The 72,089-nt window shown below is 36.7% G+C and overlaps 1 protein-coding gene across 1 annotated transcript; it reads right to left on the minus strand.

Annotated features, from left to right (window-relative positions):
• Window positions 1-1,124: 1,124 nt before the first annotated feature.
• Window positions 1,125-33,929, minus strand: LOC114351830 (uncharacterized). The gene is made up of 4 exons (XM_028303167.1): window positions 33,916-33,929; window positions 31,637-31,859; window positions 10,903-11,038; window positions 1,125-1,250 (listed from the first exon to the last, which is right to left on the minus strand). The coding sequence occupies exons 1-3, from the start codon at window positions 33,927-33,929 to the stop codon at window positions 10,940-10,942; spliced, it is 336 nt and encodes a 111-aa protein (XP_028158968.1). The 3' UTR covers window positions 1,125-1,250; window positions 10,903-10,939.
• Between the last annotated feature and the right edge of the window lie 38,160 nt (window positions 33,930-72,089).

Here is a 72,089-nt window from a genome sequence, read left to right on the forward strand (position 1 = left end):
AATTTTTAAACAGATTCAGTCAGGCACGTGTGTTTTCAATTATCTTTTTACTTCCCATTAAATTTTCATGCTTTGTTTTCCTTATTTAAAAAACAAATGGCAAAGTGATCAAAATGTAAAGTGCAAATTGTACTGAAAAGTTGAAAAGCGAACTTTCTCAAGGCGTCGATAAACGCCTAACAAGTGATTGACAGCAACAAAACTTAAGGAAGATTCATTGCCTTAAGTTTAACAAAACGTGAATATACGTACTTAGAGTAATCATTCTTAGTACTTATTTAGCTACATCCCAACTAATATTATAAATGCGAAAGTAACTCTGTCTGTCTGTCTGTCTGTTACGCTTTCCCGCTTAAACCTCGCAACCGATTTTGATGAAATTTGGCATAGAGATAATTTGAGTCCAGGGAAAGAACATAGGATAGTTTTTATCCCGGTTTTTGAAACAGGGACGCGCGCGATAAAGTTTTTCTGTGACAGACAAAATTCCACGCGGGCGAAGCCGCGGGCGGAAAGCTAATTATTAGATAAATACTAGGCCTAGCTGATTCAGAAGTATTTACACCCATAACAAATGTAAAATAGAAAAAGTTCAAAGTCCTGTATGTTGTAAAAAAAACAATTAAGTTTGAACTTGCTTGTCATGTCCTTTGTTAAGTATCGAAAGGAAGGTGTATCGAGTGGCCGCCACTGGTGGCATGTCGCGTGAACACCACACTCTATTTGTGTTGAAAAACATGTTACTAAAGCTTGTCGCCAACCACCGGCGACCGGCGCCGAGCACATAGAATTTCGTCCAATGACATCCAAACTTTTGAAGAAATTCTATCTGCTCAGCGACCGGACTTTAGTTGTGGTCGGTAGAACGTTGCGTAGAAACGTGGGAAGTGTAAGCCAAATCCTCATTGCCTTTAGTAAATTAAGTCGTGCTGCAGTGGAGACCAAATAACCTGGCTCTCCAGACATGTTGCAAATTGTGACAGTTGTAATTTCGAAAGTACTTCACTCCGGCGTTTTTTTGTATGGAGTTATTAGTTGTATGGATTTTCGGAGCATTAAAAAGTGCCTCTTGTCTTGGGCAGGGGCCCAAGGGCCATCATTAGGGGATGATGACTTACCCAAACGCATAAACGTCGGTGGCTTTAGAGAAAGGCAGGTGGAGCGACGCGTGGGGGCGAAGCGCCCGCACCAGCTCCGGCGCTAAGTAGCACAGCCAGCCCGCCGGGATGCCCAGACTATCGCCACGCGCGCTGCAAAAGAAACAAGGATTTGTAAAATAGAAATTGAAAAGAGGCTAACAAACGTGACTGAGTTTCTTCCATCACTTCTTTTTAGCACCAGCCCGTATGTTCTCCCGAAGTGGTGGTAAGGCAAGCTATATTTGGGACCTGTATAATCTCCCTGGAAAGGGCCTATGTACTGAAGAAACTATTTGATTTGTAAAATAGATATAGAGAAATAGCCATGTGGTTCCAATAGAGTAGAATAGAATAAGCCTTTTTGGTTATCAAAAGAGGCGAATAAGGGAGAAATATGCGAACATCAGGCCTCCCTAACACGTCTGATCAGCGTGGGAAGTGTATACCAAATTATTCATTTACCTCTTGTAAATTAGAGTATCGTCCTTTTGAAGTGGAAACCTAATAACTCTGAACTATAATGATGTTAGTTCGTTTCAGCCGAATGACGTCCACTGCTGGACAAAGGCCTCCTCCAAGAATTTCCACAAAGATCGGTCCTGCGCCGCCAGCATCCAGGCACCTCCCGCAATCTTCACCAGATCGTCGGTACACCTAGTAATATAAATATTTGAATTACATGGGTACATTAAAGCGATGAATTCATTTCAAAGTAGATTCGCTTTAGGATTTCATTCCCTGTTTCACTGTCAATTTTTTTTTAAACATAAAATCGACTCTACCTAACTACTTATCACATTAAAAACTTACCTACCACTACCTAAAAATAAAGTTCCTTTAATAGTGTATCTCATTTAATGCAGTCTACATATGCAGTCGACATGCCAAGTCAAACTGCCGGGGCTGTCAGCAGACTTGGTGTGTAGAGTCCTTAAGTACTCGTACCTATTATTCCTTCCGTCAAATTGACACGTAAGAGGCTGGACTGTCCTTTATTTATTTATTTCTCGCCAAGTAAAACGCAAAGTATGAACAGAGGATCGTTTTTGCGCAAAGTGAAAAGTGTTGTCACGAGCCAACAGTTGCGGTGTTTGTCGTGTACACAGGGCGGAAGCGGCGCGTTCGTTTGTATGCCACATACTTGAGGATGCATTGCTAACGTGCTTAATTTTTACTTTACATTTTCAGCGCTTTAGTGGCTAAATATCAAAAATCGATGCTTAACATTGCAAATTGTGTATTTATAGATAAGTAACGACATTTAAAAGTTTATATCTATGAAACACATTTTGCTAATTTAAATTCGAGGCATAGCTCGAAACTATACTAAGATTTGCTCAATTTGTGATAAACAGTTACAATAAAGTAGCATACCACATGTTGAGTTCAAGTAGGTACCACACAAGGAAAAATGTTTGCCCTAATTTATTTAAGTCAGTCGCCATAGCCAAAGGCTCTGCCTATTCATTTCAAAACCAGGTGTGACTATTCAATTAATTTCAGTGAATAACAATTACATTTGCATATTTTAATTAAAGCCCATAAACGTGCCATAATACTTACATTATTTATTCTCGTTCTACAAAAAAACTTCACTAGTAAACTACTAAATCATTCCCAAGTAGGTATCAGGACAAGTTTCACAAGTCTCGTTTGATTTATTCGTTCGATACCTCCACGACACTTATTCGTATGAAACGGGCGCCATTCAAGGAATTTGTAATAAATAAGCACCAATTTGCTAATGGACCCATCTTGTCACGCGGAATCTGGAGCGCGCTACATAAATATTTTCCGCCATACTTATTAACTACCATGAAGTAATAAGTTTTCGAAGATGACAGGTAGAATAAAAAGACGCTTGGGCTGAATACATATTTTTAACGCATTGACACCACGCAAATGTAGTTTGTCTAAAAAAAGCTACATTAATGATGAAATTATCCTGTACGATCATTTTCATCCCTGATGATAGGACATTTTCTTTTGAATCATGTCATTATAGGTCTCAGCGCGACATTCAGGTAATATGTTGGAGTACTCGTATAGGCTTTATTGCTACAACCATGGTCACAAGCTGACTGACTACTTATTTTAATTGTAAAAATGGAACTCGAAAGCTTAATATCTTACAAAATCATGTGAGTACCAAAACTTACTGTCCGTACTTACCAATAGACACCAATTCCCGCATGAATATTATATCCACGTAGCCATTAACAACGTAAGAGTTAAATATTAATATCTATGAGGAAACATCATCGCCAGTGTGCGCGCGTAACTGGGCGTCTTTCCAGGAGCACATTTGAATATTATAATCACCACTCTACAGGTGCTTGGTGCTGATTAATGTTTGAACTCATACATCCTAGTTAGTTCATATCAAAGTTAAAAGTAAGTATAAGAATTTCGACAGTTTTAGCAAGCAAGTTTGTAAAAAGTTTAGGAGTTGTGTCGTATAGACCTTAAACTTAAAATTCTAATACCCCAGCGTATATTTTTCAACAGGAGTCCTAAAATTCAAGAGTGTCATAAAATGTCCCACGATGTTAATAAACCTTTTAATTAAACTGTCATAACAGCTATAATGCTCGGTGTTTCTTTACGAGATCGAATTAGAAATTAGGAGATTCGCAAACGAACTAGAGTCGCTGACATAGCCCGACGGATTAGCAAGCTGAAGTGGCAATGGGAAGGGCACATAGTACGGAAAACTGACGGCCGATGGGGCAGCAAAGTTCTGGAGTGGAGACCGCGTACCGGAAAACGCAGCGTGGGACGACCACCTACAAGTAGGACCGACGACATCATAAAGGTAGCAGGAAGGCGCTGGACACAGGCCGCTACCAACAGGGCAACGTGGAAAGCATTGGGGGAGGCCTATGTTCAGCATTGGACGTCCTATGGCTGAGATGATGATGATGATGATGAACAGCTATAATTACGTCTGCTTATGAACTTAGAAAATCTTACTTTTCAATCAGAAAACATTGTTCCCGCAGCAATTTCTTGCAAATAGGAGCACGTAACTACTAACTAGGCGGGTTCTCGGAGCCCATTTCAATATTTTAATCGGCACTCCACAGGTGCCGGCTTTGAATCGCAAATCGCGACCGCTGGCTAATATTAAAGTTGGTGCTCCAGTTCATGGGGAAACTCTTATTACTTGGCCACGGTGGGCTAAGTTAGTAATCGTATTTCATGCTTTTCATTTCGTCTGTAAAAGGCAGAGACAATAAATAATCGGCCTGTCTAGAGGTGAGACCTAAGTCTAAGTCTTTGAGGATTTAATTCGTTACGTCCCCATTTTATCAATAAATCAGTGGATGATTGTAGCTTTATCAAATCAAAAACGTTAATAAAGATTACGTAGGAAAGGCTTTGAGATTCATAAAGGTTATAATTATGTACAATTTCAAAATTCTGTAATTTTAGTTTAGATGCAGCTTTAAATTGGCGCATCCAAATATTTTAATGAATAAATCTGCTATATTCAACGTCATTTTGTATTATTTACTATCATGAAGATAGGCAAGTACGTACTTACACAATACATCCGTCCTCTAACATTAATCCAGTCATACCATCCATAATCTTGAGAACCTTATTTTGAAAAATGAATGTATTTTTACACGATAGTCTTGCATTAACCAGCCAAGAAAAGGGCTCTGAAGAAGACCAGGTACATTTATTAAACCCTTTAATTTCCATACAAATGTCTTCATTTACCAATATTAGCATTTTAATGGGGTTTTTCACTTGTCTGTTGCTTCCATGTTGCCAAAACATTATGGCTGGATTGCCTTATTTTAACCGTAACAGTAACAATAACCAGCGCTTTTTAGATGAAGTTTGACAGATTTTTGACGTTTGTCAAAGTTAAAATAAGATTGTGCAACTCATCATCATCATTTTAGCCATAAGACGTCCACTGCTGATCCTCCCCCAATGCTTTCCATGTTGATCGATTGGTAGCGGTCTGCGTCCAGCGCTGATAGGTTCACTGGAATAATTAAAGTGGTTCTTTGATTATACATCCCAACTATATAATATTATAAATGCGAAAGTAACTCTGTCTGTCTGTCTGTCTGTTACGCTTTCCCGCTTAAACCTCGCAACCGATTTTGATGAAATTTGGCATAGAGATAGTTTGAGTCCCGGGAAAGAACATAGGATAGTTTTTATCCCGGTTTTTGAAACAGGGACGCGCGCGATAAAGTTTTTCTGTGACAGACAAAATTCCGCGGGCGAAGCCGCGGGCGGAAAGCTAGTAATACATAAAATATTATTACTTGCTAAACAAAAAACATACTTTTTTAAATACAAAAAATACAAAATATTTTATTCATACAAACAAGTCACATAACAAAGTTTTGGAGCTAATCCTTTTAAGTTTTGCCATCTTGTGTTAGGATCAGACCGTTCTGTCTAAATACAATAATGAAAACAGACTAAATAAGATAGCCTGTCTGTTTGTGCCTGTTTGTCTGTCTATCGAGTTATTTCTCTATTTTAAACACCAAGGCGTCCACACAATATGGCTGAAGCATCGTAGAACGAATAGATTTCCATGAAAAAGGACCATGAAGAAATAATATCTTCAACAGCTAATAGATTTATTAGCTGTTGAAGATATTATCCAAAATACAATGTATTATTATCACATACCTACTATTTTCCGTAATGATCATAAAACATATTTTAAGTTAAGTGAATAAGTGATGAATTCGACCAAATCGACATCAATTATTCAGAACGATCCCGGCAAATCCCGGGACTGTCCGATTTTAAGGGTATGATTCCATTGTGTCGAAGCTGGGTGAAGCGCAGTGGTGTTTTCATAAGTTTCACATGCCACTCGAAGGTAAACCCATTCTTAGCACAAGCATAGTAAATATTTATAACAAGCTTATATTTAATTGGTTCAAAGGATTAACTGGAATTACATACTAGAAATCTTTTTAAAAAGAAGAGACCTGATCGTTATTTAAATTTCTTAGCGAATAGAGTCGCTTCTCAAACAAAATTTTAAAGAAACAACTTAAAAAAATCGAACTGCCTAAGGCGGAACTAGAACCCACGACCTTCCGCTTGCTTACTGGAAGAGCAGTCGCCCGGCAAACGGAAGGTCGTGGGTTCGAGTCCCGCCTTATTAGGCGGTTCGATTTTTGCAAGTTGTTTGTTTAAAAAAAAGAAACCTGATGTTTCAGATGTTTCAAAATACATGTTTGTTGCTTGTGTGCCTTATTAGATTGGTGATCGACGGGGATTACCATTTCTATGTAGTCCATTATCGAAACTTGCGTTATCCTGACCTGAGTTCTCCTCCTCTCCTGTAATCAAAAAGCCCGCTCCGCTGCGCTCATTTCGCGTCAATGTAAACGCACCCTAACGAGAAAGTGGGCGTCCAAAACATTTAATGGGCAAAAGTTTATGTCGTCGCAAGTCGACAAAATTGGTCGGTGTCAATCCGCGACTTGGCTTATCCATTAACTCCCGTTTTAGGGAAGTTCTGGGAAATAAGTCGCTAATGGACTGTGAAGCTGTTTATTTTTTGACGATTATGTTCAGAGACTATTTGGCTCTGCCAGTTTTTAAAATTTAAATTTATGAAAAGCTTTTATTCTTGCTCTAAAAACTGTAAAGGATTAAAGTAGGTACACATCAATACAAATTAAGAGAGCCCAAACTCGGTGGGGCTCTATTGTTTTATCGCGGTGTTCCTATGGCCGTCTTCCAGCTCCATCAACAGATCAGTCCCATCATAATATTGCATTGTTACAAAATTTCAGCTCAATAGAAAACTGGGAAGTGGGTGAAATATGTATCAAAGAAAGTACCTTAGAAAAATAAAAAGAAATGTAGTTTTATTGACACTTAAAAGTAAAAAATATTTCAAAATGCATTAGGCAAGGTAAAACTAACGAATCAAATGAAGAGCGAGAACGGACGTAGCCTTATCTACTTACTTAGGCTACCTACTACCTCTACAGTACAGACTTCAAATATAATAGAGAAACACGGGTCTCGCTTGACATTTTATATGAGTTACATTAGTACTCACAGTTTGACGTTTCGGCTGTGTTGAGGCCTGTGTTTCTTTATTTTAACAGATATGGAAAGCTTTAATGTTATCTATATAAATAAAAATGAATTGATGTTCGTTAGTCTGATTAAAACTCGAGAACGGCTGGGCCGATTGAGCTGATTTTGGTTTTAAAATGTTTGTCGTAGTCCAGGGTAGGTCTAAACGGTGAGAAAATACGCGCGCGATATTGTTTTTCTGTGACAGACAAAATTCCACGCGGGCGAAGCCGCGGGCGGAAAGCTAGTATATAATAAACGTCAAATAGATCAGCGTAATCATAATGATTCAAATCTATCTATTATATCATATCTGTAATACCAATTTTTCTTTCACATCATCAATAATGAAAAATTGAACAAGTCATGAACTTTCCACTTCTTCCAACTTTCTAAATATTGGTGTAGGTGCGTACAGTTAATAAAGTATGTGACATTTCAACTTCCACAGTCGCAATATTGGTGTAGGTAGGTACAGTTAATAAAGTGTGACATTTTAACTTCCACCCTCGCTCTACAGAACTGCAAGCGTTCAAGACTCGAGCGAGAGCAAACCAAATTAGAGCCAAGAGCTGGACTCCATTAATCATATTACAACTCATATGCCCCGCAAACATAAGTTCGGGGAGATATTGAGTTACTGTTCGCAGAATTTGTGTGCATGAAGTTTGTCTTATTTTAACTGGAAAAATATGTTTGTCTTTGTTACAAAACTATTTGTCTCTTTTTTTTATTACTCGACACACTCGTTTCAAAGAGTGTTATTAATATTCTAATATTATGTATATTAATAACGTCTTATGCCTTAATTATATTAATTTTAATTAAGTAAATTGACGGCTAGTAAGAAATTATGTCTTGTGTAATTGTAATAATTAATTGTACATTAATATAATTCATAGTGTTTACAATTAACTTACAATGAACATGCAATGAACATAAAAATTAAAATTAGTAACTTAATAATTAATTAGTTCCTAACGTCAATATCTGAATGAAGGTAGAGTACTAAATAGCACAATGAACTCTCGGGTTGATTGAGCGAACAATTTTGACAATATTGCCAACAATAGAGTTTCTTTCAAAATATACTTCGGTGAATATTCATAAACTTGGCAAGAATAAATAAAGTTTAGGTAAAAGTTAAACAGTGTTGAATCGAAAAACAGTTGCATAAAATCAGAGGTGGAATCGTGTAAAGCAATCGTTATCATTTGACAGTTCATAACGTACGATTATTCTGTCAAACGCTTTGTTTAACTGACTTTATCGTACGTTATGAACTGTCAAATGATTACGATTGTTTTACACAATTCCACCTCTGTATGTTAATAGAAACGCATTTACCACTTTCATCTCGTTTAAATCTTGCTGTTAACATGAGGATTAGCCACGTTACAAATTAGGTTAATCACAGAATGACGTTTGCAATACAATAAACCTAGGCACAGACCACCGACTTTTAGTTGGCCAATAGTTAGGCCCGATTTTAATTTGTATGAAGAATCGACCGATAGCAAATCGGTGTAATGTGCGCACTTTCATACACCTCCATACTGATTAACACAGCCCGATCCAACTATCGGCCAACTAAAAATCGATGGTCTGTGCCTATGCTAATAGACAAGAAATAATAAAATAGAAAAATAAATATAATCGTAAAATGTACCTAAACAAAATAACAATAGACCTAATAAAAATCCTTACTCTATCATCATCTGTATTACTAGTAGATATCGCTTTCTCACAATCGGTTAGCTATTCAATGTATTACCAAGTCTTATCATCATAGTAATACTAGCGGCCGCCCGCGACTTCGTACGCGTGGATCCCGTTTTACCCCCTTCATCTATCTTACGCGCGGTTTAGATTTTTTCATACAAATATTTTTTCCCGCTAACTCCCGTTCCCGTGGGAATTTTGCAATATTCTGTTGTAATTAAGCTTTAAGTTTACTAAGGTACAAATTTCAAGCGTCTAACTTAAGCGGTTTAGATTTATCATACAAAAGGATTTTCCCGCTAATTCCCGTTCCCGTGGGAATTTCGGGAATTCCTTTATTAGTGCACCTCTAAGGTACCTAAGCTACGTCCCTTTCAAATTTCAAGTGCCTTCGTTTAGCCGTTTAGGCTGTGCGTTGATATGTCAGTCAGTCAGTTTCTCCTTTTGTATATTTAGATTAAAAATGTCGTATAAAAATGATAAATTTCAAAGCATTTGATAAAAACCGTGCTTATTATCCTATAGCATTAAATACTGCTTGTTGCTTGCAAGTCGCAAGTCCAAGCCTGAGGCGTATACTCTAGTCCTAGTTTGCTTGATTTGAGCTTACCTGAAATCAAATCAATCTAGCCGACTTCCTAATTGTGCAACTAAGCATTTATTGCAATCGCTTTCAATTGATATACACACAGTCAGCAGCACATCATCAGGAGGTGGAATTGTGTAAAGCAATCGTTATCATTTGACAGTTCATAACGTACGATTATTCTGTCAAACGCTTTGTTTAACGGATTTTATCGTACGTTATATTTTATTACTGTCAAAGGATTACGATTGCTTTACAAAATTCCACCTCAGACTATACATTTCTATTGCAAAATAGGTACTATTACAACTAACATAATATCATGACATTGTGACGTACTATCGGAAACACTTCCAGCTACCCGTTTCCGTTTTTCTCTCGCTCTCATCAAATGGTGATCCTGGCCGATAGTACTATCGTATACAGATGGTCAAACAATTATATTTTTAAGCGTCAATCAAACGATCTTCTGCGATTCTTCTATGTTCTTCTGCTCTTTAGTTCTCGTTGAGTTATCAGCATCGGTCGTCGTAGATGGCACTTAACTCCGGTAACCTAGCTTTATGATGTCTACAATACTCATACAGCTAGATAACCAAAGATAATTAACCAATCTACCGCTATTCTTCAGTTCTTGAATAATCTTCTTCTCTTCTGTTTTTGATTTTCTTAATTTGATGTACGTTCTCTCAAGCTAAGATTTCATTTTTTCTGTTATTCTTGGACAAATGTATTACATTATTGTAGTTAGTATCGAAATACATATTATTTACAACATAACATAATTAACTAGCATGGCACGGATATAAATAGTTTAAAGCAAATATTATACACAACGTCAATGAATTATGAATGTCTGACGTGGGTTAAGAATATAAATGCATTTTATATTAGCTAGGTAAATGCATGCGTGAATCATCATTGCATTAACGTTAACCACAGAATAAATAATGTAACAAAACTTGGGAAACTGCCAATAGCACATTGCTAATATTGACTGCACATAAAATACCTTTGTAAATGCAATCTAAAAGAGTTTAATAACGTAAACAGTTACAAACATAAAACTAACGCATTCACATTTTAAACATAAATTCTTGCTAAGTCTATAAAATGTAAAGTTTTTTGCACCAAATTACTTTAACAAACGTCCAGATTCTGTTAAATTCTATAAAAACACCGGTTATTGTTATAGTTACGGTTAAAGTAAGTTGGTGAAACTCAGCCTTCAATACAACATTTACTAGAGATTTTTATAAACCGCATAAAATAACTTCCATAAGCTCAACACACTCAGCCTTAGTTAATTGCAACATTTACAAGAAGTTTCTATAAACCTTAGACAATATCTTCCATAAGCTCAACACTTACAATTGAATTATCTTTCGCCATGTTGATGGACGTCACTTCAGCCGCCAGTGAAGTTTGACTTGTCCTCCTCCCTGTTGACAGGTCCCATGGGAAGAAGTGTCACTCCTCCATCCCCGTCGAGCGAAGGCTGGCGTCCCTGAAAAGTGACGGTAAGTCCATATTAATTTATGCTCTGTATTTTTTTTTCAGTTTATTGTTCTATCTTTTGAACCTGATATGATTTGACTTAAACTGCGTTTATCATAAAAACAACTGGCCTCTGTAACTTCTTTTAGGTTAGAAACTATTTACATAAACAGAAAAATTGGCCATTTAAGAAAAAATAACACAAAAAAAGACAAAACGTCATGTTTTACCGCGAAAAGAGTTTCTACACTGACACCGGCCACAGTCGGTGTGGTCACTCGACTGCGAATGAGTTGTGTAAAGATATTCGTCAGTTCGCGGAACTGTTTGGTTAGGTTAATACACTGTTGGGTAAACAATGACCAGCCCGCCAGACCTGCCGCGCCCCCCGCTCTGCTAAGAAACTCCGCGAAACTCAAGCAAGACACCTTGGCTTGAGGTGTCTATATTAAATAGCCGAGGTAAACGCATGACCATGACAAAAAGACGTTCATAGAGGAAATAGCGCCCTACAAAGTGGAGGTTGTCTGTTAATTTTCCTAGTGATTTCAATCTTTCGTGGGTACACACTTTGATCTACGCTTGTTATTATGCAGACAATTGAATGGTTATACAATTAGTTTGATTACTTACTTCGTTAGGCTCACTTAGAATTCAAGTCTTATTCATTTTCTCAAACCTTGCTTTACATTTCAATTTTAAACGAATACCCAATATTTATTTTCCTCAATAAACAAGGTCGACGGTGAACGGCCATCTACAAAATCCATAAATGACACAATGACGCAAAACCAAATCGATTCGGAAATCATTGGGCTATTAGGCGTATTAGGCCACAAAAAGCGAGTTGTCACCTCAAATACAAAGCCTTGACTCGCCACAAACTCTTTCCACTGAGGCTGGGTTGCACCATCTAACTTTAACTTTGACGAACGTCAAAAATCTGTCAAACTCCATACAAAAAGCACCAGTTATCGTTATAGTTACGGTCAAAGTTAAGCGGTGCAACTCAGCCAAATAGTAAAATTAGTTAGTGACACCGGCATGTCGTGACGCGACCGAAATAGTAAAAGCCTACGATTGGTAAGGCCGGTTTACACGAGACGAGGCGTTAAACTACAATGACCTTGGGTGTCTCAGGAGAATATTCAAGATGGTTAAACGTGTGCTTGTTGTTTCCCCATTTTGACCATGACTGAGCTGTTTTTTATGTCGAAATTACTTAGGTTTGTGTACCTACTTACACATGTATTTTGTTTTCTTTACAATTTTTTTTTTAGTTAAGTCATGAATCTTAATCTTTCAGTCAAGTCATGAATATTAGTTTTTACGGCACTTCAGCGATATTATCGAGCACACCTATACCTGTGCTGTAAAAAGAAACATTTTCTATCCAAGCTATGATGATATTACGCCGTAAGGTTTGGTAGAGCCTAATCGTTAGAATCCGCTAACTAAATGATAACTGATATTTTGAGGTTTTGTTGTCATATGTATTTACTTGCAACGAAGAGGATGCAAGAGATATTTGTACTTATGTTGTAACGGATAGAATTAGATTACAATACAATTTAGCCTTTAAGTGCCACACAGTTTGTGAAATCTCAATTGTAATCTGTTTTGCGTCTTAAATAAATAAATTACTTATGATTATTTCACTGCCTTTAAATAAACGTAGCCAAAACGTGACATTGTAAACAGTTTCCGTATCTCGGCAGGTGTAAACCCCCCATGTAGTAGAAGCCAACGACCAAGCGCGGCCTTGCCAACACTCCTGCTTAGACACTCTATGTTATATTTGCTCAGTTCGTTAAGACCCGGCTAGTTTAAACACAATTCGTAACGTCTATTTCTGCCTCAAGTGAACCGTCATTGTAATGCTAGATATTTGTTTTGCATTTGTTTTTCTTTGTCACCAAAATGTAGGTATATTTTGTTTGTCACTTAACATCAGGTGTGATTGCGGTCAAAAACCTGTCTTGTTTTGTAATTAGAAAAAAATCAGCACTATACATAGATATTTACAATCAATTAGGTACTACAGAATTGCTTTTTAATTTATCAGTTCACCAATCGTTATCAATATCGTTAATCACGCGCTAGACTAAACTAGCAGGAATAGAGTAACTATTGTTCTCATATCAACCGCCATGTTTACAAAGCGTCGCCTTGTAATTGCGAATAAATCAGATATCTCAAATAATTAACTAATGAAAGAATGACAGAGTCAAATAGGTATTAGTGTTTCGTACTAATAATAGGTACTTGGTGAAGTTACTTTACCTACCACTTGAAGTTATGTATTTTAAAATCTAATCAATTAGAACACACATTTTGCGGTCAACTTTACCATACAATGGCCACATAAGTAGTCAAGTTCGAGCTCAACGACATGGTCATGTCACTTCGAATTCCTGCTGCCTTATGACGTCACTATACATACACACTGCCCAAGTGCCCATACAAACCTAATAGGCTATTCCCAGTATTGGGTAGGAATTTCCACGGCGCCAGCGAACGTTGCCTGTTCGCAGCGAACATACAAATGGCGCGCGCGCATGACTGGAATCCTAGCCCTTAGCACAGAATAAGTAATAGTACAGGTACAGAAGGATTACTCCGCAAGACGATTTAAATAAATGCGAGTCTTGCTACGACGCGATACAGTGGAATTCAGCTCGCACAGCACTACGTACCTACAATTTTATTCACCTACGAGTTTTGTCTCTTTCTATCGCGTGCCTCTGAACTCTTCTTACGTTGTTAGGGTTGCTGTCTAGTGAAAAATTTATTAATCTACTTATATGTAATGAGGTACGTATGTAGGTAAGTACGCATTCATTATGGAAAACCTTGGGAGAGGCCTTTGTCCAGCAGTGGACGTCGTTTGGCTGAAACGAACGAACGCATTCTGAGCAGTAGTCATGGTAGGTTAGGTTCCTATACTATCCTAGGAATTATTGATTACCTACATGACCAACATACCTTTCAGCATCTTTGGGAAGCGAAAAAAATAGCAATTTCTTTTCAAATTTAAACACCCGAACCCCGCACAATATTTATTTCTCTTTATGTCCATTTTTAAATAATACTTCGATCATAGAATTAGGTACATACTACAACGCACGCCAGCGTCCTGACGGGCCCGCGCGTGACACTCGACTGATATAATACCCGCCGGCGGGGCGCTTCGCTGTAGGTAATTATCGGATGTACCGCGCGGAGTGAGCCAGGCCTGCCCTTAGGGCAAGAACTTGAACTTAGAAGTTCTTCTTGTTGTCAAGCAAAAACATTTCTACTATCTTCCCCAATAAAAGGCATTTTAACTGAAGTACTTGTGAATACAATCGTAACGAGACTTTTTTTCTAATTTTGTGTTTTTTATTACAAACTTTTAATGACCAACTGTTCGAAACAAGTATCCAATCACGATTCAGTAACTTTTCAGCTCCACCACTTCAAAGCTCTGCAACTTTAAATTGAACGTTGAACGGAAAATACAATATTGAAGCCACTTTATTACTTATTTTATTAATATCAGAAAGTTCGGAATCGAATCGAAGCTTTTTACAGAAATGAAAGGGATAACGTTGAAAGGACATTGTACATAAAAAGATAGGAAACCAATCAGTTGATAGAGCTTAAAAAGCTATCAAAGCACTTTGACAAAAGCAACAATGATTCTATCTGAGTTTGCCGATTTGTTTAACAAGTCTTTTATTTGTTATATTCTAAAAATAAAACACAAGATCAAAATTGAATTGGATTATAAAGAATCAAATGCACATCATTAAGTATGCGCGTCACTCGTGCCGTTCCCAAAAACTTGAATTTAGTTTAGTTCGCCATTGCGGAGCTATGATTCAGTTAGCGTAGGGCTGATCCGATCGAAATATCGATTGTGTTTCATATTTCAGACCATAAGACTTTGAATACAACCTTAATTTAACCAATAGGTAGGTACCTACAGTAACTTTATTTTTAAAGAAAATTCTTCCTATAAATAAGTCAAACCCAATCGATCAACATGGAAATTATTAAGATGGGAGACCTATGTTCAGCAGTGGACGTCCTATGGCTGAAATGATGTTGATGATGATGATAATGAATAAGTCAATTCTAAAGTCGAATTCTTCATCTATGATAATATACGAGTAGTAGTCAGGATTATAAACTCAAAGAACTGAACTGCCTTGATTCTTGGCACTGGTCATCCCTACCGAACTTAGCGTCCGTTCACATCACGTCCACACAAGGCGATTCCGACTAGGTACAACACTTTATTCAAACGTTTACATATGAATACTAATACGGAATCCAATTGAAGCGCGCTTGTGTAGTTCGTTCACGCGTGCCGAAGGACGAAACGTCGCCCGATAGCGTGCGTGACGTCCTGCTAACGAACTTTCTGACCCTATGATAGACTTGAAAAGGAATTTTTGATGGCCAATCACTAAAGCTTTACTGGAAAATCAGCTTTATAAGCTATTGAAATTAGAGTTCTTATGATTTTAACATTGTGTATTTTACGAGTATGTAGAGTTCAAATCACATTAACTTTTTGTACGAAACTTTAGAGCGTAGCTAAGAAATGGCTATATTTAATCGACTTCGACTCTTTTTATCAAGCTTGCTATCAAAAGTCAAAACATAAAACCTTGTCGATTTTGTTCTAGCTTCTTGTTATAAAAAGTTGTTTCCCATGAATATTCGACATTGTCGGCGACAATGAATTGTATCGAAACGTCTAAGAGCAACAACTGGGCAAGAGACGACACAATCGATTTCAACTCATCGTATTAACACAGCATTATTAACATGTTAGCATAGTAAATATACTAGAAACCGGTTGATTCTAAAATGTGTTCTTTGTCAACATGGAATGCATAATCGACTATCGCTAATAATATCGGCAATTACACTCCATTCTCTGTCTCGAACAATGCGTCCAAATAAAACGAGACATCGGACACTGCGCAAGCTCCTGCGGTCGCACCTTATACGGGCATAGTAATTGCTGCAGAAAATCCTGTAATAGCTTATTCAATCGAACAAGCCCGCCGCGTGTTGCCTTTCTGGGCTGCCTGTTCTAGAACTAAAAGCACTTAAAATTACCACCGCTTTATATGTTGCCGCAAGAAATAATTTGACGCGTTTCGCAACGGAATGAAGTCATGCGCATTCGTCGAAGCCTTTTGAATTACGAAGATGGGAGACGAAGTTTGCAACTTTTAATTTGTAATTTATGTGCATAAATACATGCTTTACAGACATTGATGAAATCAAATGTAAATATAAGCTGGAGCAAGAAAACCAGATTGTAAGCAAACTAAACCCCGAATCCGGACAATGAAATAAAGGACACATTTTGTGAAGCTGAAGTATCTTTAATTTAAACAATAAGTTAAGCACTCGACAAACAAAAATGCTTGTGGTTTCGTGGAATCCCCAACAAAACAACAAAGAAGTTATGAACGAAAATAATACGATGTTGAAAAGGAACTATCTTCCTCTGTTATATGATTGGACGGGCACGAAAGCGTGACGGCAGACAAAAAGCTAGTATCACTCTATTTGGCGCCACTACAAACGCACAATTCATTTCTGATCGCATTGTCTGGGAAACAATGCCGGGCGGTTGAGTAAGCTCTTTGTGATATCCGCGTCCTCCAAGGATGAAGGTAGAGCCACCTTCGAAACTAACTTACCCTCAGTTTTTGTAACAAGTGGGACATAGGATACGATACTTCATAAGTATTGTGACCATATTATTTATTGAAAATTTTTATGTACCTATGCCAAAGATTCTATATTGTCTTCTTTGTTGCAAAAAGAATGCTCCATGTCGTTATACTTTATAATATGTACCTACTAAAATATTGAAGATGCCTTTTAAAAGACAAGCTTTTGTTGGCTTCATCCAATGAGTGATATTTTTTCTTTATAAGACAAAATCGCATGAACAAACTTTTGTTAATATTCTAAACACGATTCAAACACCTGGCCAGTTCCATATTATTATTCTTAATTTTCAAATATTATGTACCTGACCAGTCTTTTATAACGAATACTTTGTGGTCATGATAGCTACCCATGACACCATATTACTCCTTCGTCCCTAACCTAAGATCAAAGCGTCCCTTCGACACTCGATTTCGGTTAAAACGCGTTAAAGGAAGGCATTGTGAAGCCCTGTATGGAGCAAAAACGATTGATGGCCTATTTGATCGGTGAGGATGAAAAGATTAGATTATTAAGACTAAAAAGGGGAATATAAAGCAATTAAGGTCACTGGTAGTAGACAGAAGTTTAAGTGCGGAAATATCAAAGCAACTTTTGTACGAGACCCCTCTTCGGGGAATCCATTTGGCATTAACGATATAAAAAGTAAATTACATCTGAATACACTAAGGTATTCTCTCGTTAACATGTTTAGTCTAATCGACATAAAACACAAGTTTTATTTCCAAAACTTGAACTCCCAAAACACTGAACTTAATACATTAACCCCGCACGTGTTATTTGTTAAAATCGCCAGCAGACTAAACAGAGAAATTGTAGCAAATCTCTTGCAAACAATGCACCTGCAAACTTGAAATTCGAATCCACGGTTTTGTTATATTTTAAATTCCGTAAAGTGCAACAAATTTTGTATTCTCGATCGAGCCGTTCCCGGTAGAGCACGTGATTGCGTTCTGAATCGAATGTCTCTATAATGCAGTAGTCGGGTAATTTCATCGATTGCGCACATTAGCACCGATCGGCTCATTCATCCTCACATTATAATCGATTCATTCATTACGCGGCACTATTGCAACGTTGTTATTACTAGCGGCCATTACGTTTCCCGCGTGCGCTCTTTGAACAACATAATTACCGTGGTAATTAGAATTTCTGAATTATGATAATGCTGCTTTTTGTTCCCCGTCTCCGGAGATGGATCGTCGTGGTTGTAAATTGGTAGTTTTATTTTAGAGGTTTTGAAAGCGTGGATGCTTTTCTCGGAGTGGCACAAAGAGGGTTTTGACAAAGACATAATGGCCACAGGTGCTCAGCGGAGGGAGCGACAGGTGAATGAAATCACACGTGCAAAAACGGACGAATAATGAATCCATAATGCTTCTTAATGTATATCTAAGCATTTATACGAGATGGCATTGTCATTATGGATCCATGGCCTGAAACCTTAATGATCTTATGCTACAAGATGATGAATATTACGTTAAAGAATAAATACCGTTTTCATCGCTATACGAGCGTCTTTTTGAATTCGAAAAGACAAAGGAAAACCTTATTTGGTCCTAAAAACCATACTACAGACAGACACTGGCTGGCACTTTAAAAACAGAAAAAAAGAAAGACATACCTGAGATCGTCTCGACACAATAACGCACTTTATCAATACACTACGAGTCGTGTTTCCCTCACAGGTGGCTGCACAAGACTGGCCGGTTTGGTTGCGCCTGCCCTGCCCCCCGCGGGTCCCTGAATGCAGGGCCCCCGAGGGGTGCGGGTCCGGGCCAGGTCAGCTCGTGCGACAGGTGGCGCGTACGCACGGCTTACCTGCCGACGTACCTGCGATCCGGTCGGTCTCCAGATTAATTGCTCGAAACGGACAGAAGGGTCCCGAACACCCGAATTGTGGTTACTTTGCATAGAATTATTAATGAAGACATAAAGAGGTCGGTGGTATGTAGAGANGAGATTGCGATCGAAATACAATCTTAACCAAATCAGGAATCAAAATGGAATGATACGGAATTGGTATCAAAACTAACGTAACCGAAAAAAAACAAAAATATCACACGCGTAATAGACTCATTTCCACGAAGTAGAGATTACTCTGAATTCTCAAATTCAGATTAAAACCTCAAACGTGGTAACGGATTGAATTTTGATTAGTAGTTAGTATTACCATATTTAACAAAATACCACACAACCTTGTCGAATTGCCAATAAACAAATTTAAGATACATATAAAAAATACCCTTATGTCCAAAGGGTACTACAAGGTTCGAGACTATATTGATGACAAGGATGCGTGGTCAGTTCAGTCTGCACATATTTGATGTACTTAAATTTNTGTAGAGATTGGGATCGGAATACAATCTTAACCAAATCAGGAATCAAAATGGAATGATACGGAAAAGTTGGTATCAAAATCAACGTGACCGAAAAAACAACAATATCACACACGTTATAGACTTATTTCCACAAAGTAGAGTTTTAATTTAGAATTCAGATTAAAACCTCAAACGTGTAACGGATTGAATTTTGATTTTGAAAATAACAGTTTTGATACATTGAAACTACAAACGTATTCACATCCCAACATATTCGTATTCCATCATGTATTCTTGGCCTTACAAGTCTACACAGCTGAGCACTAAGCTTAAGAAAATTGTTATTTCGTCCAAATGAGTGAATATAATCAAATAATTCTCATTTTCACAGCCAAGTTCATATTTAATTATTAAAGACATTAGCGCGAAAGTAATATTGAATCTACGAGGCTTCGATTCCTTAATTAAATCTGCCAGCAATTTTAAGGTGGAATTGAATTTATCTTCGATAAAATTAATTACTTGAGTATCGAGTGTAACTTTAACGGTGTGCAAAAGCTCATATCACTCCAGGGTTCATTGGATTGGAATTGATACTAAATCATTAGTGCCTATAGTTTTATTGAAGTGTTAATGGAATTTGTTAAGTGTAAAAATATTTATAGCAAAATAGGTTTTGTGAATTGCTCGTTAACAAGAAAAAAGTTAATTACTTTTTACACATGAAAATCATCTTTATGCCTGTGTGAATTTATGGGATATTCACTTCAGTAAAAACAATTAGTTTTTTTTTCAGTTTTAACATGGCATTTACATAAAAAACAAATCGAAGTGGTCAGTTGGCCACTTCAATTAATTAATTTTCTACATGAATATATCCAGAATTAAATTCACAATCAACCTTAATTATAATATTTTTTGTTCTGGGAAAGAATACAATTAGCAAGCGATCCAGGAGTTAGATTTTAGTCGTATGTAGAGTCATGGCTCGTGACTTTAGACTTGTAAAACTATTAAGGCTTGGTCTAAGTAAAAACGAGCTATAAAGCAGTATATCAAACACGCCAGTGATTCATCCAACATTTCGGTTGAGCTCATAGAAAATGGCGGTTCCCATATCCGAGAAATCATTCTGCCTACACCGCCGTCTTTAAGTTGTAAACCCATACTTGGGCTTTACGAACCATTAGGCTCGTTAAACAGAGAAATTGACCGAATCAAGGTAAACTCATTTGCATACACGATTGCCATTGGTTAGAAACACCCGAATTGTAGACGCCAGCACATCAAGCTTGACACTGTGGGGTTTTATGTAGTTGAAATAGGTTAGTTAGCTTAGTTAGGTAGTAGGAATAGGTTGTGTTTGCAACATAAATTTACAGTCAGATGTGCTGTCGGCTATACCTACTCGTAGGTATATAGGGGAGAGTTCGGTATATTGTACNTCGATTCATCATTGCAAACACAGACACAAAAACTTGTCGACACGAAATGTGTTAACCCGTGAGACTAATGCTTTTTTAGAAAATAATTTTGAATAAACAATCAAGAACGCCAGTACCCACCACCTAATACTTCTTACGGTTTTGTGACGATAAAGAAATTTTTCTTATATCCTAAAAACAACGAATCGAACGTCTTTATATAATATATTAAGTATATTAAGTGTTTATTCATATCATGCAAATCAAATCTCAAGGTCTTTACATCGTCTCATATCAACTGAAGCATAAAATACTATTAAATGTATAATTTTTCTACTATATCACATAAACGAAATTGAAACACCTTTTCCTACCCAATATAGGTACTGTATTTTACAAAATTTAATAATTTACCTTTCTTGGCAGTTCAAATACAACACGAGAGCGGTCAGTACTCTATAATAATATGCGTGAGTATAATAGAGTTGAGGAAAAACCCACACCCGTAAAATTTGCTTCGAACAAAGTATGTAGATGCCAGATAGTCACGGCGCGCGAGTCTTACGAAACTAGCGTTTAGTTAAGAAGGAAAATATTCACTTTGACGAGTTAGAAACCTCTTATGTAAGTCAAATACCGCAAGGAATATAATTTCCAAGGAATAAAGGCGTTAAGTAAATCCCAATATTTCGATCGATAAAAAGTCCTCTGGGAAAAGGATTATCGTGTCTCAAAAATAGTTTTTCAATAAATTGACTCATGTTTCTTTGCAAGAGCCTTAGTGCATGAATCAAAATGTTAGTCACACGATCGCCTACAGATATTGGGAAGACTTGCGTCTTAATAATATGAGTAAGAATGATTAAATCATCAATTATTTTTTCATTATAAGATTATTATCTTCGTTCGTTTCAGCCAAATGACGTCCACTGCTGGACAAAGGCCTCCTCCAAGGTTTTCCACAATGCACAGCCCTGCGCTGCCCACATCCAGGCTCTTCCCGCGACCTTTACCAGATCGTCGGTCCACCTAGTAGGAGGTCTGTCCACGCTACGTCTTCCAGCCCGTGGTCGCCACTCGAGAACCTTTCTGCTCATTATTATCTTAATACCCAAAAACTTATTTCAGCCTGCGAAGTGTCGGCAATCGACACAAATCTTTAATTAATGCTCTGGAGAGGTCTTCGCACAAATTAGGGAAACCCCATAGAGTAATACGACACCATAGCTTTAACTATATCGTGGTAGAAGTGATAATATTGACTGTAATAATTGGGTAAATCCCACACATTGAAGAAGAACGTCATTAACATGCGTCACAGCAAAGGTCAACGGATTAATACATAATAATAAAATATTTCACTGTGTGTTTTAATATTAAAGTAATCATAGCGGCCACTTCATTTATACACTAAAATAAGTACATTCAGAAGTTTCATTTTGCATTTTAACAAACTGAGAACGACTCTACATCGATAAAACTTTTCGCCAAAATAATTAGGCTTTTATTGTGAAAACCTCTTCTATGGATACATCAAAGTAAATTGGGGTAGATAACTAAGAATAACAAGCATAGATTTATAAACACTCACTCCCTTATTAATAAAAGTTACACCCTAGTTGTAATTTACTATGAAAATGACATTTTAATCCAGTGTTCATCCTAGGTATAACTTTTTAAGGTACAGTTTCATATAGTAACGAGCCTACTGTAATGATATTTGTATTACCACAAAACAAAGACCACTTTACATTAAAACGAACTCCATAATTTGATAACCACCAGCCGTGATATAATCTGTGGGCGAACTAATAAGAGTAGGTTGTTCCAAAAATTGCGGGTGATTATTCTAAAAGCAATCGGCAAGTCAAGGCCAGTGAGATAGCAGATTTTAATTTACTAATGTGTCAATTTGCATATTTAAATGGTAACATAAGTAAAAAGAGTGATTATGACCTATCACGGTTGACACTGATCTACGTTAATAAATCCTAAGGCTCAGTTGCACCATCTTACTTTAACTTTGATAAACGTCAAAAATCTGTCAAATCTATATATAAAAGAAAGTCGTGTTAGTTACACCACTTATAACTCAAGAACGGCTGAACCGATTTAGCTGAAAATTGTTAGGGAGGTAGTTTAGAGCCAGGAAAAGGACATAGGATACTTTTTATCCCGTTCGAAATAAAAAAAAAGTCTGCTTATTTATTGCCATTAAGGCGGAACAAAGTTCGCCGGGTCAGCTAGTTCCATATAAAAAGCACCGGCCATGGTGATTGTTATGGTTAAAATAAGGTGGTGCAACTCAGCCTAAGTGTAGTGACAAATATAATACTTTATTTGTATGTAAAATAAGTTTATTCATGTACTCCTCCTGACATGAAATCTGTGCCCTCTCAACTCTTAGACTATAGTACAAAGTCCTCATAACAAAGGACTCCTTGTATTGTACCTACCTGGTTTTTTATTATGAAAATAAATATTTTATTTATTATTATAAACCATAACTTAGTGTCCACTCTTAGCATGATTTCCGTAGCAAAAATAATACTGTCGTCTATGTAGTACATAAAATCAACCTTATGATATAAAATGAGCTTCTACTAATACAATTCACCCCGCAATGAAGTCTTACGTGAAGATTTAGTTCGAAGCTACTCCGCAAAGCTCGAATCTCGGCTATACTTTTCGGGATATTTCATTATTCAGATATAAAATAGCCATTCAAATTCTTTCCATTGAATATTCAGATAATTTTCAATTTCCTCTTCATTTCTTTGTTTCCTTCCAGTAAATTTTCTGCTGAATCTTTTATTGAAAGTTCTGGACGTTTTACAAAAGGTTATCTCTATTAAATATAGGATTTTCAAAAGTTGTTGCCTCCATAAAAGTCCATCTTAAAAGATGAGTGTCTATGAAAGATTTTGTTTCAAAACAAAAATGGGACAAAGACCCTTATGGGTAGCTCAGGTAACAATACCTTCTGAGAAATAGGATGAAGATTTCTATAGACCACTTGGAGAGTTGTAATGCATGGTACGAGTGGTTAAGTTTTGTTATAATGACAGTTCTTAGTTTAAACGTAAGGCTGTATTTCAAGTTAAAGTTTTGCCATATTTTTAACAACGCCCTAAATAAGAATTAATTGTAAAAGCTGATTATGTTGATGTTATTTTTACCAGACTGTGCCAGAAGGAAGTTTATGTTTTTTAATTGATGAAACTTTTCTCACATTATTTATTAATAATATCTCCTAGATATTTAAGGAAATAGTGTAGATTAATATAAGATAAAGCGTTAAATTATGGTATACCCAGAAGGATTTAAACATAATAGAAATTCCGTACTTTAAGGAATGCTTTATATTCCGTGAACGTTTGATGCCGACATTATCTTTACGGAAAATTCGTTGTAATACACTCGACATCAAATAAATCGCACCTCCCGCGACAATCATTTTCAAACGTATGCAACCCCACTTCCCACCAATATTGACACCATTTAAAAGCCTATTTCTAACCTTCATTTCATTAAAGAAAAGGTTTTTACCCCAAAAATGTGTCTTTAGAAGGATCCAGAGTCACTTCTTCAAAAAATAGGTAGTTACGCTAAAGCCAACTTTTATGGCTATAAAACTGTTAAGTTGGGATTAATCGCTATCCATCTGTTAAAGAGAACACGTGAGATCATTATTTGGTTTTATAACCATAAAAATTGGTCTAATTGATCCCATAGGTGGGCCCAAAGTGAGGTATTTTTTCAAGTCACATTTATGGTATATGTTAATCATTTATTAAGAAATTAAATGTGTTTTTTTTAAGGAAATTTATTGGGCTTTCAAATAACACCAATATTGTTGGGGCACCATGATTGTGTCAGAAGAAAATCGTTAAAGTTCGCGTCGCGGAAGGTGCGGTTTATTTGATGTTGAGTATATCTAAACTTCCGTTCCCCATATTATTAGCAAAATGTACAACTATTTTCAAAATAATTCACAGTCGCAGTGTTTTTGATAACAAAGGCGTTTTTAACAAAAATCGTAATTTCATGGTTTATTCTAAGTTCGCAAAAATGCATAAGGATGCGGAACACTTGTGCGGAATAACAAAATGGATGACAAAACCAGAATTTTTATTGCCTTAAAACAAGTGTGCTGGTCACGCGCAGCTCTAAATTTAGATCACACGTCACAGCACCAGCAATGTCAAACATTTTAACATGATTTGCCTCTAACATACACAATTCATTGAGAATTTTTAAAAACGAATGACATTTTAAGAGACAAGTGTTTAAATTATAATATCAAAATATCTGTCTGCATTTTTAGAAATCAAGATAAACCAAATTACTTTTAAATTCAAAACTCTATCATCTTTTTGCGCGCACAAATGAAGCTATTAAATATACACGGTCAAATGGCCAAGCATGCAGATTGTACGGTCAATTTGTACATATAATTATATATATAAAAATGGTCGTAAAGTATGATTCTCGATAGACACTTCACATGGCATGGCGTGCGAACGACGCTGATGGATCGCATTGATACCGCGGACGCGCCGCGCGAGCGTGACGCCGCTTCTAATGCACCTCGGGGTAGGTGCTCCACGATACACCACAAATCAGGGATAAAAAAGAACAAAAAATGATTAAAAAACCTCGGGGTATGTGCACCACGATACTACACAAACGAAGGATAAAAATTAACAAAAATAATAATAAAACGCACCTCAGGGCAGGTGCACCGCGGTATAACACAAAACAGGGATAAAAATGAACAAAAAAATGATTTAAAAACTTCGGGGTATGTGCACCATGATACTACACAAACGAGGGTTAAAATGCGACGTAAACATATATAAATTAAACGTATGAACGATGAAAAGAACGAAAATCACAACACCGGTGTCACCATAGATATATGAGTATCCGTGTTAAACTACTACCTGTGTCATATTATAAGCTGAATGTTTTCCTAATAAAGATAATAAAATAAAACATAAATACATATCATACTTATTATATCTATTAAATTAATTCACACAAAATAATAAATCATTTGGATAAGCTTAGGGTGAAGAACAAATGCACTCCAAGAATATTATCAAAGTAATAGATTTTAACAACCTCCAAGCAAACAAATCAATTCAAAAAGAGCTTTCATTTTAGTATACTCAACTATCCACACTACAATGGACGAATTGAAATTATTTTATCTCGTGTAATTTTACAAAACTCTACAGTCAGTGACTGTAACGAGACGGCAGCCCACCAGTGAATAATAAAAAGTATAGCCAAGAGCAAATTGTCAATCTTAATTTGCGAAACAAAAAATAAAAAGCCGCAAAATTACAATCGTGAAAACTCCAATAGCATTCACACAAATTCAGACAAACCGTACCGTTTCTAATTCAATTTAGCTATCAGCGTCAAATAGGGTTATCACTGAAACTAAAAGAGGTTAAAGAATTTTTAAACAGTCGATAAATGGCAAATTTTATACAGTGAGTAATGAGTATTTGTTTCAATAGTTTATTTTACATTATAGATTTCAGAACGTCTTCCTACGTTTTCAGTAATATCCGTACTTGTGATATAATAACGATAGTAAATAACTCTGTTTATCTGTTTTTCTTTTCTTTTTCCACTAAATCTGTAAATTTTTATTTAGGCTATCTCGAGTCTAAAAATTATCGTGTGAGAACTATAAGATTTACGGTTGGCAGCCCTGGCGCCAAGTCGGAGTGAACGCTCTGTCGTTCACACGAGAAATTCACGGCCACTGCCTATGTAAATGGGAGACGCACCAATGACTAATTCTCAGTTAGACAAAATACAGTTACAAGAACAAAGGGGGAAGATTGTGATGAACACACCAATTAGTAGTCAAATGGGGATATTTTTGAATTTATATGAAAATCACACATTTCATGTGTCGTTGTTAAAGATAGATATGAGACAATAAATTTAACGTTAAGTAAATATTATTTTGCTGAAGGTATCTCAATAAACATACGTAGGCTAGTTTTGTGCCGATTGTAATTTATTCTCACAAACATATTGTTTCTAAAATATACTTAACTATAATATTCACTGTCATATTATTTCTTATTTCACATTTTCAAACCAAACCTACTAATACACCGCATCATGAGAAATAATATCTTATCAGTTAACATTTTCAAACTACAACATTACTTTCACAACTACAAAAATATGAATAAACCTGTTTTTTAAAGAAATTGGGAATCCTAAAATCCTTTTTTGAGCCAAAACCACGGGTACCCTACGGATTGTTAGATTTTTCCGGGCGCATTCTTCGCCGACGCGGATTCACACGCCTCACATTCACGGTCAGTGGCTATGTAAATAGTGTAGGAACCCTAAACAATGAGGGTTCTTACGGGCCCATTAATTGGACACAATTTGAATTAATTAATAACTTCTAATTAGCCGCGGTACCTTTGGGGGAACGAGAAAGATGTGTTAATAAAAGTCTATTACTATCAAAAATAAATTTAAAACTTTCCCAAGTTACTAAGACAACTTAGTTTCAGCCACACCTAGGCTAGGCCTAGTTAAGATTCACACATGATACATAGGTTGGAATTTATGTATTTATTATGTTGATAAAGACAGCAGAATGGTTTGATATCAACCAGAGCATTAAGTACTTTTTAATTTCTTTGTAAATTAGAGTAATAATGATCTCAAATATAGAAATCACAAAGCAATTTACTCATCACAAAAATCACGTTATAATATCTTAAATTCGATCGTCAATTACGAACATGGAATTTTATAAGATACGGAAAAATCCATTTACCTAAATTCCGCTCCAAATATACTTAAAACATAATATCTCTTTACCTTTTCATGTAGCTTATCACTGAGATGCCTGTACCTACATTATTTAACACTAAAATTGAAATAAAAATCCTCAACAACCTTTTAAGCGTACGCAGAAACGAGGTTGCGCTTACGCAGCCGTCCAATTACAACAATTAGGTACAAAAATGTCCGCGACAGAAACGAGAAACCAGACGTTATTAACATTAAGTTGGCCAACTCTGATATGCAACTTATTTGTAAGTGCCGATACGTGGCGAAACCCGTGTGGTCAAGAAGACGGTGACGAAAGACGTAGGCCTTCAGGCTATGACCTATTTTAAAATATATTATACTTATACATTCGCTACTAACACATATAACTTCATGTTTAAAATTATGAAAGTTACTCATTACTTCGATTTCTGATCTTAACAGCAAAATTATAGTCATTAAAGTATGGTCACTACCCATTCGTTAAATGCTTGATGTCTATCTCTTCAAAAAGAAAAGATAATATTAAAACTTCTTTTTAGTGTGCTACAAAATAACAATTTGAGCACTATTTACACAACTGAAACCAATATAGTGTCTTAAGGTAATCACGTAGTAATATAGGTTTTAGTTGTTCCTCCGTCATACATCAGCGTTAGGTCATCATCATCATCATCATCTTTTCAGCCATAGGACGTCCACTGCTGAACATAGGCCTCCCCCAATGCTTTCCATGTTGATCGATTGGCAGCGGTCTGCGTCCAGCGCTTCCCTGCTACCTTTACGATGTCGTCGGTCCACCTTGTAGGTGGACGTCCCACGCTGCGTTTTCNCATCATCATCATCATCATCTTCAGCCATAGGACGTCCACTGCTGAACATAGGCCTCCCCCAATGCTTTCCATGTTGATCGATTGGCAGCGGTCTGCGTCCAGCGCTTCCCTGCTACCTTTACGATGTCGTCGGTCCACCTTGTAGGTGGACGTCCCACGCTGCGTTTTCCGGTACGCGGGCGGCCTCCATTCCAGAACCTTTCTGCCCCATCGGCCGTCAGTTCTGCGTACTATGTGCCCTGCCCATTGCCACTTCAGCTTGCTAATCCGTCGGGCTATGTCAGCGACTTTGGTTCGTTTATGGATCTCCTCATTTCTGATTCGATCTCGCAAAGGTTCAATGCAATCATCAGCGTTAGGTATACATCATCAAATTCGCATTATTAGAACCCGGTTCCGTGCTTATTTTGTAACTACCGATACATCTACCGGCGTAATAACTTTTCTAGTTGTCAATCTTTCGATTTATAACTCTAAATTGTACAATATCGTTTATAATGCATCTATTTTTTTCAAACTTAACAAGATACAAGTTAACAAAATATTAATTTATGTACCGTGAAATAAGAACATGAAATGTTGAAGTTTCCACGTGACGCTCAAACGTTATTTCGCAAGCAGTTGCTATTATTTATCATTACAGCGATTGTTGCTATTACGATTAAATTGTCAAATACTAGCCGTTGCCCGCGGCTGTGCACGCGTAATCTTGTGTTCATTAGAAATCTTCCAATTACGCTTTACTAAACATACACCTATATTTTCAGATGCCGTTTAAATCTAATATTTTTGTACCAAAAAAAATACTGGTAAATATTGTCTTTATAAAATACACTTTCAAACCAATCAGTCAAACTCTCTGCGCAAACTGCAAGTTTTATACAGAAAAGTAAAATTTATTTTATTTTCTGTTTCATAAAAAGTAAATAATTATCAAAATGAAATGTATTGTTGCAGCATTACAGAAAAGGAAACTTCTTTCCCGATAGTTTCATCCATAACAATATTAGTATCTAATAGAAAATCCGAGAAATACGAGATATTTTTGTAATAAGGAAAATATAGGAATGTTATAATAAAATATTCGGGAGCAGATAGATTTTTTCACGTCCCACTTATTGTGAGAGCAAACGGAGGGGAAAATATGAGATACCAGCGTTCCGTATCGATATTAATCCATATCTGAGTGTATTATACTCGTAGCTGTGCGACACGTGACTTGTGTTGTGTTTTAATCAAGATGTTACTCTTATGGAAAATTACCCGTACTTGTAGACCGCATTATGAATCTATGACTAAAATTATTGAAGTCTATGATTGATCTACTCGTAAATATTTAATTTAACCAATCACAGTCTTAAAACGAATTGAGGGCGTCTTTTCAGGAATTTACGGTCCTTTGTATACTTTCCAATTCAGTGTGTAGTATTTCAAAACTACATCTACACTTTTCACTTAATTTCAGAATTCCAATAGTACACATTTAAAATTATTTTTAACGTAACCAAATGAATATCAAATCAAAAAATCTTCACTATCTTTATCAACTTCCAAAAAAAACTATTAATTTATAAAAATATCTCAATGAAATTAAGTAAAAAGTTACATTCTCACAGTACAATTATAATATAATATGTGTAGCTATGGAAATGTATGAAACGTGTGTGAAATTGTAATTATGTATGGTAATCGTGGTGTGGCGCTCGGAACGCCCCTCCCCGTAGAGAAGACATCAACGCGCTCGACCGCGTCATGGATTTAATCCATACATTTGTATGGGAATCTCACACCAAAGAAATTTAATATTGAATTTCTTTGACTTTAGAAATATTCACTTTAGCAGAAGTCATAAGTCTGTCAAACTCCATACAAAAAACAGTGGTTATGGTTATAGTTACTATTATAGTAAGATGGTACAATTATTTTATAGTATACATATTTATTAGTATTTGTATGTAATTTTTGTACTTTAAAATACCGAAAGTTTGTCAATACACTAAATGCATAAAATATCTCCCATAAAAGATTTAAGTTCAAGAAATCTTTTACTCCCTTTTTAAGTTCTAATGCTGGAATTGGAACCCGCGCCTTTTTTACGTGCCTCAGTTTTGTCTTGGAAAATTCTTCAACATAGTTTCTTAGTAAAGGGCAAAATATTGAATTTACTCAAAAACTAACTTGCTAGCCAACAAAATGGACGCGCAATCGAAATAGTTAATGCATTTTCCTTGTCGGACGCAAAGAAAATGTATTTCCAAGGAAAAACTTTATGATCGAGCGGTCTGAATGTCTGAATCACCTCAGACGGAGGCGGTGCGCAGGAGTTCGCGCCGGTCAAGGCTGCCGTGGGCGGCGTTGAACCCGGATGCTCGGAGACGAGTATTCATATGAGATAGGCCTCACCATTAGACGCACAGATGTAGTTTTCTATGTTGCCTATTCAAAAGTTAATGATGGACGAGTAAAAAGATTACCGTGTGTAATCTATATCTATACTCTATACTAATATTATAAATGCGAAAGTAACTCTGTCTGTCTGTCTGTCTTGCTTTCATGCCTAAACCACTGAAGCGATTTTGATGAAATTTGGCATAGATAGTTTGAGTCCCGAGAAAGGACAAAGGATAGTTTTTCTCCAGGTTTTTGAAACAGGGACGCGCGCGATAAAGTTTTTCTGTGACAGAAATTCCACGCGGGCAAAGCCGCGGGCGGAAAGCTAGTAAGATAAATAAATAAGTGGTAGATCGCTTGTTGCGTGTTATATAAAGATATTTAGATAGGCGTCAGCTCCTTGAACCTGACGGATCAGAAGATTTGGTTGTTGGGACTTCCCGAAAGAACTTTCTGTATCGGCAAATACATAAAATACTGTTTTTGTTACTCCCTTAACTCGTATATCAATTTAATTTTAAATCTTTTAAAGTAAATAGGTGTTTTACGATAGCACAAAATATAACAAGAAGCAGTTCTCAGCTGAACAACTTAGAAAAATTCCAGTGAATACCGATGTACCTACTCTCCCACGCTTTAGCGATATTAATTAAGAAGTCTGGGTAACCGCGCTTTTTCATGGCATGTTCTGTCCACAAAAAATGCGTTATTAACCCGAGTAATTAATTACAGCCATTTAAAAAAGCGATGTAAAGGTTTTTTCCGTCGATTAACTTGTGAATTTCGTTCGGTTGTGAAACCGGTTTCCTATGGGCTGATCCTCAAATCATTTGCCGCCCAATAATTGGTTTGATTCGGAGAATCTAGAAATGATTATACCCAATATTGAAGAAACTTTCGACACTTGAAAATTTCGACGGTTTCATCCAGTGTCTAAGTAGCTCAGTTGTAAGAGCAGTCGCCCGGCAAGCGGAAGGTCGTGGGTTCAATTCCCGCCTTAGGCAGTTCGATTCAAGTTATAATTTTCAAATCTAGAATTGAGTTGAGGATCGAGATGGTTAGGCTTAGAACTTACCACGTTGAAGGTCCTGTATTCTGGAGGCCGGCGTGGTTTTTCACGAGCGCTCCAATTAAGAAACACACACTCACTGGTGGATAGGGCCAGGGGAGTCGGCCCGTCGGCCGGCACGCGCGGCCGGGCCGGCGGCGGGGCGCGACTGGCCCGCGCTGCGCTCGCGCCGCCGCCCCGCGCGCTCGGGCACGCGATTGGCCGGCGCGCGGTGACGTCACGGCGATCACTGATGTGGTACTCGAACCGCGTAAGTCAAATTTTCAGGCTTTTTGGGTGGTTTTTTTTTTGATTTGCAATGGCCTTTTTTGTTTTTTTGTGTAACCAAGTAAAACAAAAGAATTTAAGTATGTTCATATCAGTTGTCTAGTACCCATAGTACAAGCTTTACTCAGTGGGACTAGAAGCGTATAATAAAAGTCCAAGGATATTCATTTATTTATTAAATAATCAGTAATTTACGATAATTTTACAGTGCAATCAAAGATACACTCATGACAAGGGTTTCAATGTGAAAATGCCATTTTCTATTGGCGTTGACTATACAGTTAAAACTGTATCTTTTTAGTTACTCGTTTTGTTAGACAAAGCAACGTGCTACGAGATGCCTATATTTGCAGGCACGACAACTGCCAAATTTAGTGCCAAAAGTCCTATAACACAATTTACTAGTCCACGTCCATTTTAGGCGCTTACCGCAAGTCATTCTATACTCTGTAGTCAGTGACAATGACGTTTCTTACCGCGGTAGCTCCCCGAGCGTCGCTCAACACCGATATTATATGTCAGATGTTGATGAACTTCAAGTTCTACACGTGTATCAGATTTTAGGCTAAATTGCCACGCTGCGGTGTACTTCGAGGTCAAGAATGTTGACCTTATACGAGAATATGACGAACCGGTGTTAGTATAAATAGTGTTCATATTCATATATTATATATAATATTATAAAAGGAAACAGAAGGTCGTACGGCGCGTGGTTCGCCCTACAACGCCGAATGCGGTTGTGGATTTGAATCCTTGGAAAATGTTAGTATGATGAGAGTACCAGAAGTCATTGTTTCTTTAATAAGGAGAAATACTCGTGTCAGTGTTCTCCGAAACAGCTTGACTGATTCTTATAAAATTTTGGGTGTACATTCAGTAGGTCTGAGATTAGGATATTTAAAACAATTTTTCATACCCTTAGGTGATAGGGGTTTTTCAGTCATATGACGCCGCGGGCACAGCTAATATATTTCATCATAATCATTTTCTCCAAGTTATGGCTCTAGCCATTTGGTAAATTACAGTAGGTTTCTGTTTTAGTTTCAACATACATTAAAGTATATAGCTTCATTAGGTATTATAACTAAATTTCTTCAAATGTTGCGTTAGTCCGTACTTTTTGCGTTGTAAAATTCATTTCTACCCCAATACTTACGAATGCGCATCGCAATTCAAGCTCTTTTTAAAGCAGCAGGCCTTCGTTTAAACTCCAGACTCCAACGTCACTTATCCCAGTTTTTACCGCCAATATGGCCGAAATTTTGCGATGGCGTCTCTCCTCGAACCGGCCGAGCCGGTTTATGAGCTCTACTCTGTAAAACAATATTGATAACTTCCATTTAAACCCGCCTCTTTCACTCACACTAAGATATTAGGCAAGAGAGCAGGACAGAGAAAATCGATATTGAAATTGATCTGTGGAATGGCCCTCTAGGGCCGCGGTCACCGAAGGTCCGACAAAACCTCTCTGTCTGATTTTATGTCAATTAAAAAGCAGGCGAACGCGCATTTACGTCCTCTCTCTTAAGAAATGATTGTAAGAACTGAAGAACGTATTAAAAAATAAGCAACTTGATATCGTGTGATAGTTTTTTGTTCTTTGTCTTACATTTAGAGCAGAAAGTTACTTCTTATTGTATGTGTAATCTTGTTGCATTTTCACATTCAAAATAGAGAATATAAAGCAAACATTTTGCTCCTCTTAAAGTCATTGTCACGTCATTGAGTTTAATAAACTCATTAGCGGCAAGCATATTTTTTGTCCCTTTTACTTTATTATTTAAATAAAGACTTGTGAAACAACAACACAGCTTCAAAAATCCAATAATGGATTCAACTTTAAAGTATAAAATTTTCCGTTTAAAGTTCCATGTTTCTTCAGAAACTGAAATTAGATAAACAAGTGTTAATACCTATGTAGTAAATATTTCAGTATTTCATTCAACTTTTATTTATTAAAACCGTTTGCGTTGTTTGTCGTGTCTTTGAACTTGACAACACGAATCACTTGGCCTTACCTGGAGGCAAGCATTATGCAATCCACGTAGTAAACATAGACTGAGGCCAAAACACCTAGGAATAATTTCAGCATGTAGGTAATTTATATAAAAAAGCAATAGGCCCATGATTTCATAAATAGAGGTGTAGTCCGATCAGGCAAACTGACTTACCGTTTGGTAGATCACATCGGTAAATATANTTCGTTCGTTCGTTCGTTTCAGCCGAAAGACGTCCACTGCTGGACAAAGGCCTCCCCCAAGGATTTCCACAAAGACCGGTCCTGCGCCGCTTGCATCCAGGTACTTCCCGCGACCTTCACATAGCTCGAAGAGATGATGGCCGCTGGGGCAGAAAAGTTCTTGAGTGGCGACCACGAGCTGGAAGACGTAGCGTGGGCAGGCCTCCCACTAGGTGGACCGACGATCTGGTGAAGATCACATCGGTAAATATAAATTCACTTTGCTTAGTGACGTGTGTGGAGGCGTGCTTTATTTGTATAAGATCGCGAAGAGGGCCTCATACACAATAATATAATTTCTCATACAAATGTTTTTGAAAGGTTTTTATAGTAGCAAAACATTAAATCTGTATACGAAATTATGCTAAAACTGGATTCAAACTCGAGCAATCTTTGGTTGGCTTAATTTAAATATTTAGACCAATCTTAGGCTCGAATCTTTTTATTCTTAGAGATAGGTTCATATTTCAACGTCGTTTTAGAAAACAGGCTTTTAAATTAACTCGTTATCATCAGTGTTTTTCCAAGAAACGAAATAGGTATTAAGTTTTTTAAATATTTTTCATTATAAACTTACATCACATTGTTTTCGTTATACTAAAATAAGTTACAATAATACTTTATGATTTCAACAATCAGAGGTGCTAGTTTACAAACCAAATTATGCAACTCTACAAAAAAATAACTAGGAAAATTCGTAAATTTTAGAACACATATAAATTGTCATGTGCAATTTAAACTCTTGATTTAGTTTAACTGTATTTTTACCAACTAGCCCGCTTTGCTTAGAATGAACGATTTCGTGGATTTTCACCATCGCATCACCGTTAGCTAGTTTTAGGAAAACTTCACCGAATACGCAAGCGTAATATAAAATGTACGCTCCGCATGCATGAAACGAACTAAATCCAAATATTTCTCCAAACTTCGACTGATAATAATAGCAATTGAAACGTTCTTTTGTTAAAAACACTGTTCTCGAAACAGCTCCATCTAATGAATTCTTGGCACGCAGGCGGGGGCAGACTACGCGGCGGTAAAGTGGACGGAATTCTAAAAGACAGCCAGCTGTCGCTGAAATTCCTAAGCAGGAGATTCCTAAAACTATATCGACGCCCCCATGGCCTTGTGGTGTGGCGGTTGCCTTTGACGCAGTGGGTCCTTCGATACTTGAATCCTTCTTGAACAGCGATATTTTCAGTCTCTGCAATTTTATAAGTCAGAATCTGTTGTTTGGCACAAGTATCAAATAAAACCATTTAGTTTAGAAATATAGAGTGCTTGTTGACGTAAATTCATGTTAATTAAATCTCAAGGCCGAAAGACATGATCTTTGTTTAATACACTTTACGTTTGTTGACATACGTATTTACGTAGATTTTTTGCTTATTCACGACGAACTCGATATAGAACATTATTATTATTATCTTTACTTGTTTCACAAAGTTCATTTTCATTAATTAACTTGCAAGTAAGGATTTCGTTCTTAGATTTTATTCTACACTAGCTTTCCGCCCGCGGCTTCGCCCGCGTGGAATTTTGTCTGTCACAGAAAAACTTTATCGCGCGCGTCCCTGTTTCAAAAACCGGGATAAAAACTATCCTATGTTCTTTCCCGGGACTCAAACTATCTCTATGCCAAATTTCATCAAAATCGGTTGCGAGGTTTAAGCGGGAAAGCGTAACAGACAGACAGACAGACAGACAGACAGACAGACAGACAGACAGACAGACAGACAGAGTTACTTTCGCATTTATAATATTAGTTGGGATGTATCATAATTTAAGCTGTATGTTTTCCTAATAAAGAAAATAAAATAAAAAAATAAAAATATTCGCTAAAACGAATTCTCTGTACTTGTCAGATTAATAAATGAATCTTCTTATTTGGTACAGGAATGTTTAAGGCTCGGTTGCATCATCCTATTTTAACTTTAACAACCGTCAAAAATCTGTCAAACTCCATACAAAAAACATCGGTTATCGTCAAAGTTATGTGGTGGAAATCAGCCTAAGTTGAGAAAGGAGAGGATCACCTACTACCATTTTTAATACAACGTATTATAAAGATCAAATACAAGCAAATAGAATCACTACCAAAAGTAATTTAACTAAAACTAGTCAATTGCGTCAGGACAGGTTGAAAGTCATGATTCAAACGTCAGATAAGAGCACTTTCTATATTGGAAACCAGTTGCGAGTACTTATGTAGCGATATTGAATTTGACGTAAAATGACGTTGTGTTTAGTGTAACAAACAGCCGTTGTGAAATGTGTTTTTGTATACTTTTCTAATGTAGAACAAAATTTTATGACGATAGATTTCCTCATAGATGTCTATAAAGCAACTGTAAGGCCCATTATAAAAGGACTGTCAAGTTTGGTTCTCTAAAATATATTTAAGCCAATGATTCAACTGCATGCAAGTAGGTACTGAATGGAGATCAGTTCATGGAAATTAATTCCGGATCAATCTTTACACAAATACATGCATAAACTTAAATATGACACAAATAAAGGAGCGTTTATAAATTTTTCATGATTGCTTGCTTTTCTTGGACTAGATATACCATGTGCAAAGCTGCTATTAATCAATATATTTTCGTGCCTGGAGTCTTTTGTTATATCTGTCGCACATTTAAGCTGAGTTGCACCACCTAACTTTAACCGTAAGTATAACGATAACCGGTGCTTTTTGTTTGGGGTTTGACAGATTTTTGACGTTTGTAAAAGTTAAAGTGGTGGATCCAGCCTTAGAGGTCTCAGAAAAACTGAACGCCACGTCTCTTTCCTGCACTAAAACGCTCTCCATTTATAATGTCAGCGGCGTCGTGACCGCCAGTCATGACTTAAGCTCGTGTGACACATGACTCTTTGACCCGCCGCGACCTGTTTGTTTTCTTATTAGTGCCGGTTAACTAGCTGAGAACGATGTGTTTTTGTTTTATATTGATTTTAAGGAAAANCCTAGTCATTGAGTTTAAGGGAAAACAAGGAAACTGTAACTTATATCGTATTAGCGATTACCTATCCTATTATGATTCAAGAAGGATAGTTTGTAACCGTCAGGAAATAATGACATTTATTAGAAGCCCTACGACTGTGTCTTCATGCTTGTCTGACTGGAATACACATAAATTTTGCGTTTGTCTTTATATCCCTTATTATCCTGTAAATTAATTATAAAGAACTTAATAAGTTTGTATGTCAGAATTAAGGCCATTTGTCTGACTGTGACTATTATTCAATTTCAAGGGGAAGGTTGGCGAAACAAAATAAATTTTTAAGTAGATAAGTATCATCAGAATCTAATATAATGAAAATAAGCCATAGGCACCACTACTTCTTTGTGTTCATTGTTCCTTTATCCCTTCAAAGCGAACGCGTCTCTTATAATAAATTTAAGCGCCGCCGCAAACTAAGCCACAAGAGGCCGCCACAAAAGATGAAAATTTTCATACATAGGTAACCCTTTAACGAGTAAAATTTAATTATTTTCATATCAGAGCATACTCAATAGAAGTAGGTAACATAGGGTTACAGACTAGAGGGTAAATAAAGCGTTCATAATCAGCATAATATTATTCTCCCGTGGGATTTGAACCATCCGCTATGAATGAGGACGAACCACCACATCAGGCAAATGTCTTCAAATCCTGATACATATGATTATGGATATTTAAGTCCACAATTTGTGGCAGCAGATAGTAACTGAATGTGCGGCAGCCTTAAAGCCAAGTACTTTAATATTATTAAAACGCCAGAGTCCTTTCACAAGCAACCGCCCGCAGGCTCCCCTTTGAGTGCAGAACAAACCCAGACTAGATAACATTATTATAGTAACGAACACATAAGAACGTTTCAGTTTATCTAATTTTAGAAAATACCTAAGTAGGTTAACATTGAATAATAGACACACATGTACTAGTGAAGGCTACTCGATTTATTTAAACCATAACTTTGTAAACAATTTTTGTTGTAACTTCAGGATATATTTTAATTTCAAAATTTTCTTTACCGTTTTTTTCAGTAGGTAAAAATCCAACGTCGCTCACAACAATATGGTTAAATAAAAACAAAACACGGTCTGTAACAAATGTCTTTTCTGAAATGAAAAGATCATCCTTTTGTTTTTAACACTGGCCGTAGATTAAGAAACAGTTTGTAACAAAAGTTTTTTCTTAAATTGCTTAGCTGTTTTCAGCCATGGCTCCCTGACTACAATGCCAGGTCCGAGCGCCCGCGGGCCCACCTTTGTCTGGATCCATAATAACTTGCTATAGCAACAACACTGTCCTCTCTTGACTGTACTAGTGTAGGGTTAACAACTATTTTTTTTTGTAGGTAACGTTAAAGCCTACACTAGCGGTCATAAAATACGTGCGCTATTATTTAATGGTTTTTTTAACTCAGCTTTTCTGTTTGTAACATTGCCATGTAGAGATAAGGCACCAAATTTATTTTCCAAATTAAAGCTTTGCTTTAATAAGACGAATTAATAAAGTTTAAATATTTAGTATTCAACATTATTTGGGATAAACGTCTGTCGTAGAACTTCCATTATTATCATCAGGTCATTATTATTTACTGCTGAATGACCGTCTCTAATTTACCAGAGGCAAAGGATTTGACACCAGTAAGTAAAGATACTAGTAATAGACTTCAACTTTACTAAAAACTTAATTGTGAATTCTTGGCCTATGGACAGCCCTGGAGTTGGGAGGCGATCTCTGACCGAGGAACACTCGTAGGTCAGAAACAATTAAACCTTCATCAAAGTTTTCATTACTGTTGTAATTAAATTATAATAATTATAGTGACCCTATTATTATGTTAAAATAGATTGCAAATTATATTAAGAAATATGATCATATTGAGATGAAATAAAATTGGAGCGGGGCAGAGACAAGAGGAGATGTGCGGCGAAGGCTGGCTTTTCCACCGAAGTGGAGCGGAGCGATACGGAGATGTGTGACGTGCGTAGCTGTCAGCTGTCAGTCTATTGCTATCTATGACATACCGCACCGCTCCGTGCCTCTCCGCACTACTCCACTCTTCTCCACTCGATCTATTTCGTGGAGATATGTAAATAATGTTATCTGATTGGTTATTCAAAAAACTTCTCTGCTCCGCTCCGCACTGCTCTGCCTTGGTGGAAACCGGGCCTTATTCTGTAAAAATATTCCAAAACTTTTCCATACACGCAATAATTCTTTAAGCGCTGGGTGTCCCGGTCCGCAGATAACGGAGGGACAAAGGCGCGCGAATAAAGTAACGTATCGCTTTGTATTTCGCGAGATAAGCACGCACCGGGATGCCATTCCTTACACGGACACAGGATCAGGGGCCTTACTACGAGCGCTTAATGGAGATATGGCCATAAGCGCTGTTTAACTTAAATGTAACCGAGGCATATAAAGTCAAACATTACAGGTATAACTAAAATCTTATATTACAGGTTTAGCCCAAATCATTGTCGTAATTTATCCTGNAAATATGGTTTAATTTGGTGTAGAGTCACAAAAACACTTTTATACGGTGCTAAGTGCACATTTTATCTGTGTTAAAGTCGTAGTAGTGACGTGTAAAATTCACGATTTATTTGTGGGAGGAATTCTACTATCATTAGATGATCATCGACCATGCTTTTAGGTACTTACAACTTACCACTATGTTCGTCAGCATCATAATAACTACAGCAGATATTTATCTCTTAAAGCGACCGACACCAAATTGCTTCAATGAAAATCTCATGATTTAGAAAAGTGAAATACGATACTTTTCTAAATTGCCCTATAAAAATTCTAACAACTTATAGTTTTACATAACGTAGGTACTTAAATAAACGAATACTCATTTTAATGGCTTAAAAGTATTCATAGTACGGCCCATAGACATTTCTTAGGCATACAAATGTGCATTCACCCTAAGTAATGTCGGGAGAAATCGCAACCGGCGCGCGAGATAAGGCCCGCTGCAGCTGAATTTGCATGCGCGGGCGTCGATTTTCAAGTAATAAGAAACAGAAGTGCTATAGGTAAGTTTTCTGCCTAAGAAAATTATTGGTGAGTTTATGGATCCTTTGTGATTTTTTTTTGTATTTATACTAGGTTATTATGTATTTACATTTTAGTCTAGGATGAGATACGATATATGAGTGCAGATGAACAGACTAAGCAAAAGCAAAGTTTAAGTGCAACCATAACTTATTTACTTAGTTGGTAATCTGTTGTTCAATTTAATTATTGTAAGAAATGCTCCTTAAATTATTAAAAAATTCATAATGTGCGATTAATTATGAATTGCAGTCATCCAATACCAAGAATTTCACTAGCCGGATCAGAAACCACTTCATTATGAATTATTTAATACCAAATGAATTTACGAGTATAATTTAAATTTTCTCTTCAACATATCCGATTTCCCCGTATATTTCCCGGAACTGTCGCCACTAATGTAATTAACCGCGTCAGAACAGTGACTTACGCGCGTAAATAGTCTATGACATCACCGCGTCACGTCCTGCCTAATGGTGTTCGTCGACACCGCCGGTCACGTGGGCAGCCATTAGCGGACTGCGCTGTTATTAGAAGTGATTGGGTTTGCTGCGTTTTATTTAACAAAAAGAACATAAAATACTGGTCACAGATAATAGTCACAGATCCTGGCCGATAATTTGGAAAAAATTCTCATTAGAGCTTGAAAAAATAGTTGCTGATATTTCCGGAAAATTATTTTCAGTTTTCTTTTTTTTATTGTTACTTCTTAGTGGCTTTGGAGACAAAAAAAGTTCAAATAAGTACTTAAAAGTACTTAATTTTAAGATTATTTCTGACTGAATAACCTCCAATCCTATTATGACATTAGCGTGATTCTGAGTACCGATACAAACTTTAATTAAATTCCAACTGTATGTAGCGTTCTTTGTAATGCCTTTGATGCCAAAAGACAGTCTGCAATAGAAATATATGTGCCCACTACTATAAGGTGGGCGCGACACATAAAGGAAAGTTTTTGTTAAATGGATCTTTTTAATGTTTTAATGTAATAAATATTTGTAGCTATGCGGTTACGGTGGAGTAGAATAGACCACTTTCAATCCTTACATGGATTTCGTCGATGGAGACAGAAAAACAAATATACTGATATCAAGCCTCCCCAACCCGTCTGGCCAGCGTGGAGAGTCAAATATTGATATGATCGTTCTGAAGTTGAGGTTAAATGGCCTCATAATGATGATATCCTGAAAGGAAACAAACAGAACATGAACTAACCAATTTTATTGTGAACCCATAGTGTTCCAGAGCTGGGCAAAGATTATTGCAGTGTTTAATATAGGTATTTTTGCAAGAGACTGTAGCAACTAATGACACGGCGTGCCCTCGTTAGCCCCCCGCCGCGTGCGCATGTTGCGGCGCAATCCTCGCCAACATAAAGGTAGGTTTTGACCGGAGTTACGAGGTGTAAAGGTAAGTATAGACATGAAGAACATTAACTAGTCAAAGTCAAAATTTCTTTATTTAAATAGTACTTACAAACCAACCTAAATAGTACTTGTAACAGAACAACGAGCCGCTCTATGATATGTTCTAGTGTAATCACCCTTTCACAAACCAAACAACGTTTGGTACGAGAGGTTACGATGCGTAAGAACGTTACGTTTCATAGAAATGCTCGAGAAAATGCTCTACTCCAAGGCTGCTGAATCCCAGTAGCCCGCGAAAGAATTTTAAGTGACCCCGCGCAAGTAGGGTTTGATCTTAATAATTGAGTTTTTATTGCGCTTGTCCTGAGAGTACCTGAAATATATAGGAAATGTAAGTGGCCCGTCTTTAACGACTGAAGCCACCGTTGGCCCGACTCTTCAAAAGGTTAAGCATCCTTGCTCTACTTTATACTCACTTTAATATAAGTTTCGCAGCAAGCATGATACGCGTTACACTGTCTGCTAAAAAATTATATGTACTGCTCGCTAGTTTCCCCATACTGACTGCGCGTATGCTCGCTTTAGAGCATGTTACATTACTTCTCCTAACTCTAGTCAGTACCAACCTTAACACGATCGCTTGTGTGTTACAGCAGCTCCAATCTTGGGCAGAAGTGTGGACATGCTGCTTTTCTAAATTCCATCAATAAATCTTTAATTGATTTGGAATTAAGGAAATAATTAATTATAGGTGATTCACTGTACTGCGCGGCGGTTTCACAGCAGGGATTAAAGTTTTTAAATGTATACACGTACTTTATGAGTACAATTTTGAGCACACATCAGCCTATACATTGTTGTTGCAAAAAAGAACTTACTATACCGCAGTCCCACTGGCCTTTTACAGGCGTTATGAAGTTCTAACATAAACTTCATGAATTTACGATTTTATTTTTGGCTTGGCCCCTCCTGTTTTAAAAGATCTTAGCTCTCGTGCAAAGAGATCTGTCATGTCACCTTTAATGCCAACGCCAAAAATAAACTAAAAAGTAAATAACGCGCAAAAACCTGTCTCCATTAAAATCAACAACATTTTCACGTAGCTTACCTAGCTCAAAATAAAATGTTACCTTCACACAGATTACGCTGTTAGTTCACATGGTCCCGTTAATTAAACTTTAGTTGCTTTTAGCTAATGACGCCGCTAATCGCGATGACTGCGAAAGGCTCCGGGAGATGTAATCGGTCGCCTGTCCCGTTGCTGAGCTATACAGGCTTAACTTTGTGTAAGCTGAGATTAGGTTGTAAAAAATATCTGTAAGTTCTTGGTTAAATTTAATTTGTTGCTCATGTTAGCAGGGTGTACCGCGCTAGAAATGTGACGAAAATATTTTCAAATGTTTTAGTATAAGATGTTTTTGGTACTTATCTATGCTTCAAGGTCAATTTTTATAGTCCCATCCATGTAGGTAGGTATTTCATGTATGTATATGTATAAGTGCACTAAAAATACCTTATATTTTTCTATGTAAGTATTTGAAGTCTAAATTATTTAACATAGTTATTGTTTAGGTGTCCTTGAAATAACTTTAATAGATCCAGCAACCTCTAAAACGTTTCTCATAGAAAATTACAAAATAAAAATAGATTCCAAGCCCGTCAAAGTTTTTCATTAAACATACTTTATTTAATTCGGAACTGAAAACTCGACCCAAACAACTAACAAAGCTCCGAAATTTCCTTTTGAACAAGCTTTGTAAAAGAACAAAGTTCTTACTTGTAATTTCACATAAGTATTTCCTATTTTCAGTGTTTTTTGAAACATGACTGTAGTTCAAACAACAAGAGATGAATATAGTTCAAACTTTTTTAATTGAAACATTTACTTGACACATTCCGACTGGTGGAAAACTAGATTCGGTAACTAATAGAGTTAACGAAACCCAAATGTGTTGCCTCATTATCAAAATATGTAGTAATTGAGATCCAAGAGAAGAGAAGCACGCTTACAACTAAATACTAATCACTTCCTTATGTTTAAAAACACCCAAGTTAGAGGAGTGCGGATTGCGGAATGACAGATTTTGTTTGGGAGAAAAGATTCTTGGTCTAGAGTTGAAACTCACTGTTACTAGAGACTACTACTAGAGTACTTTCATCATCATCATAATTTCAGCCATAGGACGTCCACTGCTGAACATAGGCCTCCCCCAATGCTTTCCATGTTGATCGATTGGTAGCGGCCTGCGTCCAGCGCTTCCCTGCTACCTTTACGATGTCGTCGATGTTTTTCCGGTACGCGGCCTCCATTCCAGAACCTTTCTGCCCCATCGGCCGTCAGTTCTGCGTACTATGTGCCCTGCCCATTGCCACTTCAGCTTGCTAATCCGTCGGGCTATGTCAGCGACTTTGGTTCGTTTACGGATCTCCTCATTTCTGATTCGATCTCGCATAGAAACACCAAGCATAGCCCTCTCCATAGCACTTTACATCACAATAATGCATAAAATATTTTATACAGCAAAACGAATAACCAAAGACGAGTTTGTAATTAGAGATCATATTGTATTTAGCTCTTGGTTCCACCGTGGACTGACGTGAGCCTTGATTGCCATAGACATTGACTCCTCAGAAGTTTTCATCTCTTTGCGCCAGTAAAAACGTCTGTTCAGATTTAGATTCGTCTATAAACAATCTAGCACTGGAAATGGTTCCGCTAACATCCGTGGGAGGATTCGGAGCAGTTGTATAGTGGCCAGGGCTGGCACTTGGCAGCTGTCTGTCATAACCACAATATCAGACAATGCTGTAGGCCATATAATATAGGGCAAAGAAAAGCACGAAATTATACGATGCAATAGTCTGCAGAACAGATTGACCATTATTAGAATACTAGCTGACCCGGCGAACTTTGTTCCGCCTTGGCAATAAATAAGCAGACTTTTTTTTTAATTTCGAACGGGATAAAAAGTATCCTATGTCCTTCTCCTGGCTCTAAACTACCTCCCTGTCAATTTTCAGCTAAATCGGTTCAGCCGTTCTTGACTTATAAGTGGAGTAACTAACACGACTTTCTTTTATATATTAGATAGATAACAGAAAATTTCATTGGTCTGCCAATAATGGCTAGTTTTATGCAGCCAAAAACGCGTACCTAAATTACACAGAAAAGATGTAAAGTACATAGGTACTTCTTTTTTCAGAAGACAGACAACCTTCTCCCAGTACTTGGTGCGTAACGAACATTAGAGAAACGATTACGTCATTCAAGAAGAAAAAAAACATCAATTTGACCGCTCCCAAGAGGAAAATAAGTATGTTACTATCGATGTATGTCCACTTTGCTCCGTGCGTCACGTGCCGTCAAAATCAAATCGGATTACATCGGTTGCGAGCCTGGACCTTTGATGTTTACTTTTAGGGCTAAATTGCATTTTTGAAGCCCGTGTATGAGCAGCGCTTTGACAATTTACTAAAATGCCAGTACACGGGATAAAAATCAAAAGAAACTGCACACCAGCATCAATGCGCGTGTTTCGCGGAAAATAAATGGTGGAATTCTGAATGCAGAATTATTTTGTTCGTAGTGAGAAGTGCCTGTCTTTCAGTTCGTGATCTGTGACCTTTTATTTTATTTCATTCGAAGAAAACAAAATTCCATGGCATTATCGTGGTCCAAGAACCCATGTAGATTGCAAGAATCTTAAAGCTCGACATAAACTACTTAGGGTATCACCATAGACTAACTCTAAAACCACAAACTCTTCTCAAGCCCATTGTCAGTTCAAGGCTATTGAAGCAGTTGTGGTCTAGGCTGGCAACCCTGACATGAGTGCACGTTCGTTGCCGAACCCGCGGTGTGACCTTCTCGGTGGTCGTTATAATCCAAACGGCGGTCGACGACCCCGGTGCAGAGATGCGTTGGCCGTTTCACATGTAGTGTTACAACCTCCCACGTGACCAGGTGCAAGTCATAAGCTGTAGCGGGAAAAATTCTGGCAAATTCACTGGCTAAACCCTACGGTTACGATTCTTTTAAAATAAACAATTTCGGCCTGATCATCACTTACCATCAGTTGAGATATAGGCCAAGAGTTTGGTTAAAAGAAGTGATAATCCTTATGCTTATCATCAGATGACCCATGAGCAGATAAGTCCCCTCTTATACTCGTAATATAAAATGTAGAGTCAGTGGCCTTACATAAAAACTACAAGGTACAGATCATATATGATTTTATTTCTAGCATAAGAAAAGAAGCATTCAATTTAAGCAATTAATTTGAACCTAACAGAATAAGTAACTTAACAATTATTTAATTGTTGTATATTAATTGTTGCACACCCAAATATGTGGCTTTCACAAATACATGTCTCTTCTATGTAATTAATACACTTTTTGGACAGATTCAATGCTGGTAACTACTAGAGTATACTATCTACTGCATTATAGACAATTTATTCAAAACCTAATCTTTCACAATCGCTACCGCTTGTGCTTACACCCAACCAGTTCGTAAGAAGTCCGCCTACACAATGGGTTTTCGAACTAAATCCGAGGTGATTTGAGATGTTTTTTGTTGGCATTTAAATTGGGTGCTCGTTACAAGCTAGTTCGCGCCACCGAGCCACTGACACGACTGACAGCCTGCGTGCTGCGCCCAGCTCTTACGTAGATTGTTTGGGAACCAATTCTATTATCACACGTAATAAGTTGAATTGGTGTGACGTTGAATTGGTTGACTTGGCTTTATGAGTTGAGTTTCCAATTTTTATTGTTCAGATGATCTTCATATCTATCTGCTAAACTCTGGCATGCATTGTCATTTATTCAGTCTAATCATCAGATTTAAAGATATTCATTCGAGTATGAATTTGGTGAGTTCCAGCTTTTGACTTGTAATCATGTCCGTCCTGTACTCATACGCATAATTTTAGTAGCAGTCTAACCGTTTGTAGAGCGTATTCTTGATATGATTTTGATGGATTAAGCATTTCAAAAAAAATTACACTTGATAAATAATTTCCACAAGTAGGTTTTATGATGTTTGCATAACCTTTGCTTTTAAAATGATATGATTGAATAGAGAGATGGAGAGATGCCAGAGTATTGCTAGTGGAAGTCTCCCAAAGATGGTGTTATGATACTCCGCTTTATTGCTGTTCTATAGTATCTATAGGACCATTTCAAGAAAGGCAGCGCCACTGAAATTAATCTCATCCCACTTCACTCCGTATAGTAGCCGCACGCGATATCCGAAACACGTTTAATTAACAAACAGGTATCTACAATATGAAAGAAAATATGTTTTGTAATCGATACAAAAATATAAAGACTGAAAGTGCAGCTGTAAGCCGGTAGAGGTACCTGACACAACTCATGCAACAAGAGTGAACTGCCCAAAGAAAATAAACAGTTTATGGCCTATAGAAATCATCTCTCTTATCGGACAATCTTAATCTTACCTACCTAAATTAGTAATTTTCGTTAGCCAATCTTCACTACTTTCTAAACGGTGATGCAGTGATTACTTACTAAGTACAATGTCACGGTTGAGTTTTTTACTCAAAAACAAACCACTTCTAAACATAGATTTATTACTCCTATGATATTGACGCTAGTAAAATAAATCTATGCATCTTTAAACCACTTCCGATCACTTGTTAATAAAAATAAATGTATTTTCGTCTTACCATAATATTAAATAATCATAAAATATGTAATATAAAAAGACCTCAGTCGCAAAGCCAAATCCGCTAGTTCTAGGCAAGCTTCCAAAGACTGATTGGAATGGAAGAGAACCGTATTTCCATTTGGACGAGTCGCCAGTAGTTATACCAAAATTATTCTGCAGCTATTCCAAAATTAATACAGTAAGAAATTACTCTCCGAAATATTATTTTCAACCGACTTCAAAAAAGGAGGAGGTTCTCAATTCGACCCGTATGTTTTTTTTTTCTATGTTTGTTACGCGATAACTCCGCCAATTATGAACCGATTTGAACAAATCTTTTTTCGGCGTATAGGTAATACCTCAAGGGTGGTCCCATTTAAATTTAATAATAGAAAAAACAACCCCCAAGGGTGGAAAATTGGGGATGAACTTTTTTATACGCAATATCTCCGCCGATTATAAATCAATTTGAACGATTATTTTTTTGTTGAATAGGTATTATCAAAAGGGTGGTTTCATGCGAATTTGAAGAAAATATTTCACCCCCAAGGGTAGAAAATTGGGGATGAACTTTTTTATACGCAATATTTTTAATTTTTCAACCGACTTCAAAAAAGGAGGAGGTTCTCAATTCGACCCGTATGTTTTTTTTTTTCTATGTTTGTTACGCGATAACTCCGCCAATTATGAACCGATTTGAACAAATCTTTTTTCGGCGTATAGGTAATACCTCAAGGGTGGTCCCATTTAAATTTAATAATAGAAAAAACAACCCCCAAGGGTGGAAAATTGGGGATGAACTTTTTTATACGTAATATCTCCGCCGATTATAAATTAATTTGAACGATTATTTTTTTGTTGAATAGGTATTATCAAAAGGGTGGTTTCATGCGAATTTGAAGAAAATATTTCACCCCCAAGGGTGGAAAATTGGGGATGAACTTTTTTATACGCAATATTTTTAATTTTTAGTTTTTTTTTGTGTTCACGCATTTGAAGTCGGTTTTATTTTTTTTAAAAGTTAATTATAGTTTTTTTTGTGTACACGCATTTGAAGTCGGTTTTATTTTTTTAAAAAGTTAATTATTAGTAACTATATTTTGACCCTGATAAATGTCAGCTTATATGTTTGGTGCTACATCTACATCAAGAAAGAACCCAATATTCCTTTACATGTATGAAAACAAACTTATTTTTTCTCTTAAGTAAGAAAGAATCTCCGCAATTGTCAAATACCTTGCTCGTTTGATGGGATGGATACAATAATTTAGATTTATTGCTTAGATAGCAAGCGCAAATGAATGTGTATTTCTCTACCGTGATATTACAGGCCCGGGCTTTTGTCCGGGTCCTATTCCTGAATTAATCGCTTATTTTCCATGGCACTTAATAACGGGAAGGTTATCGACGATCTCCGGCACGGTAGCGACGACAAATCGCTGCTGGAATCGCCACCCACTCGAATGCCTTCTGCCGTTAGACGAAATATTTATTTGAAGGGTATATCGTGGTTCATTCTAGTGCAATGACTTTTCAAATAAAAGTATATCCCTGGAGGCTGTCCAGCTAAAACTTGCTACGAGTACTTTTAGTTCTTTCGGCTTGTTTATTTCAAAAGTTAAATTGCTTTTTCTATAGGTCTCTACCAAAGACGTGATTTTAAGGACTCTATAAAGTACTAGCGGCCGCCCGCGACTTCGTACGCGTGAATCCCGTTTTTCCCGCTTATTCCCGTTCCCGTGGGAATTTCGGGAATTCCTTTCTTAGTGCACCTCTACGGTACCTAAGCTACGTCCCGTCCAAATTTCAAGTGCCTACGTTTAGCCGTTTAGGCTGTGCGTTGATCTGTCAGTCAGTCAGTCAGTTTCTCTTTTTATATATTTAGATTTGCACTCTAAATCACCACAAAAGCGACTACCAACACTTTAAGTATATATACAAAGCTAGCGTTACATATTGTACTTTTATCTCGGACTGTACACCGCACTTTCCGAACAAGGCATGTCTACGCCAGTCTGCGATAAAGCCTCGATACACTGTAAGAAACCACTAACTAACCGTTTAGTCAGCCGAACTGACAAGAACAAGATAAGTCCAACCCTGTATCTTGGCAGGGATCGGTTTATTCAGTAAGTTCCATTCTCTTTCACGATACAAATGTTTATTTACTAACAGCGCCCGTGAATTGGAACGCGTGGAAATCGTTGTCCAGTCAACGTACTTATATTATGGACTTCGTGCAGTTTTGGGGTCAAGTTATATCTTAAGTAGTTACTATTGTTTTGGTATACAGGGTGGAAACGATAAGTGATCTCACTCGATTATTTCTAAACTATACAAGATATCGAAAAACTGATTGCTGATCCTGAAAGTGCTTCACAAGCTCTTTCAAACGGTACCAATAATAGGTTACAGAATAAACTGGAACTATTCGAAAATTCAATGTTTCTAGCTTCCATACTAAATGTATGCCAGCCACACAATATTAGAAGTGTAATTTATTTTTTGTTTAATAATAAACTTAAAAAGTCGGTTAAATAAACTCGTAACTTGCATCTTATTTAAAATGATTTGTTGAAAACATTAGTATTAGGCTTTACTTGCTATAATATTATCAAGATAATGAGTGCCATGACTGTGATAGTACTAAATGTATGGAAGATGGAAACATTGAATTTTTGGATAGATCCAATTTATTCTGTAAGAAATTGTTGATACCGTTAGATAGAGCTCATGAAGCACTTTTAGGATTAGTAACTAGTTTTGCGATATCTTATGTAGTTTTTAATATTATGTAACTTTACCAAATGTATGGAAGCTGGAAACATTGAATTTTCGGATAGTTCCAGTTTATTCTGTAACCTATTATTGGTACCGTTTGAAAGAACTCGTGAAGCACTTTCAGGATCAGCAACTAGTTTTTCGATATCTTGTATAGTTTAGAAATAATCGAGTGAGATCACTTATCGTTTCCACCCTGTATAGGGCCGTATTAGATTTGAAGTTTAACACTTAACTGTAAATTGACAAAAAAGTATATTCGAGTATTAATTTTTAAACACTAAATATTCCCATTAACAAATACATCGTACCTTCCGAAGAGAGAGAACTCTTTCAGTAATGGACCCTCCACAAATCATTTCAGTACTTATGTTCGCATTCTTTGAGACTAGGTTAAAAATATTTCCTGTTAACTATTTTGTATATATGTTACGGTTAAAGTGATAAATTGAAAATTATTAATAATAACCGATTATTATGAATAATTACCGACAGTCGCGGTAAAAGTGATAAATTAATCACATTTAACAGTGATTATTTAATAATTGAACCTTAGTACTAACAAATTTCATAAAAGAGAACAACATCTTGTGTACGTGCTTGTGTACAGCCAAACATTTGAACGTTTTGATATAATATATTTTAATATAATTTGGCATAAAGAGTTTGGAATGTTTCTTGCATAATATTACATTTCCATGATGCCTATAACATAATGTTTTGATTTAAAGTGAAAAATAGGTTAAGGTGCGGCGGGGGTGGCCCTTGGGCCACCCCTAAGCCGCCTATTTAGTTTTATACATACATAAATGACCTCATATTAATCACATTTACCAAATCATGCGGTGATTATTCATAATAACCGGCGATTATTCATAATTTTCACATTTATCACTTTGACCGTAACATATATATTTTGTTCAGATTTCTTACACGAAGATAGTTTTAACAAAAAAAGGTATGACATTTCAAAAAGAGGAAATCTTTTAAAGCCAACATTGTTGCTGTCGTATTATACGCGGCGAACAATGATGCATTTTGAGAGTTGAGATAAAGTTTATGGCCGTTTAATTATAGTCTTTGCTCGACTCACTCTGGAGAATGAGGGAAACATAGAAACTACCATACGATTTTCATTGACTATCGTAGGATACCACGAAAAGATAACGATGAACTCACGCTAAAATTCTCGTCTCATTGCTGCACTTTCATGTCATTATTTTCGGCTATAACCATCAACCATCACATCAATGATTCTGAAAATGACTCTAGGTGCCTCAAATATGGAACTAATATTACCTTACACGCAGTAGGACTGCGAAGAAAGAAGAATGACTTCACTCGAAATGCATGTTCTCTTACCTAAAGTTTTGGTCCAAATTATTTTCCCTTGTGTTGTATCAATTTTAGAATATTTTTACAGAAAAAAGGTTTTTTAAATCGCATGAGACTTGCAATAATACATACATACATACATAATTCTCATACAATTTGTGAAAATTTTGATGAGTATTTTTTGGAAAACTAAGACATACAACTGCTTGTATAATATTTTAGTTCACTGAATCACTCTCAACGGACAAAGCGCGGTGCAACTGTAAATAGATAATGTTGCTTGGACATTCTGAACTCAGACGTTTAGTTTAATGAACACTATGTTTCAGAAACTGATACTAAAACATTTTTACGTTTACTATTATTATAACTTATGAAACATAATGTAAGACTTTTCAGCACGTATTTATTCTATTTATTACATCAATCATCACAAATTCAAGTTCCAGAAAGGTGTGTGATATGAAAGAACTTTTGTAATAAGTGACGTCTTCTCACGGAAATTTCAATCCAAAGCGGACCTTTAACTCTCTTATCGCTAGACCACTGAAATAAGATTCTAGAATCGGAAAAATGTTAGATAAAGAATTAGGTAAAATATTACTCAACAAACAAATGCAAGTCTGTACGTGCCCGACGAACGGGTTAGCCAAGGCCACCGCGGCCGTTACACAAAGCGCCGAAACGCCGCAAAAAACCAAACGCCTAGACGTCTAGTCCCGATTCGAACTTTATTTGTATTTTTACGCTATTTAAAATATTTTTAACGGATTTTGGAACACGTAATCTAAATTTTATAGATTTGGCGAGACTGTTGAGCCCTTGGACTTAGTTTCTTTTTGTTTGATACACTCGTTAGCGAAATCCTGTGTTAAACAGCTAGTTAGAACATCTTGTATTTCTAAGAAAAGTCGTCAACTTTATCCTCATAATCCCAGACATTTTACAGTGAGAGTTTCACAATCGATTCACAATAAACTGTCAACTATGTAAATGTCAAACAGCAATTTTACATAGCCCTATCCATATTTTTGGATATACAGTACTATTTAGTCCCAAACTTAGGAAAGCTTAGCAATAAGCGTTGCCTGGACTTTTACTCCACTCGCTTGCTTTATACCGTTAGATAAACAGACTAAAATATTGCCTTATGAATCACGGAATCGAGAGAGTCCACTCACCGGCACTCACCGCTTGACCACAGAAGCGTTACTTTATCACCTCTAATTTGATTCTTTCGCATTGTATTTCCGTGTACGTTTATTCTAATTCGGCGTGCACTTGATATGCCCCCCCAATATCTTCACCGGCCGTGGGCATGTGAACCGTCACGGAGGTGCACGTCTCGCTACACTTGCGGCCATGCTTGATGATACGTGCGTAGACTTGTTAGCGGTTCCGTAGATTTAAAGGCTATTTTTCAATATCACCTCGTTCGAGAATTGGTTGTCCTCACCACAGATGAACCTAAATGATAGCTAATTAGGTGTAAAACAATGAAACTCCTGAAAATTGCCAGATTCTTTATTCTGTATTGCAGAATTTTAGCATAGGTATTCAGTATTCACTAAGTATGTAGGTACGCGACTAAAGAGACCAAGGTAAATTATAATATGCAATACTAGTACAAAAAGCTACTTAGGTATAAGTAGGTACCACCACCGTAACTTTCAGAAAACAGTAACAAAATGTGAAGACTAACAAACCCTCCCGACTAAAACTTCTATTTTTTATATTACCTATACTCGAATATTATTTATTTTATCTTGCTGATTTACTTTAACAACTGGTTCAACAGAATTACTTGACTCTGAAGTGAGCGTGCTTATCTTCTAATCAAGTATAAACTTTAAACATTATATTCACCCTTGAGTAAAAGATGAAATCTCAATTCATAAACCGGGTCATGACCAGGCTCCCTGCACCCGCACTGCAGTACAAAGCCAATCAATTACGGATCCGCTTAGTCATGCGCGTACGCACAACCGCGCGATTGGCACGTTCTCGCACGTTCGTGTGCGGATCCCCAAAACAACCGAAACTCGAGCCCCGCGGTCGTGGGAGTACTAATAACCGACTGGGGAACAATGAAGTCCACTCAAGTCTTCCGGAACGTGAAATTTTGTATGAGATTACTCGAATGTTCCTTTGCGTGCTTTTTTGGGTTATGCTTTGGTCGCAGAAAAAGGTAGTCATGTTCCTGGTTTGTTATTTTATGGTAACCTAAATTGGTTTGGATTGGTGGACTCTATCTGGGTCATTTTAATTCAAATCGATCTATCTTCTGGCATAGTTACATACATGAAATATAATCGTAAATAATGAGGCTGTACCAAGTACAACGATTTCTACAAGCTCAAAAGTCGCAAACGCAACTAGATGCATACATTAATTAAGTCCACCATAACACAGGGTGTATGTAAAAACTTTGAAAAACTGAAATAAATAATTTTAGACTATGTTCTGTTGATCTAGTGAATTCTAGTAAAAAAACCGCCTGAAAATATCAATTATTAAGGAAAATCCAACAGGTGTTGAAACTCATACTGGTATTAACAATATACGAGTGTGAATACCATATCGTGTTATAAAGTTGCAAGGACTTTCATTTATGGCCTGCGTGTTTATTTCTGGACAAAAACGAACTAATGATATCTAGTCTAGGACAGTGACATGGTCTCTCCGTTTTAGTTTTTGCTAAGCTGAACCTTACGCCCTGTATATCTTCATTAGAGTTTATGGGCCCGAAATGGTTCTGCGATATCCGACAAGTCAATTTCATGAGATTGCAAGATTCAATCTCAAAATAGTCATTCATAAGATTAGTCTAGCTATAAACTGTAGCTCATTTCTGAGAATATCTAAGTGCGGCAGAGATCAATCACATTTCTAGTATACACATCCTTACTTACTTTTAGATAGGGTACAGATAAATCGACTTCTACGCGAAACATTACTCAATGAACTATGATTGTGAAGGCTGATAGTTCTATGAGACATGCTTGTATTGAACATCTGACGTTATTTATAAAGAAGAGACAGTTACCGAAATCAATAGCTTAAATGTACTCCTAAGCACGTAATCCTTCATCATCATCATCATTTCAGGACGTCCACTGCTGAACATAGGCCTCCCATAATGCCTTCCACATCCCACGTTTGGTAGCGGCCTGCATCCAGCGCCTTCCTGCTACCTTTATCAGGTCGTCGGTCTACCTTGTGGGTGGTCGTCCTACGCTGCGTAGCCTCCACTCCAGAACCTTGCAGCCCCATTGGCCTTGAACGAACTAAAGTCGCTAACATAGTCTGACGGATTAGCAAGGTGAAGTGGCATTGGGCAGCCAATGAAAATATATTTAACAAACTTTTCAAAAATTTCGCACTAACATTGACTTTTGACTTATAATGGTCTACACATAAAACTGATTGGTATTGACCTTTACCGAGCATATTATAACAAGCGCATACGCGCATTTACAAAGTATCAAAGGACGATACGTGATTTTCACTCGCGCTATTATTAAGTTCGCGGAAAATGCAATATTACCTGAAGGTCAATCCGAGCTGACCCCGCGTAAGCCTCCTTTTATATTGAACGATGCTTATCTTCCCTTTTTATGGCCGCTTTATGTTGCAAAGTCGACTCTACAATATGCACAATAGTCTTTTGAATGCTGATTTGATGATCTTCTATGAACTACGATAGAATATTTTATTTAAAGGTAGACTTTTATTCAGTTGGAACGCACGATAAAGATACCATAATCTCAAGTACTCTATGTACAAAAATAATTGAATGAAATCATTAATTAATTGCAAAAAAAAAATATTTATTCTGTTACTTTTAATAAGCTACAAATACAAGCATTATAAATTATGGTGGCAAGCATGGAAAAATCTAGAAGAATTTAAAGTAAATGAATAATGCCATAAAGCGCCTAGGTGCCAAGGATAAAATATTTTTAGAGAATAGAAACTGTTATGATTTTATTTATAAATGCAAAAAACCAGTTACAAAAAGAAGATGGCAAGAATAATTTAAAATTTTGGAGACAAATAGAACCAGTTTGTGGTATCTAACTAGAAGTATTTTGGGAAAAGCATAATGTGATAAGGATCCAGCATTATCTAATACAAAACTATTATGTATAAAATATACATTTATTTAAAAACAAAAAATAAGATAGATCATGAACGTAATTTGATGAAGTTGGTCTCTTTAAGAATTTATTTCAATTTAATTCAATTACTTATAGACAACATTAAACCACATGGTTAGTAGCCTTATACCTACCACTCTTTTGGCATTACCTAATTCTACTTTCGACCAGTTAAAAAGAATTTTAAATACTTCTATCTCTCTGGTCAGCAACCGAATGAAATGGCGAATAGTCGGAGAGTCGTAATGCTTCTGAAAACACTTATTCCATGAAGACCACAACGTCATCAGGATTCTACTCAAAGACCAAACCTCCCACCTCTGCACATGTAAATATTCAAACTGACGTCAAAGCTACGGTTAGCTGAACAATGGTTCAGCATTCTCCAGTCGCTTTCCCGAAATAAACTGCAATTGCAACTATGCATACAATGGCTGAGCCACATCCTAGCGTAGGCAGAGTCGTGACTCACTAGGATACTGGCAATCTAGGCTCTAGGTTGGTGGCATATGCTTCCCAAACTTTATAAGAAATAATAACGCCTAACCGACCGCTTTTAGCGATGCATATATTTTTTCATTTGGCTGGTTGATTTGTTGAGAAATAACGGATATAATCGGATTCTACTGTAATATTAAGTACTATCTTTCAAACTCCTTACAAAAATCAACGGTTATCGTTATAGTTCGTGGTAATTGATCGAACAGGGTGATACCAAATAATTAAAAGTTTGTGAAACCAAATGCCTAACGCACTGGCTTTAAATATAGATAGTAGTGCATCATAAAAATCACTCACATTTTACTTGAAAGTACCGACGAGTCCCAGATCTTGTATCTGCGTAGGCACCTACTTGAACCCTATAATCAGCCCCCACTAATGGGTTAGTCTGGATCATTTTGAGAACCAATGTTCTAACTTGACCTAGGTGCAGCCAGCTTGATACGAGTCGTAGGCGGCGCCTTTCTATCTGACGTAACGTAGAAAGCTTAATATAAACTCCATGTTGCCTATACAGTGTGATAATAACTGCCTTATTAGGGTGGGTAAGTTTTCTAAGCCATTTTGAGATTAAAAACTATACAGTGTGTCCGGGCTGAGTGATCAAACTTTAATGGCGTAATCTATAGACAATTTTATCGATCAAAATACTTCAAATTTGGGGCTTGACCCATTTTTCGCAAAATTACGAGGATTTAAGTTTTTAATTTTTAGTTTTCACCTCTTCCTTCAAAAACAAGTGAAAACGTGGGTAACTTAACATTAATAAGCAAATATTTGATATCATGCGATAGTCAATAAAATTATCTATTAGTAGAAGTAGAAAACGGACACAAGTTTCATACATTTTATGGAAGTAAGAATGGATTGAATTAGAAAAAGACATGATTTTTTTCACTTCTTTTTCAGTTATTTTCCAACACAAGAAAAAACAGGTCGTTAAGGTATATTTTATTTGCATTGTATTATTAGTATTTGAGCTATTCTACAAAACGACTGGAAATTTATTNCGTAAAGTAGAAAGCTTAATATAACTCCATGTTGCCTATACAGTGTGATAATAACTGCCTTATTAGGCTGGGTAAGTTTTCTAAGCTATTTTGAGATTAAAAACTATGTAAAGCTATGTTTGGTAGAGATATATGATCACGAATCAGAAAATATGATAGCAAATATTATGAGTGTAAGAAAGAATGTGGATAAGCCTTTTCAAAACGTAAACTATTACGTAGATGTTTATTTACTTAGGTATGTACTTTTTATGGCTTGTAGTTTGCAATAGCATATTAGATTCCAACGCAAACATAGATTAAGGAACATAGAATAAAGTTAAGGTTTATTTATATAAATAAACTCAGGATAATTTTATCTAATTATAGATAATAGTAGTATCTACGTGAAACTGGCAAGCTCTGTGTGTAAAAGCCTATTTCCGGAAAATTAATTTTATGACTCTTTTAAGTGCATGAACTTCATAAATTGTATCACTTGAACAGTGAGAACACAGATATCAATTAATTTTTTCGTCCAAATTTTTATTTACGTCCTGTTGACTACCAAAACGTGTACCATAAAATGCTAGAAACCATTATAATTAAGTCATTCGATAATATCCGTATTTAGATCCGACGCTATTATACGTATGATTATAATATATCGATGGTTAGTAGAACTAGTTGTCAGAAATCCGGTTCAGTACAATAGTAGTTTTAAAGGCGCGTGTACGGCGGGGTTGGTCCGCATGTATTTTATTAACATACAATGATCGACAATATCATGCTAGTATTAAAACCATTTTATTATAGACCTAAATCCTATCATGACTGTTAACATCTGTTTTAATTGAAACTCACCTACTTTAAAACTCAGCTCACATAAATATAAATGTAGAGCCAACACCCTCCAATGTTCTTTGTTAATTCTAAATTCTCAATGGTCATTAATTACAAATGCAAATAATATAAACTAGATTTGTGAGGATGGATTAAATGATGTTTGTTACTAAGGATTTGGAAAATTTTAATAAAACTTTTGAATTCAAATTTAAAGTTTATTAACATTATTATCAATTTTAGTCTTTCTTCAAATCCTCTTAACTTTAGACATTTCGTGTGATTCAATAGAGTAAACTATGAAGAATATAAGGATACAATCTCAATGAGCACACAGCCTTACACTGTAGGCATCCAAGCGAAGCTATATTTCACTGCGGACTGACTTGCCTCGCGGCGTTGCTTGTTTTTTCCCTTATTCTTATGAGATTATCTCTCCTTTTCTTTCTCCGAGGAATCCCGACCATTATTTGCAACGTACAAAAGCTGTTTTGCCTACATTATGCATTTAGCAGAGTATAGAGCCAGTGACTTGAATACCTACATAGTGAAAAACAAAGCAATAGGTAGTTACATCGTACGAGTACATTATCGCGTTGGAAAGATAGAAAGATTTACTATTTATTTAATATTTAGTTTGTATAATGACAGCATATGAAACTTTACACAATGGCATACATTTCATAAAAAAATCTAAAAAGTATGAATTATTTGCTGCAATAATTTATAGTTTTATGTACTGTGGCTAACTTCTCTTTTTTTCTTACATCTAGCATAACAGTTTCAGAAGAGTTTTGCCGCCAATATTTCTTTATAGCGCAGTATCATGGACGTTTATTGATACAAAAAAATGGTTTAATTCACTAAATACAAAAAATCCTTAACCTAGTTAGAATTAAAGAGAGCAAAAAAACTCCTGAAATGCAAATTACATAAGCTGGTATTTTCCATTCAAGTCTTTCAAAGAAAATTCCAGACTGTTACTTTACGACTTGGTAAAGGTCCGCTTTTAAAATATTTTTCCTTGGCATTTAACAATATACAGCCCGAGCCCCTGAAGTTGCTCAAAACAAAAGTAGAACAACTACCCTGGGGAACTTAATAAAGGTCTTTCTGGAAATTCATAGGTAAGATTGATGTAATTTATTTTTTATTTATTCTCGGACTTCACGACTCGAGGGAAAAAATCGGACCCAGGAAGAAAACAAACTTGTGTCAAATGACAAATAATTTTGTTGTGAATTAGGTACGTCCAAATTATTTAATTAAAAATATAAAAAGCTCTGTCATATTTTTTCTAATAATTTACAATTAGGTACAAACTTGTTCATTACGGTGGGCTTCCACATGTAGAGATGGTATGTAAGTATAAGTATGTACCGTATGTACCTACAGACGACGGCTCATCGAGGTTTGGCAATCAACATTGGCATCTTGTACTGTTGCAATAGATACTATTTTGGAACAAATGTATAGTCTGCTATGCTGTCTACTGTACATCAATGTTGTATATCATAATTGAACACTATGTAAGTGTGCCAACTGGCAGGCCAGTCTCTGCCAAACAGGTCTGAAGTCAGCGACCTCGTAGATCCGCCGACAAATTATGATACAGTTTAAGCTCCAACGTTCAGAATCAAGATTGATCGACGACCGTTAATTGATATCGATCTATTTAAATCCTCATGTTGCTATGGAAATTCTATAAATTGCGTGGGAGCTTTTTATCTTCGTTTCAACGGATAACATAAAAACGCCCTTAGAAGCGTCCTCTTAATAAAATCCCTACCATTATTCCTTTGATAGGTCTTTGAAATTATGCCGATTTTCTTAGAGAAGTGGTAAATATGAGTCGTATATTTAAGGTTATATACCTAAGGTCTGCATAAAAATATAGTTTTAAAAGTTGAGCTTCCCAAACACTCAAATGCAACACATTATCACATAGATTAGCGTTTATGAAAGTGTTTTTCAAATAGGAACGTGAGTAGTACTAATCAATACACTTAGCACATCCCTGTAAGCCATTAAATGAACATTTGTTCCGAAATACACAAGATGTTTTCTGAAAATCAATTGCACATCAGTTTATCATCATTCAGTCGTCTCTTACACTTATACCAGCACCCCAAGGTGAGTAAAAGAGAGCGGCAGAGCTGTGTGCATCAAAATCGTTTTGCAGAGTAGTCTGTAATGCCGAATAGGAAAACGGACTCAGTAATACAAAGCACGTATATACGCGACCGCAAAGGCGATGCGTAGGCGCATTACAACCGAGCTGAGCACGTGATTTGGCAAAAATAACGACTCTTGCCTAATCGTGTGTTTGAACTTGACTTATAAGGAGATATTAAACAAGGGAATATCAAATTGCTACCCAAGTCTAGCATTAGGAGTACTATGCATCACTTTTCATTGAATTTAATTTCTAGCGATCTTTGGACCTATTCAACGAGTTTACAAATTGAAATCCTGACTTACGTGTTACTTTTTATCTCTAGAAAATACATAGCTCATCGATTCAATCAATATTCATCATCACTGAAAAAAGTATGTGAACAGAGACCCTACCCAATACAGCTAGCTGTTTCGTACTGTACTTGAGTTAAATGAAGATTTGAATAAACATATTTCGTTATAACTGTAACTATTTTATTTAGCTTAATGGACATTGCAGCCTAGGAATGGTTTACTTAACACCAGCAGGACAGTCTTGGACGTGAGAAAATATTCAAATGAAAAGCTAATCCTGCGTCGTTCCTGCGCCGGCGCACCGAGACGCGTGGGCGCCCGTCCATTGCGCATAAGAATTGCCGCCTAGATAAATTACTGCCTGGAACTAAACAAGAGAAATTCAGCCTTTTATAGAGCCATGTGGAATTATTTATTACTAGCAAAAGCTAAACTGGCAAAAGCCCGCGTGACATTTAATTTGTCACAAATCGTTCTAGGTTATAAACAATAATACTGTAAAGCTTCATCAAAATCCGTTCAGTAGTTTTTGCGTGAAAAAGTAATAAACATCCAAACTTTCGCATTTATAATATTAGTAGGATGCAGTTCTCAAATGCTCTATCAAATTTGTTGGGTACGGTTACCAGAAATATTGGCTTACTAGAATCACGCACCTCTGAACCACCTTATACGAGTACCTATTGATTCAATGAGAGTTTAATTTAATATTCAATCAATGCGAAAGAAAAATGTTGACTCATCAGCGAAGAAGTGTTCGAGGATGATTGTGCACGAAAATTCTTAGAATTCAAGAAAAAGATACAAAACAATTGACAAGCGCCAGGAATTACCGAACGATAAGTACCACTCCAGCTCAAGAGTTTTCAAAGGCCGAATAATCTTGCATTTCAATCGGTCGGACACAACCGGACCCAGCTTGACTCACAACTTCAAAGGTTCAACGACCTCGCGAATTCTCGATAATCATTTAATTGTATGACTGGAACCGAACGAAATGTGACAGCCGAGAGGAGGAGCCACGATGGAAAACTGATTAGGCCACGCCCATTTATCATTCTTGTAGATGGTCTATGACAGTTCGCGGTCTTACTTGTCTGATATTTGACCATCTGAGGCTTATTTTGTCATACGTACTCGTCAGTTGCCTTTCAATCAACTTAAGACATTAGGTAATTGGGACATCAGTCCAAATGTAACTGTTCGTTAATAACTGTTCATCGGCATAGTTGAGTAATTAGAACGCGTTCATTATCCTGCTATTCGAATGTCCAAGAAGAAAAAGAATTTTAGTAGTCACGACTTGCGAAGTTCAGTTAATTGCCCAATGAAATAAAGTGAGCCATATTTTATGCTTTCATTTCTTTATTTGTTTTGATAAATTCTCGTGTTTTCGTATTTTGTTACTCGTATTTGATTTTCATAGTTAGGTAGGTGCCTACTAATACTACCTGGTTTACTAACTATAGTTATTTCTAACCATAAACTAAGCGAAAACGCCCAAAAAATACACGACTAAAGTCCACTTATTCCGATGATCCTAAATTCCTAACACACGTACCGAAATTCGTTCGACCTTCCAAAAAATACAACCAATAAAGCTGCCAAAAACGCGCACCTGATATTATCCTATTTCCCGTTTGCCCCTATCAAAATATAACCGGCACTAATAATGTTTGCCTGCCACCCGCTTGAGGGGCCAAAGTCAACATGCTCTGCACCAACTTGTATTTTTACTTTTATAAATGGGGAATTGGGGAAAATCATGGAACGTATTTTTGCAATAAATATTTTTCCTGATTTGATAAAGAATTTCATCCAAACTGCCAAAAATCCAGTGCTAGAAGATGCCTACATTTTAGGTAGGTACTTAATGTATAATTATTTTTCTGTTGTTCGTTCATCGAATAGGCATTGTGCTCGACGCTTTGAACATAAGATTTGCTCATAAATATCAAATATTAATGTCGGAAAACATTAACTTACATCAGTCAAGTAAGAGAGTAGAGTCAGTAAGAGCGCTTTCACATGAGGCTACTACGCGTGATATGTAGCGGGTCACTCAGTCACTCTACTTCGACTGGGAATCATATTACATACAATAACAGAGTGGTGTGTATTATCATATTACATAAACAATTATTAGTGGTGTCGTACTACAATCGCGAAACTTGCGATAATAGCTTGGGATCAAACTGAAAATGCAACGATGAAGCATTGTGATTTGTACATACAACTCGTCTTCTGTTGCCGCACTAGAACGTCCTAAACCGTCTCATGTAAAAGCTCTCTAAATGTCCAGCACAACAGCGCAGAATATCGATAAAGGCCAATCGTAAAATAGACTGAAGTGCCAATTTACAGCGCAACTATAAGGGGCCGTAACTCAAGTCCATAGGACAATACGCGTCAAGATTATAATCTCAGAACAACTTGTAGCCGTATATTACCCCACTTAGGATCGTGAAACTCTAGCTCCTAGGTTATAAAGTTTAAAATCTCTTGAAAAAATCTTGTCTATAAAGAATACGGCTCATTGTCGGACAGACGCGATTATGAGATAGCGAGTAAGATGCGCTATTCGCGCGCTCGAGAGATAAATTCTCGAGTGAAGTCAATAAGCCTGTAATTATAAACTGAGCCATTAAAGGCAAGTTCATTTCTGTCTTGACTATATTGGTGAAATTGCAAACACAAAACTGAATTAACAGCTTGAATATTGAAAACTTTCTAACCCATTGAGTTGTACCTATATCATCACGTCATATTTGTTAATACGTGTAGATATAAATAAGAAGACATCATTAAACACATTAAGTAGTAATATTAGGTATAAGCACTGTGAAACGGCCATCGCATTGGAATGCGATATTGTGATAACATTTTACTAATGTAACATTAGACCAATTTCAAAAAACGTTGCTGCAGTACAATAGCTTTGATTTGTCTATGTAATTCAAGCAAATCGCAGCCGACGTCGAGTTCCCTAAGTGCCCCATATATCCTTACAACAACAGCATTAAAAATATCTTTCTACGTTTCTAAATCACCGAGAGAATGCGTGCAATTTGAAACTAGCGGGGATTGTACAGGGTGTTTGCAAAATAGCGGGCGCTATATCACTTGAGTTTATTAATATCGCACTAGTAACTGCACTATTTTCAAGTTTTCGTAGTGACAGTGCGTTAAAGATATATCACTGGTAGAGTATAGACTCACGGGCTAGTTTGATAAATGTGTACATATCATTATGTTTGTGCAGACGACTAGTATCAAGAATTACTAAAGAATTTTAATCAAATAAAAAAACTCATGTGAAATCTTTCTTGTTGGTATCATAATACAACTTTGAACACCACTGCTTGGTACAGTTATACGCGAAAAATCTCCCAGGCCGGACTGAGTCGTGCGATCTAGTAATAGCGCACTCGTTATTTTATCACGACTTTCTAGCTCAACTTATAGGAATCTAGGGCTCTACGTGAACAAGGAAGAGTATAAAATCGACATTATAGTAAATTGCAACAAAGTATGTATAGTTTATGGTATCAAATACTGTGATATGAATTACCATAAAACCATCGATTTAGGTACGTATATCAACTAAATCTACCGATATGACTAGGTACATGGCTTTGGCCTGAGAATCTCCGCCCGCCAGGTGGTGATTTTCTAAAAACGTTATCCCTTAGAGTAGGCGCACACCGTTGATTTTTCGTCGGCCGATAGTTTAGTCGGGCTGTTGGTCAGTATGGGCATGTATGGGAGTGCGCACACTACGCCGATTCGATTTGGCCGATTCTTCATAGAATTTGAAATCGGGCACCACTATCGGCTAACTAAAAATCAACGGTGTGCGCCTTCTCTTAAGAAGAATCTTAACTGAACTAGGAATCCTTGACTTTCGCCTCTAAATAATTGACCCAATGAAAACGTGGCAAGAACCACTAACCAACTGTATAAAGACTGAATTGTCACGTCCTTTACCCGGCCCATTATCATAGGAGACTACAAAAACACCTGACGATCAAGCCACAATACCATTCTAAGTCCCTTATAAGAGTGCGTTTCCACTGTAGCAGAGTGAAAAATATAATGTATAGTCTGCCATTAGACCCCGCTAATTTTGTATGTACTGTTCTTTGATAATACTTCTTAGGCTAAGTTGCACCACCTAACTTTGACCGTAACTATAACAGTAACAGGTGTTTTTTGTATGGAGTTTGACAGATTTTTGACGTTTGTTAAAGTTAAAGTAAGATGGTGCAATCCAGCCTTAATGTTAACTTTCTTTGTCATCTGTCATCGGGGAAATCCTTTACCTACAAACTCTTCCTTCCTATTTTTACCTAGAAATTAATTTAATTACGGATCCAATGACAGTTTTACTTTAGCATGAGACAAACTTGTCCTCAACTTCAGTGTCGAGTTATTATTTTCAGTCGAGCTGTCTATAACTACATAAATGATCTATACTGGCTATACAGGAGTTACAGCGGTGGGAACGAGAGGTTTAGTTTTACAGTGGAAATGTACCCTTATAAAAGCGCTAAGCTTTTTACACAAGTCCGCAGCGTAATTGTGTAGACCACCATATAAGCACTAAGCGTTTGACCACGCTTGTTAACATCATCTGTCCCTGCATATAAAGTTTTATTTGTTTTGTTCCAATTGAACGACGTTTATATTCAAATAGCTTGACGCTTAAAATACGAGTTTGTTCAACTTGTTAAGAAAATGTATTTGTTTGAAATCAAAATTATAGTTCATATTACAAAAAACAAACTTTGATGAAAATATAATGAAGCTATGTACTAAAACTCGAATCTGGAAGAAATATTTCTTCAACTAAATCTATGGATGTGTTGCAGTTAAAGATATTTAAAGCAAAACGTAAATAGACAAAGAAAATCACTTACTTTATTGCATTTCATTCAAGTGTTATGGACTCTTCAATTTACTGTGAATCGTTTAATTTGGCTTCAAAATAAATTGCTTATGACAATGTAATTGAAACTGATCTTCTCTAACAAAATTCGTTCCACAAATACACTGGTATGCTATGGTAGAAGATATCACCACACTTTCATCAAATAAGTCGGTGTAACGTAGAACAAAAAGTATTCCAACTGAGAATAATGATCGCCGAGAATGAACAATAAAATGTTATAACAAAAAACAACAACCAAAGGTCGTCGCACTTTCTAGAGCTGTCAAAATAACGCCTCATGACCTTACAATAAAACGTTAAGATAAAATGTCGTAGGGTTTTTTTTAAAAGAGCTTTTGTTATGCCTTGCAAAAGGTGCTATTGGATTACTCCAGTTGTAAGACGGTGTGCTATTTTTGTAGTAGGTTCTCTGCATACTGATTTTGGCTTTCAAGATTTGACAACATTGTTCGAAAACTAATCGAAATAGTTAGACTGATAGCCCGGGCAAGTCGTAATCTCTGAGATAGAGTTCCTAGGATAAGACACAAAGTCGTAAAGGAAAAAGTTAGCTTTGGAAATTGTGTCTAGTCTGTTAAAATACTGTACGTATGACATTATGTCATGAAATAGAGTACATATTAAATTAAAATGGGATAACAGATCGTGGTCAAAGAGATCGCGATCATAAGGTATGACTGCTGTAGAAATTGTTTTTCCTCAACTATACGAGTGGTTCTCGACTATTCTAGATTAGACTGTCTTTCTAGATAATCAACATAATTGCTAGGATCGATAGAATCGTAAAATTAACGAGCGTACTGTATGCTGTTATTTTATGATGCAATATCGATGCAGAGAAATTGACCCGTTTGTTCTATTTCGACCTTTATTAAGATGGAATAAGGATTTTGCCCAAAGGGTCGATATGTGAAGGTGGTGTATTGTCCCTTGGTGGTATCATTACCGATTGGAGCCGCTTCACACCAACAGGGAACGCGTCTTCGGACCACCCTGGTGTGGCTAAGATACAATATAAATTAAAACAGTAAGGCCACTTCTAATCCTTGGAATGCTCCCATAAAAACTAATTTTATTGCACCCCCCCTTGATGAAATAAATAGCATATAGGTAGGTACTTACAACCCAGTCCCGTTAACTGCACACCTAGCAGCCGTGCCGTCAAATTGACGCTCTGTTAAAGGACACAAATTTTCTATACTTTAGTTAGTTGATCCATTTATCATGTAAAAAATACATAGATACAAAAGCTTCAGCTGTGACATGCTAGCCGATTTCTTCAGCTAAATTGTGAAATGACAAACAAATGTACTTGTTCAATCTTAACTAAAGAATAGATTACTTCCAAGATTTATGAAAAGACCTAATTGTGGTGCAATTATTTATTCATAGCGTGTAAGCCTATAATGGTGGCTAATAAGGAATCTGAACGAATGTAGATAGGGACTAAAAGCACTATACTTATCTTTATTGTGGCCTAAGACTTAATTAAAATAAACTCGGGCGTGCTGCTTTTGAATTAGGCTCGACATCAGAATAATTTACATAATTTACCTGGAATTATCTCTGGAATGAGGATGTGCTCTAAGCGACCAAGAATACAAAATTTTGTCTTCATAAAGTTTATTGAACAACCCACCTGCATTTTACTGCTGGCTGCTGCTCCGCTATACCCAAATCCCTTTTAAGCCGGAATTTGCAATATGACACATTGATGGCACAATAAAGTTAATTTATTTGTGTAATGTACAATTAACTACAACTTTTATTGGACATCTTTCGGAAAATAAACTTGACATAAATTATATCCCGTCACTTTATTAACTTATTGATAAAAAAAATGGAGTCAGAGTCAGTCTTATAGAGCCGTTAAATGCTTCTTTTCTTAAAATTGAACCAAAAGTTCTAAAAGGACTACACTCGTTCGTTTCAGCCAAATGACGTCCACTGCTGGACAAAGGCCTCCTCCAAGGTTTTCCACAATGCACGGTCCTATTATATTAAATTTTAATTGCATTTAATTAAATTTGCATTTTAACACAATGTTTGCTTGGTTTCATCGGTGAAAATTATACTTAAACCATAAAGTTAGGTATACATAAACCATTCCTTTTCCTTAACTCTCTCCTACATGCCCTTGATTCATGGCACCGACATCATTAATTGAAAAATAGTGCGCAATTCCCTGACATTGAAGAATATCTGTCAGGATTTACGCAGTAGGGTATATTATTTTTATCCTGAGCCCTAAATAACCTTCGTTTAACTGGTTGGACGTGTCTGGGCTCAGCCTGTTTGGAAACTGCGTTATGTGTTTAACTACGTCATAAAACTTTTCTACTCAGCCACAGGTTTTCGATGTTCGTTCAGCCAGAATATTGAACATAATAATTAAATTTTTATAAACACGCTTTTATACTTAACACTTCCATACCTTTGCTTAGATTTCATAATATTTGGATATTTAGTCGTAAGCATGTTGATATTATTCATTTAATGTACTTGGGGGAGGCCTTTGTCCAGCAGTGGACGTCATTTGGCTGAAAATGAAGAACTTGTTAGTTTTCTACAGTTCGGACACTTTTTAATGAAGACCCATTTCAAGTTGAACCCCGTTAGCTCTACAAAAATGCACANGGAAATAGTTGAACCAATAAACCGGGCAAGTCGTAATCTCTGAGATAGAGTTCCTAGGGTAAGACACAAAGTCGTAAAGGAAAAAGTTAGCTTCGGAAATTGTGTCTAGTCTGTTAAAATATTGTACGTATGACATTATGTCATGAAATAGAGTACATATTAAATTAAAATGGGATAACAGATCGTGGTCAGAGAGATCGCGATCATAAGGTATGACTGCTGTAGAAATTGTTTTTCCTCAACTATACGAGTGGTTCTCGACTATTCTAGATTAGACTGTCTCTCTAGATAATCGACATAATTGCTATCGATAGAATCGTAATTAACGAGAGTACTGTATGCTGTTATTTTATGATGCAATATCGATGCAGAGAAATTGACCCGTTTGTTCTATTTCGACCTTTATTAAGATGGAATAAGGATTTTGCCCAAAGGGTCGATATGTGAAGGTGGTGTATTGTCCCTTGGTGGTATCATTAGCGATTTGAGCCGCTTCACACCGACAGGGCACCACGCGTCTTCGGACCACCCTGGTGTGGCTAAGATACAATATAAATAAAAACAGTAAGGCCACTTCTAATCCTTGGATTGCTTCAATAAAAACTAATCATTGCATACATCCGAATAACCCCCATTGATGAAATAAACTGTACGGTTAGCACGAAAAGGGAAAAACTTTCGATTTCGAATCGTTTGCGTATTCGAATCGCCAAAAGATTTAGTACGAAAACTACAACAGCACCCTTGTGAACGTGTCGTAAAGTGTACTTAGTATGAGAAATGGTGGCACGAAACTTATTTTGAGAATCAAAATTGTCACGTTATCGTTTAATTCGATGTTTGGTTATCGAATTCGCAAACGATTCGAAGTCGAAAGTTGTTCATGCTAGATGTACTGGTACGGACACAAATTTTACATACTTTAGTTGATCCATTTACGAATGATGTAAAATCGAATGCTTGATCAAAGCTTGAGCTGTGATATGCAGATTTTTCTTTCTAAATTGTAAAATGACAAACAAATGTTCTACTTGTTCAATCTTAACTAAAGAACAGATTACGTCCAAGATTGATGAAAAGACCTAATTGTGGTTCAATTATTTATTCATAGCGTGTAAGCCTATAATGGTGGCTAATAAGAAATCTGAGCGAATGTAGATAGGGACTAAAAGCACTATACTTATCTTTATTGTGGCCTAAGACTTAATTAAAATAAACTCGGGCATGCTGCTTTTGAATTAGGCTCGACATCAGAATAATTTACATAATTTACCTGGAATTATCTCAGGAATGAGGATGTGCTTTAAGCGACCAAGAATACAAAATTTTGTCTTCATAAAGTTTATTGAACAACCCACCTGCATTTTACTGCTGGCTGCTGCTCCGCTTTGACCAAATCCCTTTTAAGCCGGAATTTGCGATGTGACACATTGATGGCATAATAAAGTTAATTTATTTGTGTAATGTACAATTAACTACAACTTTTATTGAACGTCTTTCGGAAAATAAACATGACATAAATTATATTTCGTTATGATCCCGTCACTTTATTAACTTATTGATAAAAAAAAATGGAGTCAGAGTCAGTCTTATGGAGCCGTTAAATGCTTTTTTTCTTAAAATTGAACCAAAAGTTCTAAAAGGATTACACTCAGCATACTAAATTTTAATTGCACTTAATTAAATTTGCAATTTAACACAATGTTTGCTTGGTTTCATCGGTGAAAATTATACTTAAACCATAAAGTTATACATAAACCATCCCTTTGTCTCAACTCTCTCCTTGATTCATGGCAGCAACATCATTAGTTAAAATATAGTGCGCAATTCACTGACATTGAAGAATATCTGTCAGGATTTACTCAGTAGGGTATATTATTTTTATCCTGAGCCCTAAATAACCTTCGTTTAACTGGTTGGACGTGTCTGGGCTTAGCCTGTTTGGAAACTGCGTTATGTGTTTAACTACGTCATAAAACTTTTCTACTCAGCTGGAGAATGATTAATGAATTTGTGTAATGTTTTCGATATTCAGCATTTTAATTTTTTAAACTCAACATTTCCATCCTTTTGCTTAGATTTCATGTTTCAGGATTAAATTATTCATTTACTTTTTAGGTTTTTCAATTCGGACACTTTTTAATGAAGACCTCATTTCAAGTTGAACCAACACCGTTAGCTCTACAAAAATGCACACTTACTCATCGCCTTAAGCCGTACACGCTGCATTTACCATATCGTCAACCGTAGGCTTTGTTGGCCGGCTGATAGCTATTAGCGCGAGTTCCGGGTCGGCGTAACGGGACTCTTATTGAATATGTCCGGCGCTGCGCCGACGCCGGTTAATCTCTGCTGAGGTACCATAATAGGAGAAGAGACAGAAGCCTTACTATAGTTCGTGCATCAAGAACACACTAATCATCATCATCATTTCAGCCATAGGACTTCCACTATTGCTCATTCCACCAGCTCGCACTAGCGTTTCGATGACTCTTTTATAATGAGAACAACTAGGGACTGGAATTCGCTGCCTGCTGCTGTCTTTCCCGAAGACTATAATCCGGGCCTTTTTAAGGCGAGAGTGAATAGGCACTTATAGGGCAGATATGTATCATCCTAGACTGCATCCCACTTAACATCAGGTGCGATTGTGGTCAAATACCTGCCTTGTTATGCATACAAGAAAGAAAGAAAGACATTTATGATCGTATCCACCTTATGGGTGGACGTCCCACGCTGCGTTTTCCGGTACGCGGCCTCCATTCCAGAACCTTGCTGCCCCATCGGCCGTCAGTTCTGCGTACTATGTGCCCTGCCCATTGCCACTTCAGCTTGCTATCCACGCTCACTCATTGTTTAACTTTGGCCTTCTCTTGGTTGGGTTTTGATTGGCGGTCAAGCTGTAGATCCTAGCTACACAAGAGTTGCAGCAATGAAAACGAGGTGGGAATAGTCCCATAGCAATAAAAGCCTAGGTTTACAATGCAAAAAACTTACGCTGAGTAGTTTGTGCCCGTTAGTTAACGTTAGTGTACTTGCAGAAGAGTTAGGTTATCGTCAGCTCAATCTTCATGCGGATGACATAAAATATACAAACATCAGGCTCCATCCCATCTGTCCAACATGGGAAGTATATTTACCACCACCTGATAAGTTAGAGAGGGTCGTGCTCCTGAAGTGATGACATACCATTGGCAGTAAAGACTATGATGTACTTATGGACTTGCTACTGCTTTCTGCATTGTACGCCGGTTAATCTCTAAGCCGTCCTGACTCCCTCAGGGTTCTTTGTGAACAAGTACTCTACGTACACTAGTAATAAAAAATGTAGTATAGCTTAGTTATTATTATTATCAGATTTCGACGACAATAGGAAACTAAGTTATTTTGATTAATTAAATTAATTAATGTTGACAGATTAGGATAAAAAAATATGTTTTGTTTACGTGAGCTTGTATGTTTCTCCAATCAGAACCATAAAATATCCCTCTTTATTTTTTCTCCACTGCGATCTTTTCAGCAACTTAATAACAAAATAAAATAACAAAATAAAATTCCTACAAAGCTACCAATATTATGATTACAATTTATTGTACCAGGCCTCCCCCAATGTTTTCCATGTTGATCGATTGGTAGCGGCCTGCGTCCAGCGCTTCCCTGCTACCTTTATGATCGTATCCACCTTATGGGTGGACGTCCCACGCTGCGTTTTCCGGTACGCGGCCTCCATTCCAGAACCTTGCTGCCCCATCGGCCGTCAGTTCTGCATATATGTGCCCTGCCTATTGCCACTTCAGCTTGCTAATCCACACTCACTCATTGTTTAAGTTTCCCCCGGGTGGGACAAACTTGGCCTTCACTTGGTTGGGTTTTGATTGACGGTCAAGCTGTAGATCCTAGCTACACAAGAGTTGCGGCGGTGGGAAAGAGAAGTGGGAATAGTTATAATAAAAGCCTAGGTTTACAATGCAGGAAACTTACGCTGAATGTGGAGTACTTTGTGTCCGTTAGTTAACGTACGTAATGTACTTGCAGAAGAGTTAGGTTATCGTCTGCCCAATCTTCTCGAGATGACGTTAAATATACAAATATCAGGTCTTCCCAACCCATCTGGCCACCATGGGAAGTATACAGTGTGAGTCACGTTAAAGTGCACATATGAAAATAGACGAAACTAGACCTATTT

Source organism: Ostrinia furnacalis, unplaced genomic scaffold (genome assembly GCF_004193835.3).
Source record: "Ostrinia furnacalis isolate ACB-3 unplaced genomic scaffold, ASM419383v2 OfSCF1207, whole genome shotgun sequence".
Taxonomy (NCBI): Eukaryota; Metazoa; Arthropoda; class Insecta; order Lepidoptera; family Crambidae; genus Ostrinia; species Ostrinia furnacalis.

Excerpts from the sequence above, each read along its gene's own strand:
- LOC114351830 (XM_028303167.1), bottom strand. Across the intron at positions 11,039-31,636 it reads AATACAGGACCTTCAACGTG|GGACGCCAGCCTTCGCTCGA; the intron begins GTAAGTTCTAAG and ends GTCACTTTTCAG.